At 42.2% G+C, this 72,089-nt stretch overlaps 1 protein-coding gene and 1 pseudogene across 1 annotated transcript; one reads left to right on the top strand and one right to left on the bottom strand.

Moving 5' to 3' along the window:
* Nucleotides 1–39,263: 39,263 nt before the first annotated feature.
* On the top strand, nucleotides 39,264–39,623 carry LOC122659280 (secreted RxLR effector protein 161-like). The gene has a single exon (XM_043854410.1). It carries the CDS (start codon nucleotides 39,264–39,266, stop codon nucleotides 39,621–39,623), a length of 360 nt encoding a protein of 119 aa, XP_043710345.1.
* A 1,766-nt stretch (nucleotides 39,624–41,389) lies between these two features.
* Nucleotides 41,390–60,279, bottom strand: LOC122660047 (annotated as a pseudogene).
* Between the last annotated feature and the right edge of the window lie 11,810 nt (nucleotides 60,280–72,089).

The raw sequence follows: 72,089 nt of genomic DNA, 5'->3' as shown, positions 1-72,089 counted from the left end.
TCTGATAATCGCTCTAAGGCTCCTAGAATCCAAACTTTCGCTTTACTTTACCTCCGGCCAATTATCAATAATTACAAATAAACCCCTATCCATGGAAACGGCCGTAAATTCTTCGTTTCAACTTGGAATCAAGTGCCGTTTGAACCGTTACGAAGCTGACTCGACGGGCTACGCATCCATACTATTAACATCTCAAAATTATGCTAAGGGACCCATTGTAATCACATTCAAATTTGATTGATTGGTGTGCTTCTTTTAGTGCTCAATCCAAACTTGATTTTCTCGACTCTTGGGTGCTTCCGGCTATTCTTAGCATCTTTTGCTCCATTTTCACAAGAATTCACCTAAAAGCTGAAAAGCACAAGAAAGCACCGAATTAATTCTGTCCAATGTGGTAAAATATATGCTTTATGCCCTAAGATTTCACATATAAATGTGCTCATCAGATTCCCCCACACTAGAACGTTACTTGTCCTCAAGTAAAGCAAAAGAAAAACTATTCTAGAATGCAAAAAATCCTAACTCACTTTCGTAGGAATCACGGTTGCACTTAGCATGTGCAACAAGCCTTTGAACCCCTAGGTTACCCCTAATGGACGAGTTTTGTCTCGTGGGTGTTTGCAGTGAATATACACCCAAAATTCAATGTAAATGAATGCTGCAAATTTTAATCATGGCATAAGTAGGACAGTGCACATAATCCCAAAAAGTGCTCAACTAAAGATCAAGGAGCCAAAGGTTCCCCCATACTTGAATTTTATCACCCCACATCAATTCATGTAACAAGCATGCATCAAGGTCAAGGGATCTCCTTATATTTTCTGAACACTACTCACCTTCAGGTAAACCACTCATAATATCAATGGAACCAAAGAATTAGGCTTTGAGTATTTTTGACCACACTTTCTTTTCAGGCATTAAGGCAAAAACTTTTTTTTCACAACATCAAACTCTATTAATGCTCCACTACTGTTCTCTGAATGACATTGTGGAGCATACACTAGACACCCAAATACTTGGTAGCTTCGCTTTTTTGCATATATCCATAAAGACATTGAGGCATTGATGCAAGAGTTTTTTTGAGTTTCCTTCCAAGGAATTTCGAACAAGTCACACTGCTTCTTGAGGCACAGTGTCCTGTCTAGTCCCAAGGAATTCCACTTTCCTTTTTTGTTTCCTTTTTTTCACTTTTTTTTTTTTTACTTTCATGCCTTGTCTTGCAACAAACAAATTGGTCTCAACTACTAGCCAAAAGATCAAGGGGTCCATAAAACACTTAGAGGAATCTAGCCATCAAATGAAATAATGCTCATATTTTTCAATTCAATCCCTCTCACCGGATACAAACCAATTACCATCTTTGAAAAGGGATTTCTTTATTATTTCGCATGCTAGGGCACCTAATTCCCTCTTTCTCTCGCTTTGTAATCAAAGAGACGTATGCACAACACCAAACTATCACCACAATCAAAATTTACCAAATAAGCAAGCTCACACACCCCCCACCCTTAATTCATGCAATGTCCTCAATGCATGCATAAAAGAAAAAATAAGGACAAGAGAGGAGATGATGGGGCTTACTAGATATAATCAACCAAGAGGATCATGAAGAGTCATGAGCTCTACAACAAGTACCTGAGGCATCAAAAGAAATCTCAATCCATGGCCAGCAAATGTAGAAAGGGCTTCAGAACCAGAAAACATTTGACCATGAATTTAGTAAAGCGAGAAATAATATAGAAGTTAAGCACAACTGAGAAATATCCAATAGAAAAATCTATCCTCATGGGACAGTGGAAAATGAAGGCATTAAAACTAATGCCATAAATCCTCCCCTTCTCTCCCATTTGCAATGTAGAACACATGTCATGTTTCGAAAAACCAACCAAAAAGGGATCGCAGTAAGCATAAAAAAGATCGTGAATGTCAGTAACCTCATCAAAACAATTATAAAAAATGGGAGGTTTACTCAAATCAATCCTAGCAATACAACTATCCGCCCTTTGCATAACTTGGTTTTCCAAATAAGGATCGCGATAAAATGCTTGAAGAACATTAGGACTAACATTGTCCTCCTCAATAAAATCATTAAACCTAGGACGTTTGGACAAATCAACATGTGGGACAATTGAATCCTCAAAATGACAATCATCTGGGTTGTCCAAAGAGAGAGGGGGAGATCGAATTTCCAGGGTTTCTATGCTATCATAAAAATCTGATTCTAAATCAGTGAAAACACTAGGTTCACTAAGATAAAAAATTTCAGGCAAAAGTTGGACTTCCCTAGGTGGCTCATCGAACTTTGCTTAACTAACATCTTCAAGAAACTTAGTCTCAACAAATAAATCATCTTGAAAATCATCTTGTTGGGAGTGACTCTCATTAACCTCAAACTGGGGTGGTGGACTTTCAACATCATTAAACTGGGGGTGGGGTGGTTCATTTTGAACAGGAATCTGGTAACATAGACTAGGTTTAGGCTGACTAAGTAATGTACCCATTTCCTCCTCCTGTAACATGGTGATCAGTTAAGAGAGTTGCTTATCCATTCTATCCATAGTCCTTTCTAGATCATTCATTCTTGTTGAATTCATTGGAGGGTTGGGCATTGGAAGATCAATCTGACCATGACATTGGAAATTGGGTGGTCCAGCTTGGCTATTCCATTGATCCCACGAGAAATCGGGATGATCACTCCACCCCTGATTGTGAGTGCCAAAAGAATTGTATTGAAATAGAGGACACATATTCTCATCACCAACACTACCCTCATAAAGATTAGGGCATCCTTCCACAACATGGATAGTTTGGGGATGTGACCAATCAAAATTTCCTGAAAGCCTATAGTTGGGTTGGGGAGCAAAATCGTACTGGGGTGGTGTAAAATTGTTCTCTATCTCACTACTTTTGGCTTCCCTAGCTTGTTTAAACATTTTCCCCAAAGTCATGGTTGCCTTAGCATTGTTCCATCTTTCCCCCATAGTCATATGTGGAAGTGTATCTCCCATTATTCCAAACATGCATACTAACCACCTATCCAAAATTGAGGTCTCCCTTTTTTTTTTTTGGATTTAAAGAAAAATAAAAGGACTAGAAAAAAATTACTAAAAACAAAAGCACTCACTATGTTGCTTTCTTGTTATCAAAAGTGGTCACCTCCAAAGAGAAGTCACATGCCAATCCACCCAACCAAGTCAAGATGCAGCGTCATAGGTAACTTAATCCTATGAGGGACACCAAAAGATGGAGGGTTTGAACATATGAAGGACTTTAGATTGAGCGCACACTCTTTGAAACAAAAGAGAAACAAGATGAGGTTTTCAAAAACTTTTTTTTTTCCCGAGAAAGAAGAGGATAAATAGAAGAAACTAAAGCAATTTGAATTACTTAAAAATAAAAAAAATAAAGTGGATAATAATCTCCCCGACAATGGCGCCAAAAACTTGTTTGAGTTAAAATAATACCACAACCGTACGGGTTAATTGTAGCTACGGGTCGAACATGAGGAGATATACGCTTCCCTATTTTACTCACTTTAAAGTAATGCAAAGTGAACCAAATTAAAATGTTAAATTAAACTAACAAATTAACACATCCTAACTCACAAGCATCTAACGAATTAAATTGGTATGAATTAAATTGGCGTCCCAACATATATCCATCTAACCACAACCACATAAAAAAAAAAAAAAAGAAATAGAGGGAGAAGAAGAAGAAGAATGAGATGGAAGAAGAGAGAATGAGATAAAAGAGAGGGAGAATGAGTTTAAGAGTTTAGAGAGTAAAAACCTGGATACTTGAACAAACCTTGCATGACTTCTCTTCTAAATCTCCAAGTCTTGTCATCAACTTAGGAACTTAGACTCGAAAACTTGAAACTAAACTAGAATTATTACAACCATATTGAAGACATAAAATTAAAGCATTAATCAAAAGCATTACAACCATGGAATTGAAAGCATGAAATCAAACTAGAACTTAGAAAGCCAAAAACTAGAATAAGAGAAGAAGAAATTTCACTAATTAATTGAACTAAAAACTGAATTAAAACAAAACTAAAACTAACTTAAAAACTGAACTAGAACTAACTTGTTACAACCCAAAGGGCAAGGGGTATTTATAGGGGGAAGGGAGAAGAGAGAAGAGGGAAGTGGTAGGAGAAATATTCCCTAAGAAAAGAGAATATTCTCTTCTCTTTCCTCCTTTACATTGCCTTGAATCCCAAGAAAAAAGAAAAAAAATAGAAAGATGGAGAGAAAAGAATCCTAGATATATAAACCTTCTATTTATTAAAAAAGTGACTTTCTAATTCTAATTTGTGCTTCCTTTTCTTTGTAGGTGTCTTTTCCATGCAATGAGATCACGGCATCTTTGACTTTTCAACATTCTATAGATGAGAGAATATTTTTCAAATTAAATCTATCCATAGTCAAATCCCAAAAGTGCCATTGGAAAGTTGGAGGAGAGAGAGAGCAAGGGTGATGACTAGGATTCCACTCACAATTAATGAAATGTCAAATCTGTCCTTTAAAAAACGTGGAGCATGGGATGCTTATATGGGCCTCACTGTTGTATTCCTTACAAAAAATCACCCAAAATAGACCAAAATTTCGTCTAATTTGGAGTTCGGGAGCCCAAGATATCTCAAGTTGAAGTTGGACTGTTCTAGAGCCTTCCAAATGGAATCTTTCGGTTGACAGAAAGATAACTCTGATAATTGCACAAAGACCCCTAGAATCCAAACTTTCACTTTACTTTGTCCCCGGCCAACTATCAATAATTACAAATAAACCCCTATCCACAGAAACGGCCGTAAATTCTTCGTTTCAACTCGGAATCAAGTGCCATTTGAACCGTTGCGAAGCTGACTCGACGGGCTACATATCCATACTATTAACACCTCAAAATTATGCTAAGGGGCCCACTATAATCACATTCAAATTTGATTGATTGGTGTGATTCTTTCAGTGCTCAATCCAAACTTGATTTTCTCGACTTCTAGATGCTTCCGGCTATTCTTAACATCTTTTGCTCCATTTTCACAAGAATTCACCTAAAACCTGAAAAGCACAAGAAAGCACCGAAGTAACTCTGTCCAATGTGGTAAAATGTATGCTTTATGCCCTAACATTTCACACATAAATGTGCTCATCACAAACCTTGTAGGATTTTGGAATCCTTGAGGTAAGCCTAGGACCTAGTGACCCTAGGAAGGCTTGGGCACCTCTCCCTTGTCCCTTAGAGCTTAGGGCATCCCAAGCTTCAAGCTGGAGCAAAAGCCCTCTGAATCTCGGAAGAGACTACCAACGGACAAACGACCGAATCCACCAATCATGGTACCATCCGTTAGTCCGCCCAGTATAACCCCTGTGTGATGGACTGCCCGGATGAAGGAACGGACTCAAGTCTGTTGCATCCGCCCGAGGCTAATTGCTCTTAGGTATGTCTCAGGGATTGAACGGATGCAGGGGCTGATCCCAGAAGCACATCCGCCAATTAATCCGCTCCCTTTTAGTTGTGCCTCAGGTGTTGAATGGATGCACGATTGGATTCAAGTAAAATGTTCTGCTCGCTCTGTTTTTACCTTTTGGCCTGAACGGAGTCAGGGACGGATTCAACTCTGCTGAAACCGTCTGTGAGTCTGCTTGTGCTGTCTTGATTGAAATTTGGTTTTAACCTCGAGGGCCTAGCATGGGACCCTTCTATGCATGCTTTAATGATTATTTTTGTATTCCGAGGCTACCCAACTCGATGGATGGCGGGGAGCCCAGGTGAGATTCATGTCAACCACACACGGCGACGCTTGTGTTAGGTGAGTGGGTTCTGGGTGATTTGTTGGGCTTGAATATATAATTAATATAAAATCTTAAGCATGCTATTATATATTTATAAGCATTGTGCGCATTACATTATTATCCAAATGTGATCTGTTATGAATGTGATAGCATGCTCATCATTGTATCGGGCTACGGTGCCGGGTATGCCGGTACCAGAACCCCAATTTGTTTAAAGTATGAAAATTGCTATATGTCATTCTGATCTGTATGTGCCATGCCGTGCTGGTATTCGAGTACTAGATGAAATGAGACGTTGATGCACCGAAATACCTCTTGGGACGATAGGACTTGCATATAGTATATTTGCGGCTAGGATGTTTGTTCCCTTATGCTACGACCCTTGCCAATAGGGGTTTATGTGTTGGATAGTCTGTGCACCTGTGGTTTGTGGAGGTGGGAGAGGCCAGGACAGGGGTAGTGATGGCTACCAGGGTTTGCCATTAGGTGGTCATGATGGCTTCTATCGGCGTAGGTCCCCTCGTGATAATTGAGGTTTCACTGGGGCGATAGGATAAGTGAGCCTCAGTGTCTCCCGAGTTATCACAGTAGCATATACTTGACCGATAGAATTGTGTGCTAGGTGAAAAATGAATGTAACATTTACATGCATCATTTTGATTAATATTGATTGTATGGTGTATGTGCATTCCCTTTGCTCCTTCACTAGCTAGTGTAGCTAACCCCATTGCGCAACCCCTTTTTAGTTGTTATGCAGGCGATACTACTTAGATGAGCACCGTTGGATGCGAATCAAGTGGAGCCGGTGACTGTGACTTGGATGTAGATGTACACCCAAGATGGGTGCCCTTGTGGCAATTATTTATCATTTAATTCTCTATCTTCATTTTCACATTCATGTATAAATTATGTGTTTAATTATAGGAGAGATTGAATGGTTATATTTATGAACAGTGTACTATGTGTTATCATTAGAGAACCAATGCTCTATAATCTCACATGATTTAATTAAATTTCGCTTCCGCTAACTCTGTATCTGGGACAATCTATTCCATATTGATATGTCTCCTTCTGTTATCAAGATGTGATGACAGGGTGGACTGTGGCTCGGGACACTGTATCTGTGATCCTGATAGGTAGTGGGATGACACGGGTTATCTCAGTCACCCCCTATGTGGCAGTATATATATTACATCGGGATGGGGGCGTGACAGAGTGATATCAAAGCGATGATGCTCTGCACCGACCACGGTCTAGTGTAACCTCTTGATTTACTCTCCACAATTAGGTTCTAAATTAAAAACCTCAAGAACATAAATGGTTGTGTGCAGACTTAGGGAGAAGAGTGATTGGAGTGAAAACAAGAATTAAGACAATAATAGGCAACATGGAACTTAGAACTCGAAACATAGGCTGTTAAGCTACAACTATGTAATTGCTTGGTTGAGTCTTAAGTAGATACTAGATGGGTATATATATATATATATGTTATAATTTATAAACGATAATGAATTAAGCATAACCAACCCACGATAATCCACAATGATCTAAACAAGGGGGAATTTAGCAAATATAAAAGTACATATATATATAAGACTAATTAAAATTCCATATTGTCCCAATTTTTCCTTGAAGCCAGTCAAGCCTTTCCCAACTTCAAACCTGTGACTTCATTCATTCCAACCTGAACATGTATTCTTACTCTGCCAAATTAAGCATATAAATTCAACCATCAATTTGTTCCAAATTCTCTGTTTGGACACAACAGTGCCCATTTCAACTTTAAGCACAAGGTTTTAAAGATCCAACCCAAAACATCTAATTGTTCCACCCAAACCAAGGGTACATTCATTCACCACAATTAAAATGTTCTAAAAAGTTCACCATACTAACTGGCTAGAAGAAAAGAAAAGTGTAAGAAAACTAAAAAGGAAAAGCCAAAAGAAAATAGTTCCAACATCCACAATATCCATCAAAAGACAAGAAACTATGAGAACTGATCCTTTATAACTTTAGAGAACTGCTGGGGAAGAATTGAGCTAGGCATCTGCACCACCACCGCGACCCAGGAAGGCATTGAGATCTTTCACTCCTCGCTCAATGCTCTCTAGACGCTGAGCCTGATCAGAGAACTGCTTCTTGACATCGTCGAAGCCATCCACCATCCTCAGGTTCAGTCGTCGAATAGCCATCATGATGTCGCTACCTCCCCCAGGTGCACCCGAAGTACCTGCTGCAGATGGTCCAGAACCCATAAACTCTAGGTCATCATCACTGTCCTCCTCATCCTCCTCCTTAGCCCCTTTGCCATCCCAGTACTGCACCTACTCCCCTGCACTGTCATAATCATAATATAAATTCATTTTCTACAGTGCATTGAACCCAATAGGTCCCTCAGTGCATGTTCCCTTGGGTTCATGGTCAAGATCAACCCCAAGGAATAAGAAAATCCTGGTGAGCAGTCGACCATAGGGTAGAGTGTTGTTTCGAGCAGGATTCATCACCGCACGGACCATGTACTGCATGACCACATGAGGCAAGCAAATAGGCTGGCCAGTGTACAGAGAATGAGCCAAAACTACAGACATCAGAGGAGGAACAGTGTTGTGTCCCTTGGAAGGAGCCAGATTGGCCTTGGCTATAAAAATCAGAACACGCTGTGAAGGAGGTAACTTGGAAAGATCTTCGTTCTCCTCGAACCTGTCATTGGAGAGAACCTTAAACAATTGTCGCCTCTCATCGGGAGGAAGGCACTTGTTCGGATGACTGCCCGAAGGATAGTATACCCTCTCACCCTCTAAGGATACACTGAGAAGAACCCCCAGCTCCACGGCATTGAAGTTAATGACCACTCCCTTTACATAGGAAGTCAACCTGGAGCCGTCGTCATCTTCCTGGAACATTACCAGATTCGCATAGAACTCCCTGACCAGTGTGGGGTAGTAAAAGTCTGGCTGAGCAAGCATGTCGGTCCACTACAGTCTATCAAACCTAGCCCCCACCTTATAGGCCAAAAGCTCTTCCACTGTGACATCTCTCTCTACAAGAATCTTCCTATTGAAGAGATGCTCCCTGTAAATTCCTTTGGTCTTCTCGGAGGTAAAACGGTTCATGTTGTAAGCCGTAGGAGCGAAAGATACAATGGATAGATCTCTCCTTCTTTTTGGACCCATGACCAGATTTCTTGCACATAAGGCACAAATCAAAGAAGGACGATAAATGTAAGCCAAATTGGAATGATGGCATATGATTGGAAAATAAATTATAGGAGAAGAATGTTTAAATGATATGGGAATGACTTGAAGAAAGGGCTATACATGATGAGGAAAATCAAAATATATACATGTAAATGATGAGAATATGGAATATGGATATTATTGGAGATATGTTAAGAAACAAGATTAATTCACACATTAAGCCTACATGAGATCCCTAGTGTCGAAACATGAGGTCAACATGAACGATGTATGTGATCTTGAATATTATATATTTCAACCAATGTCAAACAAGTAGATATTGAATGAGATACCCCAACAAGAGACAAGGACTATTTAATTGAGAAAAAGGGGATAAGCCCCAAGAAGTGTGCAAATAATTCCATAAATAAGAGATGCATTGGGGATACATCAAGTGAATGAATTATTTGGAAGATGGAGGATAGATTTCAAAGGTTTTGCCAACAATCTTACAAACAAGAGAAGATGCTTGAAGATAAAACAATGAGATAAATTCCTATGAGATTCTAGGGCACATAAGGAATTAAGCACAAACTTGAAGGGTTGTTCTAAAGCATTGAAGGATTGAGGTTTTACCCCAATTTAAACCTAAAATTGTCTAATTAAATCCAACTACACTTGACAACCATAGCAATCAACCTCTAAAATGCTTGCAAGGGCTTTAAAATTTATAAGAAATACAATAAACAAACAAGGGATCCAACCATGTAGTGCCATTGAACGATTAGGGCTTGATTCTAACCCAAGAACCCTAGCCTAAATAGATTTTAGCATGGATTTGTCGTGCATAACCATCATAATGCAAACAAAAATCAAATCCTATCACAAGCTCAAGTTATCCATCTCAAATCCAAGAAGAAAAAGGAAGAGAATATGAAGAGACACAAGCAAAATCTTACAATGGAAGAAAGAAGAGAATGGGGAGGAGAAAGGAGAAGAGAAATCTTACCTTGAGAGTGTAAGGCTTGACTTTGAGGCTTGAGATCACAAGAAGAACCCCTAAAGAGTATTAGGAAGCCCAAACAAAAACCCTATAGAGCCCTCTCCCCTTACGGTTGCGTTTTCCCTTCTTTGGAGCCAAACTAAGTTTTAAAACTCGCGGCTCTGTTTTGTTAAAATTCCACGAACGGACCCACTAATCGTGACTCCGCCCGTCGATCCGTCCCACATAAAACTTGAAATTTTGGATTATAAGCCTGAGCAGATCAATGAGCGGATCCACATTCACAAGTCCGCCCATAGATCCGTTCAATCCATTTCCTCTCAGCCATTGACCCTTCTGAGAACGGACGAATGAACGGATTCACGTTCTGCATCCTCTTGGTCAGTCTGCTCTCTCTATTTTGCGGTGGAGCCACGAATGGACCCAGAGTACTGATTCCGTCCGTGAATCCGCTTGATTTCTTTTAGGATTTTGAGCTCAGGCCTTGGAGACCTTTTTACTATACCTATATGTGATGATTTTATGCCTATACCCTAGATTGGACACCCTTGTGTGTGACCCATTTATGGGGACCACCTAAGCCTTGTCTAATGCCTCGAAATTGAAAGGGATTAGGACTTACACTCGACTGGGCCAGCCAATATGAGATGGTAGGCATCAGTGTACGTTGTGACTCCCCTCTTATCCGAAAGCAGGAGAGTTACCTTTGTGGATGAAAATCCTTAGACCCCGCTAGTGAGTGAACCAGAACCTATGTTTAGAGAAACCTAAACCTACGTGGTGTAGAAACCCTTATGGGGGTACATAGAATTCAACTCATAGCCAGGCCTGGAGAAAGGAAACACTAGGCATGTTTGGACAGATTTAGTTGAACGAGCCATAAAGGCCACGTGTACTCAGAGATCATTCATAGCACCTCAAGCTAGTGACGACTCTATTTGTACTTTACTTGGTTCATCCAAACCTTGTATAGGCTCATAGAGGGAGTCCTACACCGTGACTTGGTTTCTAAAGAGACCTAATATACCGTACTTGAAGACCACTTGTTTCTATGGATTGACCTAGGTTACAGATATATCCATAGGGATATGAATGTAATTATTAAACTTATACCTATGATTGGTGTGAATATGAATGTATAAGTATATTTCTTACACCTTTGCGTGTGATTAGATCTAATCTTTTGGGCCACAAGTGTGACCTTGATTTAACCTTACTATGGTGGCTAGCTTAAGCCTTAACCCTGGTCAAGTAGACCTTAAGTTAATAGGAACTAATTTAATAATGACCGAGTAGGTTAATAAGGGAACCTGCTTAAAGGAATTGACTTAGACTCCAACCATGAGAAGATTGTGTGGTTCTCAAGAGAGGACTGGTATGGACTTTTTCCCTATGGGATAATTGTGTGATAGGGTTAAAGTGTGTGAAAGCTAAAACTGAAGGAGGTAACAAGACCTTTTTCAACAACAGTTATGAAGGGAGTAATGGGTCGCCAAATGTGTTACCTTCGTACTAGGAGTGGCACATATGGAGGTCCCATCAATATTCTAGATCATTTTGAAGTTGGGTTAGGTAATGAGATAACCTGAAGTGAAAGCATTCAGAATGTAAACCCTGTGTTGCTAGGTAGGTTAAGTCCTGCAACCCAAGGGTAACTAGAATAGTTAAGACCTGTGTGGTATCACTTGATCTGGAGGGTCTGGAGAACTTTCTATTCCTTATGACTCAGTTTAGTGTGGAAGATAGTGTGGTTACCTCTGGAATGTGGTAAGTATCGACCCATAACCTAGTGGAGCTTAGGATTCCTATGAACCACACCCTTTGGTGATGAGACCCTAAAAGAAAAGAAAAGATATTGAAGAACCTGACTTGCTGTGTCATGCGGGCATTGCTGTACTTTGGCCTGACCTTTGACTTAATCTATGTAGTGGGCAATTAGACATGTTGTTATGCAACAATGCCCTTACCCTTGAGACCTTAACCACCTCAAATTTTGAGGACAAAATTTTTAATAAGGTTGGGGGGATGTTACACCTGCACCCCAGATATACCCCTATACCACAGGGCAGTCTAGACCTTTACCTATAGTACAATGCCACGGTGGCACTGGCCAACACCTGTAACCTCAAACTTAAAATATTACTAAAAGTATCCCCTCGAAGATCTGAAAGTGTGGGCCAAAGCCCCATAACTTTCCTTGAAGTTTGGGCCCTGACAGTACCACCAGAGTCACGAACGGACTCACTCGCACTGAATCAGCTCGAGGATCCGCCCGTGCTGTCATCTGCCATTTTGGATTATTTCCCTATGGGACCCACATGCTCGTGTCCCGGATACCCTAATTGGACCTTTGGACCATATAGACCCCTACCCTTACCATTAGATGGATAGTTGAACCATGAAGGTGGGCCCATAAGGCTTAACTTAGGTGAATAATGGGTTTTATACACCCTAACCTAAAACCAAACAGACCCTAGTCGAAAATTAAGTCCTTTGGACTTAGGGTGCACCCCAAACATGATCTAATGTACCTAATGGTTATGACCAAGACCAAATAAGCCCTAAAACCTGATTAAAACCCATTTAAAGACCTAAGGGCCATTAAGTGTTTGGGGGTGCCTAAACCAAACATGGCCTAAGGCCCATTTAACCCTTAAAAGGATAAGAGAATCCTTATTCTCTTATCTCTTCCCCTCCTAAGTAAACCGTGGAGGAGAAGAGACAAGCGAAGGAGGAGAAGAAGGAAGAAGAAGGAGAAGTGGAAGTAGGAGAGGAATAGGAGGGGAAGGGAAGAAGATGGAAGCCATGCCAAGATGGCTGGTTGCCCCACATCTCCTCCCCAAGCTGGCCAGACCCAAGGGAAAAGAGAAAGAGGAGGAGAAGAGATGGAGAGAGTGGCTGGAAGAAGGAAGCTCACCAAGGTAAGCTCCCCCAAACCTAGCTCTCCCCCATTTCTCTTTGATTTTGATGAATTTCCTTGAGCTTGAGCTAACCTAGGGTTCCATTTGGGACTCAAGGTGATGCATGACCCTAATTGGGAGCCCTAATGGAGCTAATCTAGACCTCTAAGTGTTGCATTTCAGCCATTGTTTGTGAACCCTTGGACCTAAGCCATGAAACCCAACCCTTGGACTAAATTGAGAACAAACCTTGTAGGATTTTGGAATCCTTGAGGTAAGCCTAGGACCTAGTGACCCTAGGAAGGCTTGGACACCTCTCCCTGATCCCTGAGAGCTTAGGGCATCCCAAGCTTCAAGCTGGAGCAAAAGCGCTCTGAAATCTCAGAAGAGACTGCTGGCGGATGAATGACCGGATCCACCAATCGTGCTACCGTCTGTCAGTCTGCCCAGTATAACCCCTGTGTGATGGACTGCTCGGATGAAGGAACATACTCAAGTTTGTTGCATTCGCCCGAGGCCAGTTGCTCTCAGGTATGTCTCAGGGATTGAATGGATGCAGGGGCGAACCCAAGAAGCACATCCACCCGTTAATCTGCTCCCTTTTAGTTGTGCCTCAGGTGTCGAATAGATGCATGATCGGATTCAAGTAAAATGCTCCACTCGTGGGTCCGCTCGCTCTGTTTTTACCTTTTGGTTTGAATGGAGTCAGGGATGGATTCAACTCTGCTAAAACCATCCGTGAGTCCGCTCGTGCTGTCTTGATTGAAATCTGGTTTTAACCTCGAGGGCCTAGCATGGGACCCTTCTATGCATGCTTTAATGATTGTTTTTGTATTCCTAGGCTACCTAACTCGATGGATGGCGGGGAGCCCAGGTGAGATTCATGTCAACCACACACGGCGACGCCCGTGTTAGGTGAGTGGGTTCTGGGTGATTTATTGGGCTTGAATATATGATTAATATGAAATCTTAAGCATGCTACTATATATTTATAAGCATTGTACGCATTGCATTATTATCCAAATGTGATCTGTTATGAATGTGATAGCATGCTCATCATTGTATCGGGCTATGGTGTCGGGTATGCCGGTATCGGAATCCCAATTTGTTTAAACTATAAAAATTGCTATATGTCATCCTGATCTGTATGTGCCGTGCCGTGTTGGTACCCGGGTACTAGATGGAATGGGACGTTGATGCATCCAAAATACCTCTCAAGACGAGAACTTGCATATAATATATCTACGGCTAGGATGCTTGTTCCCTTATGCTACGCCCCTTGCCAACAGGGGTTTATGTGTTTGATAGTCTAAGCACCTGTGGTCTGTGGAGGTGGGAGAGGCCAAGATAAGCGTAGTGATGGCTATCGGGGTCTGCCACTGGGTGGTCATGATGGCTTCTACTGGCGTAGTACCCTCATGATAATTGAGGTTTCACTGGGGCAATAGGATAAGTGACCATCAGTGTCTCCCGAGTTATCACAGTAGCATATACTTGACCGATAGAATTATGTGCTAGGTGAAAAATGAATCTAACATTTACATATATCATTCTGATGAATATTGATTGTATGGTGTATGTGCATTCCCCTTTGCTCCCTCACTAGCTAGTGTAGTTAACCCCATTGCGTAACCCCTTTTTAGTTATTATGCAGGAGGTACTATTTAGATGAGCACCGTTGGATGCGAATCAAGTGGAGCCGGTGACTGTGATTTAGATGTAGATTCGACAATGAAAAAGGCTTCTTCGACATTAAGAGCCCGCGCCGATATCAAAGTACTCGACTCGATAGTGTATCGATGTCGAGGTGTACCTGGTTCGATCTCGATTCAGGGCAAAAAAAACTGTTATGAATACAAAAGGTCTCCTTCCATTTTCATTTCTATCTTGATTTGCTCCGAGTTCTTAGGCTTCCAATGTGGATTTTGACCATTTGAGGCCGTGTGAGACCTTTGGTGGGTCAAATCAAGTAACCTTGGGCTAAAATTGATCATGCATTCTTCCTCTCCACTTCTATCTGGGCGGAATTTCGAGAGAAGCCCCCATTCTTGTGAGTTTTCTTCGTTTGGGAGGTACTCTCCTCACCTGCTAAGGAAATGTGGCAAGCTGCTATGAAGGATGAACTGAGTTCTATGAGTAAGAACCAAGTATTGGAATTAGTTGACCTACCTCCAGGACTTAAGGTCATTGGGAACAAATGGGTTCTAGAGGTCAAACGCAAGGCAGATGGGTCAATTGACAAGTACAAGGGATGCCTTGTGGCGAAGGGCTATACCCAACGAGAGGGTGTAGACTATGATGAGACATTCTCCTTTGTGATGAAATTTGCCTCCATTCGCCTTATCCTAGCCTTGGTTGCCAAAATGAATTTGAAACTCTTCCAAATGGATGTTAAAACTGCGTTTCTCAATGGAGAACTAGACAAGGAGATCTTTATGGATCAACTAGTGGGTTTTGAGGTCAAAGGACAAGAGCGTAAAGTCTGTTGTCTCAAACGTTCTATATATGGCCTCAAACAATCGTTTATGTAGTGGTATTTTAAATTTCATCATGTCATTACCACTTTGAGTTTTGAAATGATTGAAGAGGAGCACTGTGTATATGTGAAATGATCCAAAGGAGGCTTCCTTATTCTATCTTTGTATGTGGACGGCATTCTTTTGGTTGGGAATGACATGGAAATGATTGTCGCTACTAAAGAGTGATTGTCCTCTAGTTTTGAGATGAAGGATATGGGTGAAGCCGACTTTGTGTTAGGCGTTAAGATTGTGACGGATCACTCTAGGAGTTTAACTTGGTTTGTCTCACGAGACTTACATAAAGAAGGTCTTGGAACAATTCCATATGAACAACTCGAAACCCATTGACACTCCCATGAATAAAGTATGTACTTTAAGCCTTGACCAATGCCCTAAGACCGATGAGGAGAAGAATCAAATGTCTAGAGTACCCTACGCCGCAATGATTGGTAGTTTGATGTATGCGATGATGTGCACGCGTCCGGACATGTGTTTCGTAGTTGACGTGGTTAGTCATTACCAGAGTAACCTAGGACCATGCCACTGGTATGCAGTGAAGCGGATCTTTTGATACCTTCGTGGGACTATTGATCTCATCCTCACCTACAGTGGCTCATATTTGAGACTTAGAGACTACAATGATGTTGATTGGGCTAGTGACAAAGACGAGTGCAAATCTACTTCAGGATATGCATTTTCCCTAGGAGGCGGGGTTGTATTTTGGAGTAGCAAGAAGTAAATCTGCATCACCCTATTCATAATGGAGTCCGAGTACGTCGCATGCTCAGCGGCCATTTGGCTAAGTAAGTTCCTACAACGCCTTGGTGTTACCGCTCATTCAAGAGATGCGGTGCTAGAACACTATGATAGTACAATTGCCTATGCATTCGCTAAGGACCACAAGTTCCATGGGAAAGGCAAACACATAGACATCAGATATCATTACATACGAGACATGGTTGTGCAAGGGGAGGTTGTCCTGAAGCATATCTCCACTAGTAATTTGGTGGCTGATGCTTTTATAAAGCCTATTGCTCAGGACGTCTTCCTTTCTCATGTTAGGACTATGGGCCTTCAACGTGGATGAATTGTATTTTTTAAGTTTGGACACTTCTTTTAGACATTATTTGTATCGTCCTTTGATTTATATATATATTTATATATATGAGACATATATTTCTTTTTGGTGATCTGCGTGTGTACACATTCTTTTGTAAATGCGTCACCAGGCTTGAATCGATCCAATCACATGAGTCATTCGCCTTAGCACTTGAAGATAGCGAGCAAAATGAACCAAATTCACCTTGACGCTTAGAGATAGCGAGCAAGAGACAACTTTTAAGCTAAGTGGCGCCTTAGTTGGAGCTAAGATGAGACCTTTCTATGGTTGAAAATAGAGATTCCAAATCTCAGTGTAGCCTACTTATAGCCAAGTGTGAGACTTTAAGGAGGCACCATGGAGGCCACTGGACTGAAAGACTCAGGTCAGGCTCTTAATAGTGTGACTGGACCCAAACTTGTGAACATAGAGATTCCACCTCTCAATGTAGTTCTTTTATATTTTATGAGTGGCATGCTCATCTTAGTGGGAGAAGCACCATAACATACATTTTATACTATATGTGCTTTGTTATAACCTTTTGTGAGAGTGACTGAATGGACCCCTGCTTTGTCACTTTGTGAGCCACATGAATCGAACTGAGCTGGTCCTACAGATACCCTCTACTTGAGACCATGTCATGAAGAGGACAACCAATGACGCTACTTTGATGTGCTCCTTAGGATCATGGATGATGTGGTCCAACGAGACACAATTAGGAGAGCAGTTGGGAATAGTTGGATTGACATGTGCGGCCCAGGGAAAACTGTTCATTACACCCTTGTTTTGTGACTCTTGCTCGAGTGACTTGTTGTATTTGTGTTTCGACGTAGTCATGAGCACATTAAATGTTTTTGGGGTTACCACTGCTCATCATGAGGGATCGAGAGTGTTGGATCCGATGTAATTGGATTGTTTAGGGTACCCCAGATAGTTTGAGTGATGATGCACTATATTGGTTAGATGGAAGCTTGATACAACACTTCTACCTTTGTTCTATCTCGTTAGGTCACACGCTCTATTTCCTGTATGAGGGGATACATGTAGGAGAGAGACTTAGATGAGCGATTGAGTAGATCCACTCTGTGTGGGCGAGTGGGAGATGTAACCAACTCGGGTTTGGACCCGAGGCCCATACCCGAGCCCACTTGGGTCAGCTGTAGGCTAAGAGGGCCCATTAGGGTTAGGGTGTGAGGAGGGAGGTGACCTTGTGGTCCCCAACTAATATAAAAAAAAAAAGAAGGAAGAGGGGGCTGCGATCATACTTTGATTGTAACTGCCTCTTTCTCCCTCTTGTCTCCCGATCTCTCTCCCTCAATCCCTCCATCTCTCTTTCGGTTCTCACTTCATCTCTCCCATCGAGTGTGAGTGTATTCCTAAGGAGGCTTCCATCATTGCCTCTGGTCTTGGAGTGTGCAGGATCAACTCGTCTCAATCACCTATCGGGAAGATTACGACATAGTATGCGGGAAGATCACCGGAGACGTTGGGCTCGTAAACAAAAGCACACGACATCCATTCCACCGAATGGGTTTCATCTTGAGAGGTAAAACCCTACTCTTGTTTTTATTTCAGCTGGAAAAGAAGAAATTAAGTTTAAGAAAGAGAGAACATCACAATTAGGAATCCTCCACTAGAGAGATTCCATTAACTATGTTATTAACATTAACAGTCAGAACCGGAGCACGAGAGCATTAATAAAAAATCGATTGAATATCATTGAATGAAAGGTTCACCATTAGATCTGTATACCCCTTTCACTAATATTTCTGATCACCTTATGCGGCCTTCTGAGCTAAACTTTGACATTAATAATTCTACCTTTGCCTTTACTGATGGAGCTTGGGGAGTTTTTATTGTGGGGAAGACTAAAGTTGGCTTCAGCCTCTCAGCTTCCACTATGGAATCTGAAGCAATTTGCAATACAGTGCTTTTGGCGGGTGGGCTTCAGTTTCCATCATTGGTAGTCATCTCTGATTGTTTACCTGTGGTGATTCGTGGTCTTCTAAACAGAGAATCTTTGCTTAATTGGGCGACTTCTTTGATTGTTGAGGATTTTAGATCTCTTTGTAGATCTTTTACTTTTTGTTTCCACATATAGTCCAAATTTCATTTTAATTGAGAACTTTCTGGCTAGTCAGTAGTCTTCACAACTACATTTTCTGTCTATTTATTCAGAAATGCAAATCCCTGCTTCTATTCATTGTAGACTGTGATATGCTTGCATTAACAGAATAATCAGTATAAAATAGGAAAAGATGGCCATAACATTGCGGAAAATCTGAAGTTAATAAGAAAATCTTCTTATCAGTATGCAGGCAAGTCGAATGTGCAAGGCACAGGGTATCCTTCTCAGGGAGCTCACTCATACGTATGCCCTGGTTCACAGCTACAATTAATTAATTACGTTTTGTCCTCAAAACATCTTGTAGAATTGCATATCTACTATATCCATGTGCTCTGAAGTCTGAACAGGGTAGTCTGGTTAACTCAAAATAAGGGACAAAAAAAAGTGATACCATTAGAGATTTTGAAAATATAAGGATTTCCTTCATTCCCAGGATTTGGTAATAGCCAAACATATCAGCTGGGTGACGATTTTTGCCAGACCCACAAATTTCGGTGCATATCCAATCTGATCCTTAAAGATTGAAAGCATATTTTTTCAAGTTTTGTGAATTCATCATCTATTTTGTGATCCAATAGCAAAACCACAATGCTTTGAACTATTCTCTCTTTTTGGGTTTTCTCAATCTCGTCTAAATTTAATTTAAGCATTCCATTCCAATTACTCATCCCTCAGATCTAACAAATTGACTTGAACTGTTCTACCAGTCCATTAGTGAATCATCAACTCACTGAAGTCTAAACTAGGCCAATGTGTGACAGTTATGGTTTTTACCAACAAAGGAGCCTAAACTAGGCCAGCATGTGAGAGTTATGGTTATTGCCAACAAAATTTTCAACTATCATGAAGATTTGAAGGATACCTGTTGTGGTAATTGCCTTTCCCCATCATCCAAAATAGTATAACATATCAGACAGTCAGCTTTATGCAATCAGTTTTTTCATTTACCTGTTTCCCATATCAATAAACTTATCAGATGCAAAGATCCCAAATCTTCCAAGGTATAAATAATCTATAGAATGAAAATAGAATTCCAGGTATAACAGCTTCTTTCTATTGAATTTGTTCCCATTCACTAAATTTTGTAAACAGAAAAACTACAGCTCAATTGTGAGAAAAACACACACAGAAAGAAAGAACCCAATTCAAAATTCATTTGTTGGGCATTGTAATAAGATATGGGCTTTGGGCCCAACTTGATTGCCCACATGGGAGGCTGATCGTAGGCCCAAGACAAGAGAGGGAGGAACGATCACTTAAGTGATCGATCCCTTCCCCCCTTCTTGTCCCTTGTTTAGATTCCCAGAGGGAACCGGATTAGTGGGGGCGCCCAAGGGGTTTAGCCTATAAATATGTTATTTGGCTCAAACCCTAAGATAGTAACACAAGTAGAATCTCTCTCCCTCTCTTTCAAGTTCTGTGTTTTCCCTAGGGTTTTCATTCAGTTGCTTAGGGTTTTGTGGTGTGGAGTTCTCTCGTGGAGAGAAGCCTGTCGTGATCGTGAAGTGCTCATAACTGTAAGCCGTGGTCGATCATCTCTTCCGCTGCGATTCCATTCGGTTTAGGTAATCCCTAAACCTCATTATATATGGAATAGAATGCATGAATCCCTAACAATAGTATCAGAGCCATTAGGGTTTGCGGTTCGCACATGATGAATATTTTTGTTAATGGAGATCACAAAAAAAATTTATTTTGAATCTGGACAATCGGATCTCTTTCTTCCTTCTTCCTTTTTTTTTTTTTTTTTTTTCTTTCCTTTCTATTCTTCCCATGCGATGAAACCCATAGAAGCCGCGGCCCTTGGCGGACAGCAAGGCAGCAGCACGCGGCTGCTATTGCGACTATGTGCAAGTGCGTGCAGGAGAAGGGAACACGAAGGGAAGAACGGGAGGGCCAGCGGCGTGCGGCAGCGGCAGCAGTAGGCCTTGGCCCGCGGCTATTGCAACCGCGTGTGCGCAGCAGGCTGGGGCAGCAGCCATGCTCGGCAGAGCCAAGCACGACTGCAGTAGGGTTTAGAAAACAAAAGGGGGGGGGGGGGAAGCTGAGGCAGCAGCCATGCTCGGCAGCGCCAAGCACGGCGCTGCAGCAGTTCAAAAACAAAAAAAAAGAACGCTGCCTAGGCAGTAGCACGTTTAAACCAAAAGAGAAAAGAGAAGAAGAAGAGAAAAAGAAGAAGAAGAAAGAGGAATAGAATTAAAAAAAAGAAAAACTGATATTTTTTATGGTTTTTTTTTTTGTTATAAAACAGATTGCATATATGATTTGTATTTTGGTTATAACTATATGCATAATTTGGGGGTTATGGTTGTAACAAAATGCATGTGACATGTTTTTGGCTAGTTACAACTATATGCATATGCTTTATTTTGTTATGCATGCATTGGGGTTTGTCAATGATATGTTATTTATGTGGTTTCTTTATTGAAGCATATCATGTATTAGTGTGTTGCATGTGAAAACCTCCGTCACCCGGTTCACCCACGGATGAGCCTGCAAGAAACTGAGTGAGCACAAGAGAGCCGGTGTGGCTCCGGCCTAGGAATCTCCAACGCTCAAGTCAGGTCTCCAGTGCAACAGCGTAATAGCTTAGTAAAAAGTGAGATGAGCGTTTGAGCTCCATATCTGAGTATTTATAGAGTGAGGTGAGGCGGTTGGGAGAGTCCTAGTATGGTAGGAGTTCTTCTCTTGGAAGGCTCTCTCGCGTAGAGCGAAGTGGAGAGTTATTTTTGGGGTCGGACTCTTATTAAGGTAAGAGTCCATATCTAAGTGTGATTCCGTATCGCGGTAGGATTGTGGCTCGATCCTTATCTCGTGATTCTCGGATTGTGCTGATGTGGCTCCGCGATTCTCGGCAAGCTATTACAAAGGCTTTTGTGTAGGGCTCGGCCTCAGAGCTCGGCCACAGTGGTCGGCCTCGACCTCGGCTGACTCGCGTGAGGTCGACTCGGGGTCGATGGCTGATTTGGGGGGGTGCTTTGTGGGCTGAGCCGTGGTGCTCAGCTCAGCCATGTGATCTCTCGGGATCGGGTTGGCCCGACTTTCCTTGGTTCAGGTCGGTCCTCAGATTGATCTCTGCTCGGCCAGGTGGCAGCATCTGATTGGTGAGGTGATTCTATGCCTTATCACAGGCCCCCCCACTCATCTGGGGTCGGCTCGACCCTGATGAGTGAAATTTTCTGGCTTGCTCGACTGCCTCTCCTTGTTACCGAGCCGAGTTCATCCCATCGGCGATATGACATTGTACGGCCTGACAGTTAGGGTAGTGCCACATCATCCGCCCCTATAATTGCACTCGAAAAGTCGAATCGTTCTTTGATCTAGGCCATTAGATCTTGTTGAGTTCTTCTCAGCCGTTGGATCTTCTCTGCTCAGTGGCTATAAGTAGGTGACCCTTCTTTATTCAGTCTTCACTGTTTCAAGTTTTTGACTGCTCGGCTAGCTCAGATTCTTCAGCTCATTCGGTGCTCGGCGTTCTCAGCTTTCTAGTTCATGTTCAGCTCATCTCCGAAGCTTCTTCGACTAGTAAGTCCCCTCTGCCCATTATGTCAGTTGGTAGTAGTCATGCGGGAGAGGTGTTCGCTAGGGCGGCTGAGGGTGCGAGTCTGAGCCGAGAGCTCCCTGCTCGCTCCCCCACAATAGACCTGTTGGGCTCAACCTCGGACGAGCCCATCGTAGCAGAGCCACGTCAGGCCGACGTCACCGAGCTTCCCCTACCCATGGAGTCCAGCCTTGAGGCCCAGCCAATTCCTGAAGACCGAGCTGAGGGCTCGGGATCATCTTCGACCAATGATGAGGAGTCGGGTAAGGAAGGTTCTTCCTGAGATGGGGTCGGCTTGGTCAGCTCGTCTGCTAACATTCCCGAGCTTGAAGAAGGAAGTGTCGGCACAGTCCAGAGCACAGTTACTGATGCCGACCTCCAACGCCTCAGGGCGACTTACACCATCTCCGAGGACATCGAGCTCCGAGCTCCTAACCCTAGGGAGATGGCCTGCTTCATTTGTCCTGGCGAGGTGACCTTGTACGAGATGCCCTTCAGGTATGCCTTTAGGCTTCCTATGCTTGACCTGGTGGACCAGATCTTGGACCATTTCCACCTGTCTCCAGGTCAGCTGGTGCTGAACTCGTGACTGCCCGTGTACGGCTTCCACATCCTCTTCGGTGAGATGGGCCGAGCTGCGAGCATGGCTCTTTTTTCTCAGCTCTTTTTCCTGAAGAAGTTACCGGAGAAGGGGTGGTATTATTTCACCCGCCGCACTGGGAAGAACGCAGTGCTGAGCTGCCACAAGTTTCTGGTCGGAACGCCGTCCTCAAATAAAAACTGGAAGCCTTGGTTCTTCTTTGCTTCCATCCCGAACTGCCCCTTCTGGGCCGAGGGGAAGGTGATCCACTTAGGTTATGTCAACAGGACCTTGCCCCTGATCGAGAACGAGCTGACCTCGCTCGACCTGATCCGCTAGCATCAGCCTTTTGATGTCCTCCAGCTCTTGGACGAGGGGTTCCTTCAAAGGTGGCATATGACCCCTGGTAGGAGTCCGAGCTGATCTGTCTTCAGTTTGCCGTGGTCGGCTGGGGCATCCGAGCCGACCTGTTTACTTGGTCTTTTCTTTCTTTTGGCATATTTTTAACATGCTGTTTCTCTTGCAGTGGTCGGTCACATTCCCCCAATGGACACGGCTCGGCTCAGGGCCAAGACCGTTGCGGAGAGGAGGAGAAAAAACGCCGAGAAGAAGTCTCGAGGCGAGTCTGATTGGGCTGTAATCTTAGATAGAAATCACTATTTATTTATGGTTTTTATTTGAATATTTATGAAGGATTTGATACTGTTATGTGATTTCAATGATTGCAGGCCTGGAAGGAGAAAAGCATGAATCAATGATAGAATCAGCCTCCTTAGTCGATTTTGGATGTTTACCAGCTGGGTCAAGGGTCCGCAAGTGCTTAAATCATCATCTCAAGGGCATTATCATAATTTGACAAAGAGGAGGATTTTCAAGAAAAATCGATATTGGACTCATTGCATCAGAAAAATTAAATGGTTAACATTTAATTCTTGGGTCAAATCGATTCGGGTCAAACAAGGAGGGATTATGGCAAAAAAATAGATTATGGCAAAGTTAGAAAGTGTGAAGAAAAAAAAAAAATAAAATAAAAGAAAGAAGAGAGAAATCTATTCCCACGTAAATCTCTCTCTCTCTCTCCTTCTAGTTTGTTAATTCAAAAACTCTTAAACATCTTTTTACTTTTTTTTAAGTCATCCCATCTCACACGTTCCCTCCATCTCTCTTACTCTCTTAGTCGAACCCAATTCCCTTGGATTAATTTTTCGGTTTTTTATTTCAAAACCCATATCACTTCTCCCCTAAAAAAGAGGGATGGATTTCAAAAAGAAGGGAGACAGATTGGATTTCAAAAGGAAGGGGGGGGGGGGGAATTAAAAGGGGATATATATTCAACAAGGGAGAAAACGAGGGGAGTTCGTTCTTAGTTTTTTGAGAGGAGGCAAGCTCTATGGTTTTGGGAGAAGAAGACTTGAAGAAGAAGAAGAGGAGAGGAAGAGCATCTACCATCGCCATTGCTGCCATTGCTTCAACTCTCTTGTTCCCTCTAGTTCCTTGGCTTGTATCCCTAACTTCTCTTTATTTCACTTATGTTAAATGAGTAACTAAACTTGCTACTATTTTTGGGAAGATGATACTTTAAGGATGATTTAATTATTCATTCTCTTTTATTATTGATTGCTTGGAAAAGACTTAGACATCTCATTGTGATTTTTATGTAATCATGTTTACATCTAGTTAGGGTAATTTGTTTCTGTGATTCAATTTAACCTACCAAGCAATAGTATTGAATTGATTCATGTGGTCGTATCGATGATACGGTATACCTGAGTGGATTGTGTGTACCCAAGTTCTTTGAACTTTCGATTCATTGTAGTGATCGGACGACAATTTTGCCAAGATACTTTATACTTAGAAGGGACCCTATTTTCTGTGGTTGTCATGGGGCTCGTAGTCGCCATGAGCCGAATATGAGAGAGTTTGAATGATGAATCTAAATTAAAATTGATTCAACCTAAAAACAGTATTTTCTCACCATCTTTTATTTGATTTAATCAGTTGCTAGTGTTAGCTTTAATTTAATTAATTTGCATTTTTAGTTCCACCTTAGACTTGATTTAATTTTGTGCAACTTAGCCTCTGTTCCCCGTAGTTCGATACCCGTACTTTCCACTATATTAGTGTTTAGTTAGGTTTATTTTTGATTGGTTCAACGACTCGACCAAATTTTGACGCCGTTGCCGGAGAACTAGAGCACGATTGCTAGAGTTTTATCGAGTCTTTTAATGTTCTTTCAATAGCTTGCTTTAATCTTTATTTCTGATTTTCGTTTTAGGTACTTCAGATTTTTGCATCTCTTAGTTTAATAGCCTACAGTAGCATTAATTTTGATTTCTTTTTTTTCTTGTGTTAACATAGCTCAATTTACTATTCATTCTGAATTTGTCTTTAGTATTAGTGATAGACTCACGGTTTATTTTCTGCTATAGGTATTGAATCGTTGGAGATTGTTTAAGAGGGGATACGGTTTAGCTGGAATTGGTTCTTTCAAAAAGACACCGATGCAGTCCGGATAGCCTCTGTGATATTCTCTAACTTTTCTCTTTATTTTTCTTTTAATAGCTAATTTCAGCCTTGTATGATTCGGTCCCACATTGGCTTAGTTACCCTTGTATGCTTTGGTCCCATTTAACTTTAGGATTGACCTTGGTACGTTTCGATCCGCGCTAGCTTAGGATTTCATTTTATTTAGGGTAGTTTAAACTTTTCATTTTTTTAAGGATAGTTTTCATTATAGTTTTAATTTACATGTGTAATTTTCATTTTAATTTTATTCTGTAATTTTTCTTTACCACTTTTGTAATTTTCTTTTTCTTTTAGTATAGGTTACCCTTGTATGTGCGGTCCCGCGAGCTTAGTTACCCTATTTTGATCGGTCCCACATTAGGACATTCGACCCTACACTTACTATGTTTGGACCCTGATAGCGAGGTTGATACACTTGTATGCTCGGTCCCAGCCTAGTGTAGCTTGGTCGTTGTATGCTTGGTACGTGCTCAGCCCGACCTGACCTATTAGGTTTTGACCCCAAAATTGAACATACTTGTAGGAGGATTAGACACCGAGAAGAAGTCTCGAGGCGAGTCTGCCAAGACGTTGAAGGGCAAGGCTATGCTACCGAGCCCAACTGACACGGTGGTTGGCCTCGAGGCCAAGAAGTACAGAGCCCTGCCGAGCCCCTCTCGAAGAGGGAAGGGTCGAAAGGGTGAGCTGAGCCTGCCGAGGGACATCAAACGTTAGAAGCTCTCGGTCAATCTGACAGGTGGTGGTCCTCTGCCTGTGGCCTTGCTGACCGATGAATCCCGATACATCCTGGGGAGGGCCTCGGCCAATAATGTCCCGCTGAGGCCAAACTGGAGCCTCTTCCCAGGGGACTCGGCCCTGATGTCGGCCGCGCATGCAAAGGAATGGCTCGATGCAAGTCGGCTTCCTCGGGACAGGGAAATGCTCGAGAAGTTGACCGACCCCAAGCTCCTCTCGTCCCTGTTCGAAGACTTTAATATGGTAAGCTTTCTGTTCGGCTTTTATTGAGTGGTCTGACCTATTGTGCTTGGCCTTGCTAATGTTCGGTTGTCTTTTTCAGGGGTTTTCCAAGGCCTTGGAGACCCTCCTCCGATTCAAACGGCTTCTGACCGCAAACTCCTCTCTTGAGGCTCAGGTCAAGTTGGCTAACAAGGACGCTCGCGAGGCCGTCCCGAGGCGTCAGGAGACCGCAACAAAGCTCGAGGAAGCCGAGGCCAAGGTCAAGAGCTTGGAGGAGGCAGAAGCGAAGCGGGGGGAAGAGGTCGAGTCCCTGAAGGCTCAGCTCGACCAAGCCAAGAAGAAGGCCAAGGACGACCTGGCATGGGCTCGAGCCGAGGCTGTTACCGAGTACCTCAAGTCGGAGGAATACACCGAGGTGTGCCATGAAATAAGGAAGCCGCTGTACGGCGAGGGTTATGAGGCTGGTCGGGCTGACCTCCTGAAGGAGATAAAGGCCATCTACCCTACCCTCAAACTTTCCCAATTTGACGATGACGAGACCACCGTGATCGAGGAGTTGGGAGACGATGCTGGGGTGGAGGTCGACCAGGTCGACTTGACCGTGATCTTTCCCTAGGAGGAGATTGCCAAGGATGCCGTCGTCAGGGAGATCACCGTCGAGGACCCTATTTCCAAGGACCACCTCCATACCGTCAAGCTCTAGGTTCCCTTTCTTCTTTTGATGTACACATCCCCCTACGCAAGGTTTTGGATAAATTCTCTTTTTTTTTTTTTGTATGAACGGGGCCGAGCTGCTCGCTTTTTATAACCATTCCGGGCTGTCGGCCTTTAATGAATAGAAGACTTTCTTTTTACAAATTGTCTAAGTGTTTTAGCTCGGCACTCATTTGCCTTTCTTTCCTTGCATGTGTTGTTCTTGACTATCTGTGTGCCGTGGCCGATCTGCCGACCTGGCCTCTTAGCCGAGTTCTAGGACTTGGTTATTTTGTAGCTATGCTGTGTTGGGTCGATCGGGTCGGCCTGACCGCTTGGTCAGGAAACGTCTGCGATGGGCCGAGGTCATGTTGTCGTCCGTCTTTATTAACTTATCGTTTTCACTGGTCAGCTCGGTCCAGCTACCACTTGATTGGTTGTGTGGGCGAGCTGACTCTATGGCCGAGCACAATGCCTTGGGTAATTTTGTTTGCTTTTTGGCTTTCGTTCAGCTCGACTGTGGCGAGAATTTATGCTTGTTAGTCTAGTCACTGAACTATGTGGGTCGGTCTTCTGACTTAGCCGACCTATGAGGGTCGGTCTTTGAGGTCGGCCAGGTCTATGAGGACCGGTCATACGACTTGGTTGCCAACCTATGAGGGTCGGTCTTTGACATCGGCCAGGTCTATGAGGACCGGTCTTATGACTTGGTTGCCGACCTATGAGGGTCGGTCTTTGACGTCGGCCAGGTCTATGAGGATCGATCTTACGACTTGGTTGCTGACTTATGAGGGTCGGTCTTTGACGTTGGCCGGGTCTATGAGGACCGGTCTTATGACTTGGTTGTCGACCTATGAGGGTCGATCTTTGACGTCGACCAGGTCTATGAGGACCTGTCTTATGACTTGGTTGCAGACCTATGAGGGTCGGTCTTTGACGTTGGCCAGGTCTATGAGGACTAGTCTTATGACTCGGCATGCTTGGAGTTTGAAAGTATGCTAAGTAGTGGGGAAAGACTTTGTTTTATTGAATCGTCAACGTCGAGGCCGAAGCCGAGTACAAAATATGCTCATCATAGACCGTGCCGAGCAGGATATCTAAGAAGACTACTGGAAAAATTTCTTCAAATTTTCTGAGTTCCACAGCCTCGGTACCTTCTTGCCCCTCGGAGTCTGCAAGCGATACGTTCCTGGGTGAATTTGCTTGGAGACTATGTACGGGCCTTCCCAATTTGGTGCCAACTTTCCTTGCTGCCTTAGCTGGGATGCGCTGAGATTTCTGAGGACGAAGTCTCCTTGGAGAAAATGTCGTTCCTTCACCCTCGAGTTATGGTACTTTGCCGTCTTCTGTTTGTAAGCTGTGTTCCGAAGCAAGGAGTCTGCAAGCGATACGTTCCTGGGCGAATTTGCTTGGAGACTATGTACGGGCCTTCCCAATTTGGTGCCAACTTTCCTTGCTGCCTTAGCTGGGATGCGCTGAGATTTCTGAGGACGAAGTCTCCTTGGAGAAAATGTCGTTCCTTCACCCTCGAGTCATGGTACTTTGCCGTCTTCTGTTTGTAAGCTGTGTTCCGAAGCAAGGCGTTCTCTCGGACTTCGTCGAGAAAGTCGAGGTTGGCTTTGAGCCCATCCTCGTAGGTCTTCTCATCAAAGTTGAGCGCTCGGTATGATGACACTTTGACCTTGATGGGAGTGAGGGCTTCAGTTCCGTATGCTAGCCGAAAAGGACTCTCCCCGGTAGGTGTTCTTATGGTTGTTCGATATGCCCATAGGACGTTCGGCAGCTCTTCCACCCATCTACCTTTGGCTTCATCCAATCTTCTTTTGATCCCCGCAAGTAGTGTTTGGTTCAACACTTCTACTTGTCCATTGGCTTGTGGATGAGCTACTGAGACCGGTCGAAAGTTAATGTTGAAGTACTTGCAGAACTCTCGGAAGGTCGGGTTATTGAATTACGCGCCATTATACGTGATGAGCACTTTTGGTAGTCCGAACCGGTAGATGACCTTATCCCTAAAGAACTTCTCCATGCTCTTCTCGGTGATGGTTGCCAGGGGCTCAGCCTCGACCCACTTGGTGAAGTAGTCGATCACCACGACCACATACTTTTGGTTCCCCAATGCCGGGGTGAAATCTCTGAGAATGTCCATCCCCCACATAGCGAAGGGGATTGGGCTCAGCATAGAGGTCAACTTTGTTGCAAGTCGGCTTAGCACTGGTGCGAAGAGCTAACACTTCTCGCACGTCTTCACATACTTCATGGCCTCTTCTTGCATTCTCGACCAGTAGAACCCTTGTCGAAGTATCTTATATACTAGAGCTCGGCCGCCCATGTGGCTCCCACGTATTCCTTCGTGCACCTCGGCCAGGGCGTACTCGGCTCCCTTCGGTCCAAGGCATCGGAGAAGGGGCGCTGAGATGGCTTTCTTATAAAGCACTCCGTCGATCATGGTGTACTTGGCAGCTTGGATTTTGATTTTTCTTGCTTCTTCCCGACTCTCCGGGAGTTGGTCATTTTCCAAGTAGTTTACAATGGGGTCCATTCAGGTCAGCCCGTCCTCCTCAATGTGTTTGACGCTTTCTTCTTGCAAGGAAGGCTTTTCCAGAATCTCAATGTATACTGATCGGCTAAGATTTGGGAGGTCGGCCTCGGCTAACCTAGACAGGGTATCGACCACGACGTTCTCTTTCCTTGGTAGTCGGGTCATCTCAAAGTGCTCGAGCTCAGAAATCAACTCTCGTGCTCGGCTCAAGTAGGCTATCATTCTTTCATCTTTCGCCTCATAGTCTTCGTTGACCTGGTTGACCACAAGTTGCGAGTCTCCTCGTACCCTCAATTGCTTGACGCCTATGACTTTGCTGACTCAGAGTCCGACCAGGAGGGCCTCATATTCGACCTCATTGTTCGAGGCTAAAAACTTGAACCTTAGGGCGTATTGGGCACGAAACCCTTCTGGGCTTACCAGGATCAGCCCAGCCCCGCTTCCTCTGGGGTTGCTCAAGCCATCAACGTTCATGGTCCAGGTCGGGTCGGCCTTAGCTTTCGCATTGGCTTCTTTCGGTGTCTTCTCTTCCTCGACCTCGAGGTCGGGCATTGTGCACTCGGCGAAGAAGTTGGCAAGTGCTTGTCCTTTTATCGCGGTCCTCGGGCGATAGCTTATATCGTACTCACTCAGCTTGACTGCCCAGGTGATCAGCCGACCTGACACGTCGGGCTTGTGCAATATTTTCTTGAGAGGCTGGTCAGTCAGCACCGTGATCGGATGAGCTTAAAAGTATGGCCTTAGCTTTCTCACGGCTGTGACAAGAGCGAATGCTACCTTCTCAAACTTGGAGTATCTCGTCTCGGCGTCGACAAGAACATGGCTGATGTAGTATATGGGCTTCTGAGCTCGGCCTTCTTCCCTAACCAACACCGCGTTGACCGCCACCGGGGCAGCGGCTAAGTAAACTTGAAGCTCTTCTTTTGGCTCGGGTCGGCTGAGAAGAGGCGGGTTCTCCAAGTATTTCTTTAGCTCTTCAAAAGCTTGTTGACATTCGTTCGACCAAATGAAGTCCTTCGGGTTTTGGATGTTCTTGAGGGCCTTGAAGAATGGCAGGCACTTGTCACCCGACCTCGACATGAATCGTGCCAGCGTCGCCACTCGCCCGTTTAGCCTTTGTACTTCTCGGATCATCCTTGAAGGGCTCATCTCTTGGATGGCCTTGATTTTCACTGGATTGGGCTCGATGCCTCTGACAGAGACCATGAAGCCGAGGAACTTTCCCGAGGTCACGCCGAATGCACACTTGGCGGGGTTCAGTTTCATTTGGTTCTTCCTTAGCACGCCGAAGGCTTCTTCCAGGTCGGCCAAGTGGTGCTCAGCCTTCAAGCTCTTCACTAACATGTCATCCACGTAGATTTCCATGTTTCTTCCGATCTGCTCGCGAAATTTATTGTTCACCAGTCGTTGATATGTTGTTCTGGCGTTCTTCAATCCGAACGACATGACCTTGTAACAGAAATTTTCTTGGTCAGTTCAGAATGCTATGTATGACTCATCCTCCTCATGCATCATGATTTGGCTGTAGCCGGAGTACGCGTCCATGAAGCTCAACATTTCGTGCCCCGCTGTGGCGTCAATCAAGAGATCAATCCATGGTACAGAGATCAATCCATGGTAGCGGGTACTCATCCTTTGGGCAAGCCTTGTTAAGGTCGGTGTAATCGACGCACATCCTCCATTTCCCGTTCGGCTTGGGAACCATAATGATGTTCGCCAACCAAGTCGGGAATTTTTCTTCTCGAATGAACCTTGATCGTCGAAGCTTCTCCACCTCCTCTTTGATTGTGGCTTGCCAATCAAGGGTGTAGTTCCTTCTCTTCTATTGGATCAGCTTTTGGCTCGGATCCACGTGGAGTCGGTGCTTGGCTATGTGCCTTGGTATGCCCGGCATATCGGTGGCTGACCAGGCAAAGACATTGGCATTCACCCTTAAGAATTTTCCCAGCCAACTCCTTTGTTCTTCACTCAATAATGACCTGAGTTGTACTATCTTCATCGGATCTTCATCGCTAAGGGAGACTGGGATGAGGTCTTCTGCAAGTCTTTCGTGCCTTTTTGTGCGCTCATCCCACTGGTCTTCTGGGAGGTGTTCGACGCACATTTCCATTCCTCGGACGTTGCCTTTATTTTGCTTGACAAATGTGGCGTAATACTCCTGAGCTTTCTTTTGATCACCTCGGATTTCTCCAATGCCGTTCTCTGTAGGGAACTTCATCTTCAAGTGTGTCGGCGAGATGATGGCTTGGAGAGCGGTCAATGATGGGCAGCCGAGTATGGCGTTGAAGGCCACCACCAACCGCACTACCATGAATTTGACTTGGATCGTCGCTTGACGTGGAGCTTGTCCGAACATGACCAGTTGGTCGATTGAGCCCTTGATGGTGGCGGCGGCTCCCGAGAACCCATGAAGTGAGGTGCCCTCTGGCTTGAGCGCTTCATCGCCAAAGCCAAATTATCGGTATGCGTCTAGCGACATAAGGTCCACGGATGTGCCCGTGTCGACCAATACGTAATGAATGGGTCTCTTTGCAATTTCCACCTGCACTACCAAAACATCATCGTGAGGTAAACTTATACCTACCAAGTCGGCCTCGATGAAGGAGATCGTCGCCTCAGACTTCGGCCTTTTGCCTGGCATCTCGACGAATCCAATGAACCGTGCATTTGCCTTGGCCTTCCGAGTGGACTCTTGTCCGGGCCCTTCAAGGATAGTGTATATGGGAGCTCCCTTGTCACTGCTCGGCCCGAACCCATCATCTTTCTTCTCAGCTCGGGCTTTATCCTTGTCATGCTCGGCTCGTCCATTCCTAGACCTCGGCTCGGCCCTTTTCTAGTCGCGACCTTTGGACCTCCGACCTTTGTAGCCTTGTCGGCCTCCCTTGATGTACCGCTTCAAGTTCCCTGCCTTGATCAGCTCTTTGATTTCTCTTTTCAACTTATAACAATCCTCAGTGTCATGACCAGTGTCCTTGTGGAATTGACAATACTTGTTGGGATTCCGAGATAACCCGACTTGCATCGGTCGGGGTCGACGGATGTATCCGCCATCCTGTATTTTCATCAAGATTTCTTTCCGTGACATGTTCAAGGGGGTATAGTCAGGACTTCGAGCTCGGTCTGATCTCTCCGCTCGGCGGTCAATCTTGGGCCACTTTTCCTCCTTACGGTCATCAGTCGTCGGCCTTTTCTTCTCGGCTCAGCCTTCGTTTCCCTTCCGGGCTTGGAGCAGCTCGGCCATATTTATAAACTCATTGCACCTCTCTAAGAGCTCAGTTAAGTTTTTGGTCGGCTTCCGGGCCAAGTCCTTGATGAGGTCCATGTCAGTGAGCCCATTGCTCATCGCAGTATGGGCTGTGGCCTCATCCAAATCCTTGATGTCTAAGGATTCTTTGTTGAAAAGTGAGACGAATGCTCATATCGACTCATCAGATCGTTGCTTCACGCTAAGGAGGTTGACCGTCGTCTTCTTGTGTTTCATGCTACTCTAGAAGCGCGTGACAAAGGCTCGACAAAGCTGAGCGAAGCCTGTTATGGAGTTTGGTGGCAACCAGGAGAACCATGAGGTCGCTGCGCCCTTAAGAGATGCAGGGAAAGCCCGACAAGAGACAATCTCGGTTCCCCCATACATGGTCATTATCGCCTTGAAGTAGTTGATATGATCCATCAGGTCGGTAGTCCCGTTATTCCAGTCGAAGGGAGGTGGCTTGAACACGATCGGTAGTGGCGCGGTTATGATCTCGGGAGGATAAGGGTGTCGTCTGACCAGGGAATAGGCGTCCGGGGTCGCCTGTTTCTTTAATCCCTCCACCTGCTCGGCCAAGTCTTGTAGTTGCTTTTCCAGTTCGATTTTAGGTGCTCGGCTATTCGGCTCGTCCACCTGATGTAAATTACCCCGTTCATTTGGCCGAGGTCAACCATTTTGTCCTTCAGCTCAGGATCGGTTCACTTGGTCGTCCCGTTGAGGTCGGCCATTCTGGTTGGCTCGGTCAGCATCACCCCTCCTTATCCTTCTTTCCATCTGGAAATTAGACCCATGGGGGCTTCTCGGCTGCTCTTCTCGGAGGGGCGGCGGGCTTTGGCATCGGGGGGCTACCTCCTGTTGTTCTCAGTGTGCCCTCGACTGTCCGTCTTCTCTGAGCCGGCCCAAAAATACTGATCTCCTCGCTATCGATGCCACTGGTTCGATCTCTTGCCCGGTCCTCGGGCTCCGATGATGCTCCTGCTCATCCCACCGAGTACTCCTATTGGGACGCAGAGGAGGAGTTTTCTGATGAGGCGGATGTGATGATGCGGCTCGGCTTGGCTTGACCTGATGCCGACCATCATTCTGCTACAAGTTTCCCTGTATACGGACCGGGGCTGGAGGGGGCACGATCAGTGGTTGACCCATCAGCCCACCCTGGGCCATCTGGGTCATGAAAGTACGCAGCTTGTCGTTGGTGTGGAGAATCTACAGCTGCAAATCCATAACTTGCCGGTTATTTGCCAGGGCTTCCGGATCCAAATTCTTTGGTAAGGGTAGGGGCAGTGGTAGGCTCAGCCCGTTCAAGTTTGGCTCGACCTGTGTCCGATCAGCCTTTGCTGTGTCCAGCACACTTCCACCATTCCCACCCTCCGACGGGGGAATTGGATTGGCCGCGGCGCCCATGCTGGGCTGCACACCCCTTGCCCGAGGGGGTATTCCGATCGCGCCTTGCTGTGATGCCTCAAGGGGCAGCGAACATCTCGGTTGCCTATCAGGTTGTGGCTCATCCCTGCGGGAGGCAGAGCCGTGCTGTCCTGATCTTGTTTGCACCATTATTCTTGCTCTTGAAGTTGGTAGAAACGACGATGGCTTGCTAATGGCGTTCCCACTGATGGCGCCAAATCTGTTGCGTGTAAAAACCTCCGTCACCCAGTTCGCCCACGGATGAGCCTGTAAAAAACCGAGTGAGCGAAAAAGGACCGATGTGGCTCCGGCCTAGGAATCTCCGATGCTCAAGTCAGGTCTCCAGTATAATAGCGTAACAGCTTAGTAAAAAGTGAGATGAGCGTTTGAGCTCCATACCTGAGTATTTATAGAGTGAGGTGAGGCGGTTAGGAGAGTCCTAGTATGGTAGGAGTTCTTCTCTTGGAAGGCTCTCTCACATAAAGCGAAGTGGAGAGTTATTTTTGGGGTCGGACTCTTGTTAAGGTAAGAGTCCATAGCTAAGTGTGATTCTGTATCGTGGTAGGATTGTGGTTGGATCCTTATCTCGCAATTCTTGGATTGTGCTGATGTGGCTTCGCGATTCTCGGTGAGCCGTTATAAAGGCTTTTGTGGAGGGCTCGGCCTCAGAGCTCGGCCATAGTGGTCGGCCTCAGAGCTTGGCCTCATAATTTGGCCTCAGAGCTCGGCCTCGGCCTTGGCTGACTCGCGTGAGGTCGGCTCGGGGTCGATGGCTGATTTGGTGGGGTGCATTGTGGGCTGAGCCGTGGTGCTCAGCTCGGCCATGTAATCTCTCGGGACTGAGTCGGCCCGACTTTCCTTGGTTCAGGTCAGTCCTCGGATTGATCTCGGCTCAGCCAGGTGGCAGCATCTGATTGGTGAGGTGATTCTATGCCTTATCATAGTGATTTGTTCTTATGGCCCCTAATAAATTTTGGTGATCTCCCCTGTAGGGTTTCTCATTTTGGGGGTATTTTATTTATGTCATGTGCAACCCCCCATTAATGAGAAACCATTTTGTGAGATCCATGGGAGAAAAATGGGAGATAGGGTTTTGCCCCAAATCGTCCTATATTTTTCCCATGTGTATTGGAGATCGCCCATGGCTACTTTGTTAATAAAGAAACATATGATTCCCCCCATTACGATATGGACCAGTTTGATGCTGCCATTAGGGTATCGCTGTCAAACACCCCATCCCATGCAACCATGTGTTTTATTATTTTTATATCTTCATAGGATGGATTTGGTACTTGTCAAGTGATGTGTTTTATTTGGATAGAAGTATGTTAGAGTTGGTACTTGGAAGTGATACAAAGTGCAGTGCTCGCTGGTAGTTTGTAGTAGGAATCTTGAATGTAAAGAGCTGGTTGTATTTTTAATATTTTATTTTGAGAAGCCATGTAATGGGAGCTATTGCAATGCATATCACAACCTAGTATCAACTCGGCATATCACTTCAAATACCAAACTAGTCTCTTTATTGAGTTCCTTGTACACCCGTATGTATGGCGCATTAAATTGTGGTTAGGAGATGCCATTTCCTCTTATTTTTGTTCAAAATCAATTAAAGTTATACGTCCCCAAACCCACACAATGTGAGATTTGATTACCAGCGTAGCGAAGTTTTTGGTCTCACCGTGTGGGGAAGGGTACCATTAATTTTAATTAGGGTTTCTTAAACAAATTTTTAGATTTATGGATGTATAATAAATGTCCTCCCTTGCACATTATAGTGATGGCCTCGAGAAGTGTTGTAGCTAACCTTAACTAAGGAAATAAGTTGGATGGCACCAACTATGATATGTGGTACCGAAAGGTCAAGTTCTTGATTAATGAGCAAGATTACCTTAAACACCTGACCACTAAAATGGCCCCATCCAAAGTGGGTACTACTGCCCGTCACCGTCAAGAAAAAGAGGCTTACGATAATTGGTATAAGAGAGATCATAGTGTGCGCTTTCTTATGTTAAACACGATGATCTTATCGGCCAGTATGAGAAGTGCGAGACTGCCAAGTCCATATGGGACCAGGTAAGGCTCGACTGTGGTGGTACATCCACGACCAGACTTACGTCCATGACCTTGAAGTTTGAGATGTACCGTAAGGACCCCAAGCACACTATGGTTGAACACCTCTGGGTCGTGAAAGACATGATCTAAAAATTGGATGATGCTGGGGTACACCTTATCGATGAGCGGCAAGTATAGGCCGTCATCAGGACATTGCCTGATTCTTGGGGGTAGATGAAGATAGTTTTGACACATAATGACACTATTAAGACATTCAAAGACATTGCCGCTCATATGGAACTAGAGGCAGAGCACCTAGAGGCAACCCAATCACATGCCTTTGTCGCCCAAGCGGGGTAGCACAAGAATGGGTCTAAGCGCAAGAGACAAAGGACCACTGGGAATCAGGATCAAGCTCAGAAAGCTGCACCAATTGGGCGTTAGACCACCAAGCGCCGACGTGGCAAGCGAGGTGAAAAGAAAGATATCACCAAGGTCAAGTGCTATAGCTGCCAGAAGATGGGGCACTTCATTCGTGACTGCACTGAAGCAAAGCAGGTACCATTTCTGCCTCTCTCTCCTTGTACTTTTGTATGTACACATGTTTTGGTTGCCCAAACCTAATCTGATTGGATTATGGATATAGGTGCAACAAGACACATAGCGCGAGATCGAGGTGGGTTCGTAGATTATAGAAAGATTTTGGATGGCGCCCAAAGTAATTACATGGGGAATGGTACAAGTGAAGCAGTTCGAGGAGTTGGTACCTACCTGCTCACATTGCGCACTGGGCGCATCTTGCTACTTCATGATGTGCTTTACGCACAAAAAATCCAGCATAATCTACTTTCCGTTGCTGCATTATTGACTTTAGGATATTCCTTTATTTTTTATGGTGTCTTTTTTGAGATACGATTGAATGGTAGTATTTTTGGATATTGTAGATTTGAGAATGGTTTTATTAAATTAGATTTGATAATTCCTATTATTTCCTCTTCATCTTTTGTAGTTGATTCTAATACTAGTCCTGATTCAATTACATGGCATGCTAGACTAGGACATATAGGTTGAGATAGGATGGGATGGCTAGCTCGAGAGGGCCTTCTTAGTTCACTTGCTAAGGTTAACCTACCGACATGTGAGTGAGGCCTGTTTAGCAGGTAAGGCCTACCGGAAGCCTTTTGGAAAGGCTAAACGGGCATCCCAGACCCTAGAGGTTGTCCATTCGGACATCTGCGGACCAATGAACGTGAAGGCACGTCATGGTGCTTCCTATTTTTTCTCCTTTATCAATGATTATTCACGATATGGTTATGTGTATCTGATTGCTTACCACTGCGAAGCGCTAGATTGCTTCAAACGCTTTGTGGTAGAGATTGAGAATCAACAAGGCAAGAGGTTAAAAACTCTGCGCACTAACCAAGGACGTAAGTATTTGTCCGATCAATTTAAAGAGATGTGTGAGAAAAAAGGAATCACTAGGCAGCTGACTATTCCCCACACTCCACAACAAAATGGTGTAGCAGAGCGGAGGAATATGACACTTTTAGATATGGTTAGATTGATGATGGCGCAGGCCAACCTCCCAATATCCTTATGGGGGGATGCTATGTTGACCGCTGCTTACGTCCTTAACCGCGTTCTGTCACAGTCAGTTCTCTCCACTCCCTATGAATTATGGAAAGGTGCAAAGCCCACTTTGGGGCATATACGACCATGAGGATGTGCATGATATGTTCATAGTACCTCCCATAAGTTTGGGAAACTTGGCCCTAGAGCTAAAAAGAGTATCTTTATAAGATATTCCGATACCTCGAAAGGCTATGTAATGTACGGTGAACATTAAGATGGAGGAATGACAGAGAGTGAGTCCCACGATGTGGATTTTTTAGAGACCGATTTCCCTAGCAGTAGTGATGCTAGCAGAGACCTTGATCTTTTTGAGATAGAGATTGATGAAAGCGTCTCACCTACTCTTGGCGAGGGTGAGGAATTAAACACTCATCAAGAGATCGCTAGAGAGGGTGAGAGTGATCATCAGCCCAGTGGGAGTGTGCTACCTAATGAAAGAGCACAACCCGCGGGTCAAGAACTCTCTAGGTGAAAAAGTGCATGTGGACACGAAAGGGGACACTGCCCTCATCTATACCCCGAGGGATGAGGATGAGCCAGCTTCAGTGAGTGAGGCGCTCTCTTCTCCAGCTAAATAAATGTGGCAAGCTGCTATGGAAGATGAGTTGAGTGCTATGAGCAAGAACCAAGTCTGGGAGTTATTTGATCTTCCACCTGGGTGCAAGGCCATCGGGGACAAGTGGGTCCTGATGGTCAATCGGAAGGCAGATGGATCAATTGACAAATATAAGGCACGTCTTGTGGCGAAGGGATATACCCAAAAGGAGGGTATAGACTATGATGAGACGTTCTCCCCTGTGGTGAGAATGGTCTTAATACATCTCATTCTAGCCATTGTCGCAAAGTTGGATTTGGAACTCTACCAATTGGACGTTAAAACTGCTTTTCTCAATGGAGAACTGGACGAGGAGATCTTTATGGCTCAGCTTGTGGGCTTTGAGAAGAAGGAACATGACCCTAAAGTATGCCATCTCAAGCGTTCCATCTATGGCCTTAAGCAATCATCTAGGCAGTGGTACATTAGATTTCACCATGCCATTACCACTGCGGGTTTTGACATGATTGAAGAGGACCACTATGTGTATGTTAAACAGTCCGAGGCGGGATTTCTTATCCTATCATTGTATGTTGACGATATCTTGTTGGCTAGGAATGACATTGAAATGATTGTCGCCACTAAAGAGTGTCTGTCCTCTACTTTGGAGATGAAGGACATGGGTGAGGCCAACTTTGTGTTGGGCGTTTAGATTGTGAGGGATCTGACTAGGAGACTTCTTAGTTTATCTCAAGAGACTTATATAAAGAAAGTCCTGGAGCGGTTCCATATGAGCAACTCAAAACCCATTGACACTCTAATGGACAAGGCATGCATTTTAAGCTTAGACCAATGCCCTAAGAGTGATGAAGAGAGAAACCAAATGTCCAAAATACCTTATGCAGCGTTAGTAGGCAGTTTGATCTATGCGAGGATGTGCACGCGTCCAGAAATTTGCTTTACCATTGGCATGGTGAGCCGTTACCAGAGTAACCCAGGGCCAGTTCATTGGCAGGCAATAAAGAGGATACTTCGATACTTACGTGGCACTGTAGACGTCTTGCTCATCTTCAGTGGTTTAGACTTGAGACTGAGAGGCTACAGTGATGCTGATTGGGCTAATGATAGAGACGAGCGCAAGTCCACTTTGGGGTATGCATTTGTCCTGGGAGGTGGGGCTGTCACTTGGAGTAGCAAGAAACAGATCTGCATCGTCTTGTCCACGATGGAGTCGGAGTACGTTGCATGTTCGACAGCTATACAAGAGGCCGTTTGGCTCAGGAGGTTCTTGTAGAGACTTAGCGTTTAAGCTCACTCAAACGACACTATGCTTATACACTGTGACAGCACGACAGCGCTTACATTTACGAAGGACCGCAAGTTCCATGGTAGAGCCAAGCACATTGACATACGGTATCACTACATTTGAGATATGGTAGCACAAGGTGAAGTTGTTCTGCAGTATTCTCCATTGGCAATATGTTGGCTGATCCGTTGACTAAGCCCATTACTAGAGATGTTTTCCTAGTTCACGTTAGGGACTTGGGACTCAGCGGATCTGATATGTATTTGCTTTGGGAACACTTTGTTTGTGATGGACATTTATCTGTATTCCTCTTACATTTATTAATGCTCATATATTTGTTTGAGTAATCTTGTGTGCATACATTCATTGTTTGTAAAGATGTCACCAGGCATAGAATTGACCCACTCACACGGGTGATTCGCCTCGACGCTGAGGTGTAGCGAGCAAGATGAGCCCATGAGCATGTGTGCTCTATGGCGCCTTAGTTAGAGCTAAGATGAGACCTTTACTTGGTCCAACTTGGAAGATACTACACTTCTAAGTAGCCTGTTAGAAGCCAGATGTGAGGTTTTAGGCAGAAACCATGAGGGTGATGGCGCTACAGACTCAGATTAGGTGCTTAGAGTAGCGACTAGACTAAGATCTATATGGCATTTATTTATTACAAGTGACATGCCCACCCTAGTGGGAGTTACACCATAGCATGCACATCATACTGCATGTGCTCATGACGACCAATAGTGAGAGTGACCGAATGGATCCCTGCTTTGTCACTGTATGGGCCACATGGATTATATTAATCCTGCAGTACCCTTATTACCTGAGACAATGTCATGAAAAATACACCCAATGACACTACTTTGACATTCTCCTTAGGACCATGGATGATGTGGTCCAGCGGGAAGCGATTGGGAAAGTTGTTGGGGATATTTGGATTGACATGTGGGGCTCAAGGAAAACCATTGGACATTACACCTTTGTTATGTGACTCATTGCCCAGGCAACGTGTCGTATTTGTGATCGACGCAGTCATGAGTACATTACATACTAAGGATTAACACTGCTCATCATGAGGGGTCGAGAGTGTTAGATCGGGTGTAAGTAGATCGTTTGGGGTATTTCGAGACTTTTTTGAGAGTGATGTAGTATGTTGGCTAGATGGAAGTTTGATATAGTACTCCTCGCCTGTATCATCTCGTCAGGTCGCACGCCCCATTTCTTGTATGAAGGATAAACACGGAATGAGAGAAACTTGAATGCATAATTAAACTTATGCACCCTATGTGGGCGAGTGGGAGATGTAATAAGATATGGGCTTTGGGCCCAACTTGATCGCCCACATGGGGGGCTAATTGCAAGCCCAAGATGAGAGAGGGAAGAACGATTACTTAAGTGATCGATCCCTTCCCCCCCTTCTTATCCCTTGTTTAGATTCCCAGAGGGAATCGGATTAGTGGGGGTGCCCAAGGGGTTTAGCCTATAAATATGTTATTTGGCTCAAACCCTAAGATAGTAACACAATTAGAATCTCTCTCCCTCTCTTTCAAGTTCTGTGTTTTTCCTAGGATTTCCATTCAGTTTCCTAGGGTTTTGTGGTATGGAGTTCTCTCGCGGAGAGAAACCTATCGTGATCGTGAAGTGCCGTAACTGCAAGCTATGTTCGATCATCTCTTCCGCTGCGATTCCATTCGGTTCAGGTAATCCCTAAACCTCTTTGTATATGGAATAGAATGCATGAATCCCTAACAGGCATAAACAAAGATACATTCAGCATGCTATTGAGCTTCATATCTCAGAAAACCAAGCCACAGCTTCCTTAAAATCCAAAAACCAAAATAGATAAAAGAGAATTAAAAGAATCTTTACATGTTCACTCCAAAAATCCCTTCTTTCACAATCACCAACTCACAAGCAGCTTCTGGTAAATGGGGTGCAAAGACGACCTGAAATTTCCTTCTAGTCCTCAACGCACCTGAACAACCAACTCCTCCATCCTCTAACCCTGAATCATTATGAACAATCTCATCGTTCCTCGACAAGAACAACCTTGAATTTACACTGTTTGCCCAGGCCAACCCCAAAGCAGGACAAACCCATCTTCCAGAGGAATACAAGCACCTCAGATTTCCAACTCTCAGTCCATTAACATCATCAGAAGCCATAAAATCGACAACGTGATTCGTAACTACAACAGCAAGTCCATACCTTTTCGCCTACCATTTCAACTTCCCTGAAATCCTGAAAAACAAAGACGACCTTCGGTTGAGATCATCCGAGGTATTCTCAAATTCTGAACGAAAGAGTTTTAGCTATCGAATCGATCACAATCAACTTCATAGGCAATTTTGAAGGTGGGTCTGTGAGCAAAGCAATGATTCTGTCTAATAGAACAAGTAATTCTTCAGCAGATTGAATCGCACGAACAAAGATGAAATCACATGGATCTTGAGAGGGAAAGAGGTGAGGGTGAGATGAGCGGAAGGAAAGGGAGAGTTGTTTGAGGCGGCGAAGGGGGTAGGGGAATTCGGAGTGGATGTAGAGAGAGGAAGCTTTGATGCCTCCATGAGATATGGGGAACTGAGCAGAGAGGAGGAGTTGGAGACAAAGTTGAGTTTTGCCACAAATGCTCTCGATGACGAGTTCGATAATAGAGTTGCATGGAATGCCACCAGAGAGGACACGGTCGATGATCGGACAGCATGTGCTCAATTTTTGGGAGAGGAGGTGGAGGGGGTTCTCTGGTTTCATTAGAAGCAAATTTTTGAGAGAGAGAGGGGTTTCTGGTCTTATCAGAAGTAGTTTTTGGAGAGAGAGGCCTTTGGACCTCTGAAGGTGATCATCATAGATCCGCGGAAGAGTGGTAGGATCGATACTATCAATGGAGAATGCTATTAAATTATCTAGAACAATAGGGGAATCGATCGTTACCTAGAGTCTCACAGATGCAAGACCTCCAAACGATGATAGCCCTTTCTTAGTCGTTCTATGCACTACACAAAGCTTGGCATTCCCACACGATCAAGCCAACTCCTCCACACAAAAGGGTTATTAAAACCCAAGCTTTCTCCAAGATCAAACACCAAGAGAGGGAGAGGAAGAGAGAATGGCTCTAGAGAGGGGAGTGCTCCACGGATTTTCCAAGAATGAGAGAGTGCCTCTTGAATTTTAGCAATCTCATGAATATATGTGATTTTCCCTCTCACTCCCAAATTGGTAGCACACATGGGCAAAGAATATTGAGTTTCCTATTGGGACTCAATCACCAACCCATGGGAAAGATCCCTATTGCTAGAGGAATCCAATATTGGGTCCAATATCCAATATTGACTCAACATCTTTCCTTTTCTAACAATCTTCTCCATCCTATTGTAAGATCCAATCTTACAAGAGGATCATGAAAAGGAAATCATGATCAACCGTGCTGCGTAAATGAATGGAACCGAAAGGAAAGGGGTAAGATTGTAATGGGATTCTACTCAGCTTCTAAAGTGTCCAATCGCCAAAGATGCCAAGCAGAGTGTAACAATCAATATCCAAGGTAAGTAGTTAAGACACGCATTAGTCCCCCACAAAATAATGTTGCATGGTTCAATATACGACATGTGTTTGAGACTGTCAATACTCAATGAACCGATAAAATATTTCAAACAAAATGTTCAAGAAAATAGATAATGGTTTGTAAATATATATATCTAAAAACATTTCAAAAACGCCCCGGATCCGGATTTGTATCCAATCTTGTATAGAATACTCTCCTCAACATATTCTCAATGTATGGGTTGTGGATTCCATATTGGGCATCTCTTTCGAATACAGTTAGACACTGTGAATCCAGTGCACCGATATATAGTCAGAGAGATTGTTGGGGAATTCTACCCTACCTCCATAAGTGTTTTGATGATTACAAACATATTAGAAATGGTCTTGTGTGTGTCTTTGTGACAACAAGCTAGTAAGTCACAAAACTAGAAGGCACAAAGTAAGAAGGCTCAAAGTAAAAGAAATTCAAGAACTAACCATTGAAGTTCAAGACCTTGAAGATGTGACAAAGCTTGTCAAGCATAGAAGATATCAAAAGAACTTTTGAAGACTGAAGAACGTCACGTAAAGCAAGAAAGATAAGATGCTTGTGTGCACATACTTAGAACACTCACATGCTTGTATTGCATTTGCATAAATTAAATATCACTTGCATCATTTAGAGACCTTAGGAGGTTATAAATGAACCCCCTATGACCTTAGAATGGGTTAAAGTTAGTTGGAAAAAGTTCCGGACCAATCCCCTCAGTCAAACGGTCAAATCCAAGCTAAGACTGGGATCTGGTCTGTGATCCGATCCACCGGATCTCAGGGTATGCATCGACCGAGATTCACAGCAACCTTACTAGTATGTTCCCATATATGATCCGGTCGACTGGATCAAGTGGGACAACGATCCAGTCGACTGGACATTGATCGGATGCTGTTTTGGCTTTCAAACGGCTAGTTTCTCCAACGACTATGATTCGGTCGATCGGATCAATCTTCAGGTTGACCGGATTGATAAAAATAGATCCGTTAGAGCACATTTTGCACATGTTCTAAAGGCTATTAATGAGCCTATAAATAGAGAACATGTCAGTCCTTTTCACCTATCCACTACAGTCCAAAATCTAACTTTTGAGAAAGGTGAAAAGTGATTAATTGCTCTCATCATTGAAGTCTTGTCCACATCTACTTCAATCAAGGTTTGACTTCAAAGCTTAAATGACCTTCCCAAGCTTACTCTCTAAGGAATAATTCTTATAGAAGGTCTGCATTGTGCAAGTATTTCATTCGCATCATTTGACACTTGTAAGGAGTACACATCACACTCTTTGCCTAGGTAATTCTACCTTTATTCTCTTTAGTTTATGCTTTTAAGTTTATAAAGCATTGTTGCATTAGCCTAGACTATACTTAGGCATTGCAAGGATGCTCTTATCCTTAAAAGATTGGGATCCTCTTATCCCGTAGAAAAAGATTGTAAATGTGTTCTTCCCACCTACTGTACTGAAAGAAAGTAATTAGTGAATTCTCTCAAGGTTGAGAGGAGTGGACGTAGGCTAAATTTAGCCGAACCACTATAAATCTTGTGTGTTCTTCATTTGCGTATTTTCTTTCTCTCTATCTTGCTTAATTCAAAGAAATTTTAAAAAGGACATAACTTCACTAGTGATAATCTATTCACCCCCCTCTAGGTTATCCAACAAGTGGTATCAAAGCGGGAGCTTATTTTATTTGAGACTAAAAGATTTATGGGATCTCATTATACCAATCCTCTTGAGGGACTGAATGTCTCTAGACCTCCCTTGTTCAATGGAGATAATTTTCCATATTGGAAGATTAGATTCAGGAACTTTACATCTGCCCATAATCTTGAGGTTTGACATGTAATTGAACATGGACCTTATTCTTTTACTAAGATTGTAGAAGGTGAAAGTGTTCCTAAGGAAACCTTTGAATTAACTCCTGCTAAAAAGGAGAAAATTCAGTATAATTTCAAGGCTATCACCTTCCTACAATATGCCTTGACTGATTCAGAATTTAATAAAATAGCCATGTGTGAAACGACTAAAGAGATTTAGGACACACTTGTGGTTTCATATGAAAGAACCTCACAAGTAAAGGAATCTAAAATTGATGAGTTTGTGCATGAGTATGAATTGTTTAAAATGTTAGAAAATGAGAGTATCTCAAGTATGTTTTTACGTTTTACTAACATTACCAATAAGTTGAAGAGCTTGGGTAAAACATACACCAAGTCAAAAAATGTAAGAAAAATTCTCAGGTCACTTCCCTCTAAGTGGAGACCAAAAGTCACAGCAATAAAGGAAGCAAAGGATCTAGCTAAAGTGAGCCTGGATGAATTGCTTGGATCTTTACTCACTACGAGGTCGAGCTAAATGAAGACGATATATGGTCAGAAGTAAAAGAACCAAAGAAAAAGTCTATAGTTCTCAAGACCACCAATGCATCTGATGAAGAGAGCAATGAAGAAGATGACGTTATATTTTTAGAAAAAGAGATGTCACTTATTACAAAGAAATTCCAGAAATTCCTCAAAAAGAAAGGAGGCAAATACTTTAATAAGGGACAAGCAAGCAAAGGTAAAAATCCTACCAAAGACAAACCTCTTCCTTCTAAGAAAGATATTGTTTGCTATGAGTGCAGAAAGCCCGAACACTTCAGAACTGAGTACCCAAAAGGACAAGATAAGAAGAAAGCATATGCCACTGAAATCTCATGGGACTCAAGTGAAGAAGAAGTAGTGGAGATTCTGATGAAGAGGTCACAAATCTAACCCTCATGGCAACAGAAGAGGACATAGAGGTAAGTTCAGCCTATCTCACTTCTAATTCTAAATATAGTGATTCTATTGAAGAAATAGATACGGATGACATTGATGAGAATGATATTGAAAAGGGATTTAAAGCTCTCTATGAGGCTAGCCATAAACTTGAAGCTTGAAACTCCTTTTTAGAGAAAGAAGTGATAGAGCCAAATAACAAAATAGATGACCTTCGCATTTACATTGCCAAACTTGAAAGAGAAAAGGAGGAATTGATTATGGCCTTGCTTACCTTCACCAAGGGCCAAAAATCATTGGATACTCTTCTTGGTACACCTCAAAAATCACCACAAGACAAGGAGGGACTAGGCTATAATGGGAAAATCCCATACCATGCCAAACGTAAAGAAAAGGTGGTAGAGGGAAGAACATATCAAGGTCAAACATCAACTTCTCATGCACCCTCTTCAAGAAATAAAAAATACAACAATCAAAGGTATAAAAATCAACGTCATCATGCATTTCAATATACCTTTCAAAGAAGGAATAGACCCCAAAGAGAATATGTTCCTCAAAGACCTCAAAGACCCCAAGGACAATATCATAGACAATATGCTCCATATTCAATGGAAAGAAGCTATAGACCTCAACTAAACCATATGCCATATATGAAGTATAACTCATATAGACCTTATGATCATCAAAGATTTCAAAGAGGTAGAAGGACTCAAAACTCCTTTGATTGGGAAAGATCACAAAGATAGAAAAGGGCACCATCTCCATTTGACATTTGTGACCCTAGGTACCAACGACCCAAGAACTATGTTCCAGACACCAATTATAGTCCAAACAAGAATCTTATATACAAGAAAGTTTGGGTACCTAAGGAATCTCTCAACTCTAACAACAATGGACCCATGAGATTATGGGGACCAATGCATGGGTAAACTTTGTTTTGTAGGTATGATTGAAGAGCAAAGGACAAGTGGAATGGTACATCGATAGTGGATGCTCCAAGCATATGACGACTAATACCAAGTTATTTACAAAGTTGAGAAAATATGATGGAGGATGGGTGACCTTTGGAGATAATGGCAAAGGAAAGATAATCGGCATTGGAAACATCAACATAGGAGGTTTTGAAAGCTCTTCTCTCCCTGATCATGTCTTTAGATTAAATAAAGCTTTGTATGGGCTTAAACAGGCACCAAGAGCATGGTATTATAGATTGAAGATATTTTTGATTGAAAATGCTTATACCATTGGTAAGATAGATACTACATTGTTTGTTAAACGTAAGGACTCTAATTTAATTATAGTGCAAATATATGTAGATGATATTATATTTGGTGCTACTGATGAATCTTTATGTATTGAATTTAGTAATTGCATGAAAAATGAGTTTAAAATGAGTTTAATGGGTGAATTCAACTTCTTTTTAGGTCTTCAAATCAAACAAACTGAAAATGGGATTTTTATAAATCAATCAAAATACATTAAAGAATTGTTAAAAAAATTTGACATTAACTCCCAAAAGGCCTCTAACACTCCCATGAGTACCTCAATAACTCTCTCAAAAGATGAGAATGGAACCCCAGTTGATCCTACTCATTTTCGAGGTATGATTGGAAGCTTGTTATACTTAACTGCAAGTAGACCAGATATCATATTTAGTGTTTGTGCATGTGCTAGATTTCAAGCTAATCCTATGCAATCACATCTGAGTGCAGTTAAAAGAATTTTTAAATATTTAAAAGGGTCCATTGATATAGGATTATGGTATCCAATGCACAATGATTTTGAATTACTTAGCTTTTCTGACGCTAACTTTGCAGGTTGTCACATTGATCGTAAGAGCATAAGTGGTACTTGCCATTTTCTTGGATCTTGTCTCGTTTCTTGGTTCAGCAAGAAGCAAAAATGTGTGGCACTCTCAACTACCGAAGCTGAATACATAGCAGCTGGTAGGTGTTGTGCCCAAATCCTTTGGATGCGTCAGACTCTTCAAGATTATAGACTCCAATTCAATTCTTTCAAAATTTTCTGCGATAGCACTAGCGCCATCAATCTGAGTAAACACCCTATTCTTCACTCAAGAGCAAAGCATATAGATGTTCGCCATCACTTTCTTCGAGACACTGTCCAAAAGGGTGAAGTTGTCCTCAAACATATTGAGACTGAAAAGCAAGTCGCTAACATCTTCACCAAACTTCTGTCCGAAGAACATTTCTGCAATCTTTGACGTGAATTAGGTATGTGTAACCCTTTTAATTGAGTTACTTCCCCTGAGCCTGCCCAAATAGGTCTTACGATCAAAATCTGGGGTTGACCGGCTTAAAAAGCAGATTTTAAGTCATCCGATCGACCGGATCGCGGACAGAATGATTTTATAACCCTGTCTATGGGTCATTTAACTCACTTCTTTTCTCTCAAAACCCATCTCTCTTCCCTCCAAAACCCCTCTCTTGAGTTTTTAGGGCAAAATCTTGCAAAACCCTTTAAGATTCTTACTCTTTTGGTGATCCAAACTCATTTTCACCATTAAATCTCTTAGGTTTTTCTTCTTCTCTTCCCAAAATCTCTTCAAAACCCTATTTCTCCAAAACCCTTGTTCTCAATGGCTTCCAAAGTAGAATCCTCAAAGAAGAGAAAGACGGTTGCTTCAAAGAAGGATGCATATGATGGGACTTTGTTCATCTCTAAGGAGGCTTCGATTTGGTGGAAGCAATTTCAACTTAAGAAACTAATTAGGGAAAGGCTTGTAAGTATCACTGAACTCAACAACATTCTTCCTTGTGAGATTAATACCTTCTTTGAGATGTTGGGTTGGGATTCTATTCTTTACCCCCAAGAGAAGGCCTATCCTAGACTTGTGCAACTATTTTATTGCAACCTACAAGTGGTTGGTGTTGAAGGGGACTATACCATCACATCTCTTGTTAAAGGAAAACACATCTCCTTTGACACTGTCGAACTTGCTCAAATAATTGGAGTTGATGACTCTGGAGACCGCAAGTATCTCCATACCAAAACTTCTCCAGAAGGTATTATGAATGTTGATGAAATTTATGGAGCAATTTTTAAGAATTATTTGGGTGAAACAAAGGGCCTTACCGCCATTCATCTAGGAGATATCCCAAGGGTGGTGAATCTAATTCTTACTTATAACATTCTCCCTCTTGGTGGGCATAGAGATGTCGTTATCCGTTTCCAAGCATATCTGATTTGGTGCATTACAAATACCCATCAAATCTGTCCTCCCTATGTGATTATGAAGACCATGGAGTTGGCTGCTGAGAGAAACTCCAAGGGTAGCCTCCCATATAGTCGTCTCCTGACTGTTATCTTCAAGTATTTTGAAATTGATCTCTCCGATGAAGTTCCAACTTTAAATCCTACTGCAATTGATTCTTCTACCTTGAAGAAGATGGCTATTCCTACTAGTGCATCTGATGCTCCTCCTCCTCCTCCGGGTTGTCAAGCTAGGCGCAAGCAAGCCTCTTCGTCCTTTGTTGACAGTGATGCTTCTGATGATGAAGATAGTGAGGATGAAGAATATGTAACCAGGGCTGAGTTTGCTGCGTACCAGGAGAAGCTTGACTCCCGCCTACAGGGGTTTGATGATCAGTTCACAGCACTTTGGGGAGACAACAAGGAGATTATGGCTAAGCTATGAATGATTACCCAGCATTTCCACATTTCTACCCCTCCTGCAGATGATTAGTTCTCTTCACTTATGATCTCTTAAGAAACATTTGGGTTGTAATATTTAAACTACTTTACTTTTAGCATGGACCTTAAACTCCTGCACTTTTTTAGGGGGAGAGTGCTTTGGAATATTTAGTATTAGAAGTTTAAGACTTTATGAATTCCTTTCTTTAGACTTTTATAACTATGTGGTTGCCTCATTTTCAATTTCAATCATATTGGCTGCAATTATTCTACATTTTTCATGTGACTCTATATTGCAGGGGGAGCCTTCTCTACTCCTTTTTGTTGTTGACAAAGAGGGAGAAGATATGATGATTAGGAATGTGATAGATTTGGTTTTTGATTTGAACTTATAATTACGACTATAATGTGATGGATATGATTATGATGTATGCTCTTGACAACTTTAAAACTGTTATGCTATATATTGCTATCAAATCATATGTTTGTCATCATCAAAAAGGGGGAGATTTTTGGGGAATTCTACCCTACCTGCGTAAGTGTTTTGTTGATTACAAACATATTAGAAATGGTCTTGTGTATGTCTTTGTGACAACCGGCCAGTAAGTCACAAAACTAGAGGCCTGTTGTCACAAAACTAGAAGGCACAAAGTAAGAAGGCTCAAAGTAAAAGAAGTTCAAGAACTGACCATTGAAGTTCAAGACCTTGAAGACGTGACAAAGCTAGTTAAGCATAGAAGATATCAAAATAACTTTTGAAGACTGAAGAGCGTCATGTAAAGCAAGAAAGACAAGATGCTCATATGCACATACATAGAACACTCACATGCTTGTATTGCATTTGCATAAATTAAATATCACTTGCATCATTTAGAGACCTTAGGAGGTTATAACTAAACCCCCTATGACCTTAAAATGGATTAAAGTTAGTTGGAAAAAGTCCCGGACCAATCCCCTCAGTCAAATGGTCAAATCCAAGCTAAGATTGGGATCCGATCTATGATTCGGTCGACCGGATCTCAGGGTATGCATCAACTGGGATTCATAACAACCTTACTGGTAAGTTCCCATATATGATCCGGTCGATCGGATCAAGTGGGACGATGATTCGGTCGATCGGACATCGATCGGATGCTGTTTTGGCTTTCAAACATCTAGTTTCTCTAACGGCTATGATCCGGTCGACCGGATCAATCTTCAGGTCGACCGGATTGGTAAAAAATAGATCCGTTAGAGCACATTTTGCATATGTTCTAAAAGCCACTAATGAGCCTATAAATAGAGAACATGTTAGTCCTTTTCACCTATCCACTACAGTTCAAAATCTAACTTTTGAGAAAGGTGAAAAGTGATTAATTGCTCTCATCATTGAAGTCTTTTGTCTACATCTACTTCAATCATGGTTTTACTTCAAAGCTTAAAGGACCTTCCCAAGCTAACTCTCTAAAGAATAATTCTTATAGAAGGTGTCACACCCCAAACCACCCCCTAGGAGGACTGGGTAGGTGACCCGAATTGCATAACGCTAATTCGCCAAAATCCCACAAATCTAGAAGCAGTGCTTACGATCATGGAACTACAACCATCTCTTTACCATAGGCAAGATCAGAGTGCAGTAGATAAACTACAGTTCAATAATAAAAGGAAGCATAACGATACGGGGAAACAGTGATAATATATACATATAAAAGTTTTACATTTTCCATCAACCCACACACAAAGAAAGCAAAGAAACCAACTTGATAAGTATAGTACTTTATACAAAAACATGTACACGGCGAGCATACTCAACCCCAAAAAGGAAAAAGAAAAACTATAACAACCAAGTCAGAACGGGGATAACTCCAAATAACCCAAAAGGAGTCCCCAAGCCAAAAAGCTATCATGACCACACTTCAATGGTCTTCATCATCAACCACCAAAAATGTGCTTAGGATCAGTATGACCTCCGTCAGGGTCTACACCAATATCATCGTAACAACCAAAAGTCTCCTCCTCGAAATGACCCGCCTATGCCACAGCGGCATCCACCTGTAAAATCATCTAAGAAAAATATTGCATAACAGAGTGTGAGCCCCACTGAGCTCGTGAGTAAATAACATCAATCATGCATGCACATGCAATCACAATTCACAATTCATATGGTCCTACATAATATGCAAGTCCAAATTAATTATTAGCCACCTAGCAATACAACTAAGTCAAGTCTGTGCTACTACATTCCCCAATACATGTATCCTTGGTGCGGGCTTCTAACCCCTTCCCGCGATACACCCATTGAGTTATCAGAGAGTACCAATCAACTCCCGCATTCATTCACCAAGGTCAGCCCGACCAGCCCTCTGTGATTAACCCGTGGGACAATCCATTTCTTTTCTTTTCTGGCTTTAAGCCCATTTGCACCATTTCGGTGTTCTATACATTCATGCACCATTTCGGTGTTCTTTTCATTTCTTTTTCTCTTTTCTCTTTTTCTGATGGTCGCCCCCACAGGCATCCAACACCTTAACCCCTGTTGGCAAGGGTGCGTAGCACCGGTGATGAAAGTCTAGCCCCATGTCTATATGGCCTCGTATGAGTCAAGTGGTGTCAACCGCATCCCATTCTATGGGATACCACGGGCCTCATATCCTAGCCGACTACGACATCTAATCTAACATTCACAATCATCATAGAAGAATTCATAGTGTTGATCAACAGACAATCATTATGCAGTGATTTGAGTAATTGAACAGAAGTAAATAACACAACAATTATATTCAATTCTTATTAGCCGGCATCAGACCATGATTACATTTACACATATGATAGAATTATTCACTCACCTGCACTTGGCTCTAGGTATTCAGTCACAATCTCAGTTCCAACAGTTGTTTGGTTGTTGACCTCGAGCACGAAATCAGGTCCTAAATGTAAATCAAAAGTTGTTATGTTAAGTTATCAGTCTGTCAGTGGAAGTCCTAGGGTTACCCTAAACTTACTAGGTTGACCCAGGGTTTAGTTGGTTACACTTGGAATCACTGGGCCTTGCACTAGGCCTTAGGCTCTTGTCCCAGTGCCTCAACTAGTGTCAGTGGCACAAAGGGTAAAATAGTCATTTCCATGGTTGTACCTGACCCTAGGTCAGAATATGTTTACAGTGCTATCCACAGCTTGTTTGTACTGTAGGACCAAGCACAGCAGGGCTTCCTTTACCTGCGGGGCCCACTAGGGTTCCAAAACATTTCCATATAAGGACAGATGTGGGGAAGGGCTTTTTGGTAATTTTCCAGCCTTCCCACAGTGTCCAGGGGTCAAAGGGTGAGATCCCCCAAGTTTTTCCATCAATCCAGCTAATTTTCCTTTACTGGGCGTTGGCTCTGGGCAATGTCTGCATGGCCCAGTGCATCGCCCAGAGGCTGCAAATCGATGCTGGGCTGAGTTCCCAAGGCTTGGCTTTTCAGGCTAGGCTTATACTTGATCCTCTGCATGTTTGGGGGATTAGGTAGCCCCTGAGATGGCCTACCCAATGGTCCAATTGGATCATCCATCAGATCCATCATCAGGCTGCCAGAGTTGCCCAAGCAATCTAGATGAATAGTGCCATAGGGTTTTGGCCAGGCTTGGGAGTTGGTTTCAGCCACATGCAGGGCTGGAAATGCATGAATAACAAGGGTTCAAGGTTGCAATCACCTAGGGTTTGGTCTCTACAGTCCTAGCTTGCACCTAGGGTTCCAAATCACAGATCAATAGGGCCATCTGGCAGTGCAGGTGGGCACAGCCAGGTTTTGGCCATAGGAACAGCATAACTAAATGCTCAAATTACATAAAAATTCCAGATCTTCCATGCATAAGGCCTGCATGGTAGATCTGGACCAGTACTGGGCAAACCCTAGCTATTCTAGGCTGCCCAGGGAGCATAAACACAGTGAAAGCAAGGAAGGGATAGGGAACAGCAGCATATAAAGGTGTTTTATACTTGAAATACCCTGAGAGAGGGCTCGGATGCAGCAGGGATGGGAGTGGCAGCACCTCCTTCTTCTTCCTTCTCCTTCTTCTCCCTTTTCTCTCTTCTTTCCTCTCTTCTCTCCCACGGATTCTCCAACAGATAGAAAAGCTCTAATGAGCTCTAACATCCCCTATTTATAGACCCCCCCTTTCACTGAGGCATGTTTGCCTATGAAGGCCCTTTTTAAAAATCAGTTTTTAAACTGATTTTGATTGATTCTGGGCTCACTGATGGGGTCCACAGTGAACTGAGGGCATGAGGTGGTCCCTCAGAATTCCCTCTATCAGTGGAGGGTTCCCATGACCATAATGGGTGGTCCCCATAAATAAAATCCATTAAAATATTCAAAATCAGTCACTAGGCGATGTCTCTGGGTCTTGCTGCATCGCCCAGAGAATTCCAGCAAGCTAAAATTCAATGGGGCTTGCACAGGGTTTGACCCTAAGTCAGGGTATTGTCCCCACATGCCTAATAGGAGATTTTACACACTTTTCACATAGGTGGATCCCACTGTTTGGGGAGGAGAGAGATTACCTGGGATCCAAGTCATACATCAGGCTGTGAGCTGCACAGTTGCAAGGGTCTGCTATCCATCTTTTGATAGGTATATAGGGAAACCTATTCAAGGTATTCTCATTGATCTCATTAAGTGGTGTGATGCTGCATAGTGATCCTGGTTGCCTGGACAGGGGTTCTTGCCCTTAAATCAAGAATCCAACCGGTCAGGAGCAGGGTTTGACAGAAGGTCTGCATTGTGAAAGCATTTCATTCGCATCATTTGGCACTTGCAAGGAGTACACATCATACTCTTTGCCTAGGTAATTGTACCTTTATTCTCTTTAGTTTATGCTTTTAAGTTTATAAAGCATTGTTGCATTAGCCTAGACTGTACTTAGGCATTGCAAGGATCCTCTTATCCTTAAAAGATTGGGATCCTCTTATCCCATAGAAAAAGATTGTAAATGTGTTCTTCCCACCTACTGTACTGAAAGGAAGTAACTAGTGAATTCTCTCAAGGTTGAGAGGAGTGGACATAGGCTAAGTTTAGCCGAACCACTATAAATCTTGTGTGTTCTTCATTTACGCATTTTCTTTCTCTCTATCTTGCTTAATTCAAAGAAATTTTAAAAAGGACATAAATTCACTAGTGATAACCTATTCACCTCCCTCTAGGTTATCCAACAGAGATATCAACCGTTGGTGCACCAAAACACACAACATCTGAATGCAACGATAAGGACCCCTCAGGTCAAGGGACCAATCGAGAACTACTTAAGAGAATCTCATTTTCTTTATAAACTGGTAGTACACTACATATGAAATTCTCAAGTGATCTAGTCCAATGTACACACCGTATGTACACTCAAACTTGTGTCTTGGAAAAGTAACCTTCCTAAGCACACACAGTGTGACCATCATACCGGACAGGATGTCCAATCCCGTCCCTAATGGTGAACAATTTTAGGTATGAATACCTATGGACAACAACTGAGCTCAACAACTGATCATGCAAATCAAAAATTAAATTCATTAATTCAAAAAGAGTTTGTACATCAGTGCCAATTACCGATAAACTTTAACCCCATATTCCCAACATGTTTCTTAAAAATAATAGGAGATAATGCTTTAGTCATAGGGTCAGATAAATTATCTGCCATGTCAATCTTAGCTATGGTTATGTCATCATGCTGAATGATCTCACGAATCAAGTGATACTTCCGCTCCACATGCTCATTCCTTTGATGAGCTCTTGGTTCCTTTGCTTGTGCTATAGCTCCCCTGTTGTCACATAACAATGGTATGGGTTGCTACATTAGCTTAGGCAGCACCCCTAAGTCGGTTAAGAATTTCTTGAGCCAAACACCTTCCTTGGCTGCTTCACTAGCTGCCAAGTACTCAGCTTCTATTTTGGAATCGTTTGTTGACTTCTGTTTGGCACTCCTCCAAATCACTGCACCACTACCAATCATAAAGACCATCCCAGAGATGGACTTTCTGTCATCCTTGTCAGTTTGGAAGTCCAAATCGGTATATCCAACTACTGATAGCTAATCACAACCATAAACAAGGAAGTAATCTTTAGTCCTCCATAGATACTTAAGGATCCCCTTGACAGCTGTCCAATGTTCTTGTCCCAGATTGGATTGATATTGGCTCATAATCCCCATAGCCTGACAAATGTCAGGTCTAGTACACAACATGGCATACATTAGACTTCCTACTACCGAAGCATAGGAAACTCTTTTCATAGCCTCAACATCCTTAGAAAATTGAGGGCATTGTGACTTGGAAAGACCGATTCCATGTCTGAGAGGCATATTACCTCTCTTAGAATCCTGCATGTTGAACCTGTTAAGCACTTTATCAATGTAGGTGGATTGTGACAATCCCAACATCCTCTTCTTACGATCTCTCACAAGCTTAATTCCTAGGATGTAACTAGCTTCACCCAGATCTTTCATTGAGAATGTTTTGGATAATCACATCTTTACAGATGAAAGTAACTCCACATCATTCCCAATACGAATTATATCATCCACATATAGGATAAGGAAACAGACGACACCCCTACAAATTTTCTTATACACGTATGGTTCATCAATGTTCTGCTCAAACTCAAATTCCTTGATAGTTTGATCAAAACGGATGTTCCAGCTTCTGGAAGCCTGTTTCAGTCCATAAATGGACCTCAACAACCTACATACCTTGTTATCCTCCCCTGGGGAAGCATAACCCTCTGGCTGATCCATGTATATGACCTCATCAAGATATCCATTAAGGAAAGTGGTTTGTACATCCATCTACTAGATTTCATAATCATGGTATGTAGTAATTGATAATAGAATCCGAATGGATTTAATCATCGCTACTGGTGAGAAGGTTTCATTATAGTCTATACCCTCTTTCTGAGTGTATCCATTGGTAATCAGTCTCGCCTTAAAATGTTCCACCTTTCCACCCATACCTCTCTTCCCCTTGAAGATCCATTTATAGCCAATGGTTTTCACCCCTTGTGGTAAATCCTCAAGAGTCCCAACATGGTTAGAATGCATGGAGTCTATTTCAAAGTGCATTGCTTCCTTCCATTTATCTGAGTCCCCTTTAGAGCCTCAACATAAGTATAAGGATCCGTGTTTGAACAATCAGACACCATGTGGAATTCTTCCATACTTTGATCTTCTTCTGTGAGAAGATTCAAAAGAGTCGGTGGTCGTATAGACCTCCCACTCCATCTAGGCTCTTGAGGCTATTGCTCCTCAGTGGGTACGTCAGCTGAAATTTCTGTGGGTGCAGAGGGTAGCTGGTCATTAGATATTTCCTTTATGACCACTAGATCCGATCTCGGTGAGACTATGTCATTCTCTAGAAATATTGCATGCTTACTAACTATGACCTTCTGATTCATCGGGTCATAGAAATAGTAGCCTATTGTAGTCTTAGGGTATCCAAGGAAATAACATCTATCTGTATGAGATTCCAACTTATCCATCTGTTGCTTCCACACATGTGTTATGCAACCCCATACCCTGATATGTTGGAGACTAGGCTTGCGCCTATACCACAATTCAAAAGGTGTTTTGGGTACAAATTTTGTGGGTACCCTGTTCAGTATATAGATGGCAGTTTCTAGTGCAAAACCCCAAAAACTTAACGGTAATTCTGAACAACTCAACATGGATCGAACCATGTCCAACAAGGTTCGATTTTCTCCTTTTTGAGACTCCGTTCTATTGAGGTGTCCCTGGGGCCATCAACTGAGATACTATCCCAACTTCTTTCAGATACTCCCTGAACTCATTTGATAAATACTCTCCTCCTCGATCAGATCGAAGGCACTTGATGCAACTATCCAACCGTTTTTCAACTTTCGCTCGGAATTCTTTGAATTTATCAAAAGTTTTTTATTTGCGGAGCCTCTAGTATATATAACCATAACGAGAGTAATCATTAGTGAAGGTTATGAAGTATTCGTAACGATACCTCGCTTGAACATTAATGGGGCCACACACGTGTACCAATTCTAACACAGCTTGGGCAATAGAAACAAGTTTCCTTTTTCTTATTCTTCTGAGTTCCCTTTGACTCAGCCTTAGGGGCTTTCCCATTGTTAGTCTTCTTCTTCTTCTTCTTACCCTTAGGCTTAGAAGAAGAAGGCTTCTCCTCTATGGTCAAGACCTACACTTTCTATTTTTTGGATACAGCCTCTACCTCTTGCAATATGTTGCCTAGCTCAGGAAGTTCGATGGAAAGTTTATTCATGTTATAATTAATAATAAATGATCCGTAGATATCCTGAGGCAAAGAGTAGAAGATAATATCCGTCTTATAATTTAGCTTAAAAGAAGTCCCAAGGTTCTCCAGATCTTGGAACAAGTTTCGTATTTTCATCACATGATCTATAACTGGAGTTCCTTAGGCCATCTTCGTGCCATGGAGAAGTGTCACTAGTTGATGATGGGCATGTCTTTCTTCTCTCCCATACATCTCCTTCAACTCCTCCATCATATCCTTTGTTAAGAACAAATCCTTAACAGAATCAGCGATGGTCTTTTCCACAGAGTTCAATAAAAAGAGTTTGGCCTCATATTTGTTCTGACGAAATAACTCATAGGCCGCTTTAGCAACATGGTCCTCATTTTATGAGAATTCAGGTTCATCTTACTCAATGATTGACATCAGACCTTCTGTAGTCAGGAGTAACTTGATGTTCCTCCTCTAGTTAATATAGTTTGGGCCGGTCAAAATATGGTCTTTTATGAGGGTAGCATAGTTGATTTGGGTTGACATAGTATAAAATCTACATGATGTACAAAAAAAATGATTAGCATGATCGACAACCATTGAAAAATGGGGTAAGAACAATCAATGGTCAATCACACCCTAAGCTTCCCTCTAGCTTATAGGGTAGGAATTGGAACTTATCAACCCTTATGTTCCTGACTTAGCCTATCAGAGTTCATCATTTGCATATTGGTTGAGTGGACTATTTTGTCCGTCACTTAGACTTCCAATGTGATTTAGCCACCTGAGTGTCATGCCCATTCCTATCGATTGACATACACTTAAGTCAAGTGTATACCCTTAGTTTTGGAGAGAATTATGGTGTTTGTGGATTAATGCCTACGATCGCAGTACATGTACCACTGAACACATTCTCTACCTATCACATGTGAGATGGGTGCAGACATGGATGGGAGTAATCACAGCCTCATATGTCACTCCCACTAATGCAGATGCAACTAACTATTACAAGGAAATAAATCCAAAACTGTAGACAACTTCGACACTCCAAGTGAGCAAGTCCCTCCTCCAAACTTCTCACCAATGAACCGTCAAGATCTTTGATCCACGATCAAAATCTCGATCTCGATCTTATCATGATCATCAAACAGTTACCACAAATAATTTAAACTAATTTAAAATTATTACAACCCTTTAAATATAAATAAAACTCAGGAAACCAGTCCACCAATTTAAACTGCCTGAGGGGGAATTACATAACCTTTACATGAGAGATGGGGAGAAGAACGAAAAAAAATAATAATTGCATCCAAAACCACATCCATGCCATGCCTATCACACACATCCATCTAATGCATATAAATTATTAAATCCCATAACCATGGTCCTCATTATATACATGATGCTCAAAGATTATAGATTCCATAGTTTATGTGAAAAATGCAAAAAACACATAAAAATACCATTACCATGACTAAACATGTCACAATGGCCATGAGCATCTAATGCCCATCATGATTTAATCAATACCACGTACATGCTTATCAAAAAAACAATAAAACAAGCCATTATATAAAATGGTGAAGATGGGTGAAGAGAAAAATCTCTTCTCCCATCTTCCCCAATGAGTCTCCTTTCAAAAAAAAAAACCCCAAAACTATTTTTTTTTTAATATGCTTGCTGTCCCATCAAGGGCAGCCCATTGGAAAAATAAAAGGGGACCATCCTCTTTAAAAAAAAAAAAAAAACTTGAAACCGTTTTGTTTTTGTTTTTTTTTTTAATAAATCTAAACTAAGAGCATCACATGTAATAATGGATACAAAAAAATAAAACATTTTCATTTGATAGCAAGGCTTTGATGCCACTGAAGGCGATCATCATAGATTTGTGGAAGCATGGTAGGATCGATACTATCAATGGAGAATGCTATTAAATTATTTAGAACAACAGGGGAATCGATCGTTACCTAGAGTCTCATAGATGTAAGACCTTCAACCAATGATAGCCCTTTCTCAGTCGTTCCACACACTATGTAAATCTTGGCGTTCCCACACAATAAAGCCAACTCCTCCACACACAAGGGTTCTCAAAACCCAAGCTTTCTCTAAGATCGAACACCAAGAGAGGGAGAGGAAGAGAGAACGGTTCTAGGGAGGGGAGTGCTCCACCGATTTTCCAAGAATGAGAGAGTGCCTCTTGAATTTTAGCAATCTCATGAATATATGTGATTTGCCCTCTCACTCCCAAATTGGTAGCACACATGGGTAAAGAATATTGAGTTTCCTATTGGGACTCAATCACCAACCCATCCAATCTTTCCCACCAAGGAAAGATCCCTATTGCTAGAGGAATCCAATATTGACCCAACATCTTTCCTTTTATAAAATGGGGGGAACTGGGAAGCAGTGAATCTTTGGATTTGTTTCCCTAACTTTTTGTGGGTTGGGTTACTTGGGTAGAAGGTTCTTTGTTTTGGTGCTTGTGGAAAAAAGGCTCTTCCTCGGTTCCTTGTAGAAAGGCATCACTACATTGCATCGTTACTCCTCTACGGCTATGTTTGGAAGTCAAGACAAAAATTATAATGACACAATGATTTGTTTATGTGTCTGTCTATCACTTAAGGGTAAAGCTGTTTTTAACCAATGTGGTCACAATTCGTTATTGTAACCATATTTATCTTCCTTTTTTGCCCTTAATTTTATTTCTGTCTCTCATGTTACATAGAAACTTTTTTGTAATTTCTCCCTTTACCTCTTCCTCTTCCTCTCCCTTCATCTCTTGCTCCTTATACCCCTTCCCTTGTCGTCTCCAATTCCAAATTTTCCCCTAATAGATTAGCTCTAGCTCCATCTTCCCCTCTCCCTCTCCTATCTTCGCCCCGACATCAATTCCTTATGCGGAGAGTGTTAATGAGCATTTGAAAACCCATTTTTAGAATTGGATTTTTAATCTATTTGTATAGATTGATTTTTTCAAATCGCCATTAATGGAGGTTCTACGTGTTGGCTTTTTTTTTTTTTCAAAATTTGATAGTGTCGTTAAGAGATAAAAAACAAACTCTAATTAAACTAATTAGAATAGTGGTAAATAGAGATCGAATCCATGGGGAATTGAAAGGCTAAATTTATTAAAATGATGTGAAAGTAGTTTTTAAAAGCAATTTGCAAAATTTAAAACTAAATCAACGACTAATTAACCAAAGTGAGAATTGATGAGAAAAATAGCCTTTAGGTTTTAAATCCCCTTTGACATGACTACTTAACTCTGGCACATACTTCGGTTTATTATAGCTACAAGCCTAATGCAACCACATAATGATAATTTTAATTCATCCTAGTTATAACCTATCTTGCCGATCACTATCATCTTTTGCATACGCTTAGCACGCTTAGTTCGGTCAGTTATAAGCTATTATCGGTGCACCCAAAATTTTGATAAAAACTAATGTTTTAATAGAAAATATGAATCACAAAAGCACAATCTCTAAACTAAATAATTCAATTAAAATCACCCACAAAGGGATGGAGTCTCAACATCAAACAATCAAGTATGCCTAAACCAAAAATTAAATAACAATTATAAAAGGTTCATCTACACCTAAAGGCAAAGGGAACATAGCCACTCATGGTGCTAATTGATAGGGAACAGTAATAGTGATCTTCAATGAAACACAATACACAAGTAGAGAGTTGGAGCAATGTTGATAGAGGCAATGGCTGTAGAGATGACGTTGTGGCAACTAACGATGGTGTTGCTCTTTGCGCAATGCTATCTAGAAAAACCTGCAGAGGAGAAAGAGATCGAAAAAAAAAAGGAAAACGAGAGAGGGAAGGAGAGACAGAGGAGAGAAATAAATAAAATCCCAAAAGAGAAATCCTGGAGAGCCTTTTAGAGAAAAAAAAAATATTAGGGAAGAGAAATAACAGTGAGAGATTTGGGAAGAGAGGGATTTTAGGAAAGATGGGATTTAGGAGAATTGGAAGACCGTGGGCAGCATGTGATTGAGAGAAAACCTAAGAGAGAGGAATTTTAAAAGGAATTTAGGTGAAGATGGGAGAGAGAATTCGTGCAAGGGTTTTTGGAGAGAGAGGAGAGATAGAGCTAGAGAGGAGGAGAGAGAGATTTTAGGGAGATGGAAGACCATAGTGGGATGAGAGATTTGTGAAAAAGGGAGAGAAAATAGGAAAAGATTTTGGAAAAAGTAGAGAGAGAAGAAAGAGAAGAAAAAAAATAGGAAAGAGAGGGAGAGAGAAACGTGAGGGAGAGAAGAGAAGGGGGGAGAGTTTAACCTAATTTTAAATTTGATCAAAATCCTCTTTTTGAAAATATCTGTCAAACCTGCCCCTGACTGGCTGGGAATTTGAATGAAGAACAGGAAACCCTGGCAGATCATCCAAGCACTTTGTGGAGCATCACACTAGTAGTTGATCCAATAGGAATGACCTACATACCTGCCAGGAGGTGGATTGCAGCTCCATGCCACTGTACTGCACACTGCATAATGTACAGCTTGGACTCCAGGTATTCTCTATCCTCTCCATAAATGTGGAGCCCACACCTGAAAATATGTGTAATTGACCCTGGGTGAGGTGTAAGTGTAAGGCCTAAGCCCTGGGTAAGCCCCTGTGCAAGCACAGTGAATTACAGCTTTGTTGTATTCTCTGGGTGATGCACTGGGCGATGCACACATCACTCAGTGAATCGCTCAGAGTGGAAAAATTGAATATTTTAAATAGCAGAAGCGTGGGCACCACTCATGCAGGCCATGGACACCCTCTAGAGGTTGATGGGAGTCTTGGGCACCATAATTACCCCTAGACCCCTGTGGACCCCACCAGAGTGGCCAGAATGGCCCATAATCAGTTCTAAAAATGCATTCTTGGAGTGGGACCTGGCTGCCAAACATATCCTAGTTATGGAAGGTCTATAAATAGAGGGGTCTCAACCTAAATTAGGACCTTTAGTATTGTTGAAATCATGGGAGGAAGAGAAGAGAGAAAAGAGAAGGAAAAGAAGAAGAAAGGAAGGAGAAGAAGGAGAAGAAGGGGGAGAGCATACCTTGCCTCCAGATTCAGCTCCAGCAGCAACCTCAGCTTAGATTTAGGTATAAAAACCATGACCTTACCTGCTGCTACGCTGTTTACTGTTCTCTCCCTTAGATCTCTGTGTTTTCGATGTGTTTCTAGTCATGGATAGCCCAGAACACCTGGGGGCTGCCATGTACTGCTCCTGTAAAACCCGTGCCAAAAAATACGGGCTAATTTGAAATTTTGTTGAAGGTCTAAAACCCGAAGTCAATGGCACCAGTACCTTATGGAGCATTGAATGAATGGTCGAGAAAAATAACGTAATGTAATGCCCGCATCTTTGTTTTAAAATTTTCCCCATTAACTTTAGTTGCCAACTAGTGCATCACTGGTCTAACCTGGCGATCGGTAAACAATAAAACAACTTATATTTGTAATATAGGGGCATTAGGGTAATTATACCAACTAATGAAAAATTAAGTTTTGACAACGTGAAATAATTCTTAGGATCAATAAATTATTGTGAAGAACCTTAAAACGAAACCTATACAACTGACGAAAGTCAATTCCGGGTTTCCTAGACAAAATTTTAAACAAAACAGTAGGAACAAAAGGATAAAGTAATTTATTCTTCAAAAGATAGCAAATTAAGGTCTTAGCCCAACTGGTTGTTACTTTGGCTATTTAAGAGGGAAGTTGTAGGTTCAAATCCCCACCTATGTATACTTTTACATATATACATAAAAGTTTAAATAAGTTTAATAAAAGACATGTGGTGAGATGGAAAGGTAATTTTTAAAACAAATATATATATGGGGCCCACCTAAAGTGGTAGCCACGTGGCACACTCAAGAAGTGACATATGTTGCATGTTAAACATGCATACAATAGTTGGAGGACACATGACATTCCATGTGGAAGGATCCTATTGGTGAGAATTAAGAAATCAAGTTAATAAATAGGTGGCAAGTTGGGATAGGCTAGATATAATTGAAATAAAACATAAGAATAATGGGTAATCAAGTCTTTTCACTTTATAAGGGTACCTTAATCAAAGAAGAAGACTAATCACTACTGGTGAAAAATAGAGGCAAGGAAGGGTAGAATTGGAAGTTCATAGGTTTAGGACTTGGAGACTTTTCATTTAAAGTATGGGGACATTTATGTCCTTACACATTTAGATGGGTACCCAAGATACTAAATAAAGAAAATAATATATTGGTTATACCAGGATAAAGAAGGGGTAAAATGGTATTCTCATAAATTAAAAATAAAATAAAACAAAATCAAGTATAAAAGGGAACCCATATTCGTTGGTTTTAGTTTAGCAAAACTGAAAAGAAGAGAAAGAGAAGGAGAAGAAAGAAAAGAAGAGAGGAAGAAGAGAAAGAGAAAGAGAAGAAGAAGAAGAAGGAGCCTTGCTCACCTCTTGCTCTCAAGACCCAAGGTAAGCACCATAGAATCCAACCTTCTCATCTCATAAACTTCCTTGTAAAAATTATGTTTTGGGAAAACAGTTACAGAATTGAACCCAAACTCCTACCTTGCATGCTACCATGTATGAAATGCTTAGATTTGTAGCTAGGATGCATAATCGTCTTGCATAACCTCTCTCTCCTACCTCCTACCTTCTTCTCAAACTTGGAATGTACCGGAACTTAAGTTCCAGCCATGATTTGGCTAACCATCATGCTAAACTATGAATGGAAGCCATGATTTGCAAGATAGAACTATGGATCCTTGCATGCATGCCATAGATTCTATGCTATTGCTCTTCATCCACATTCTTACAAACCCAGAATTGTTTAGACCTCAGTTCCAGCTATAAATATAGCTTAGTTTATACCAAACCATATGCATAAAACATGAATATTAGGATAGAGCCACGGATCCATACATGCATGTCTAATCCCAACATAAATATCAAATTCTGCTACTCTGCAGATTGACCTTCTCTTAGTTAAAAGGATATAACTCCACCACCTGAACTTCATTTGTGTTGGTTCTAATTTTTTTAGAAACTAGACTCATAGGGATGCATTATATTAGAAGACACTGTTACCTAGTTCTATCTCTAAGTTAGTTAAAAGTTTAGTTCAAGTTGCTGTCAAAATCGGATTCTGCTACCTTGACAGATTGACCCTTGCGTAATAAAAATAACATAACTTCATCATCCAATCTTCATTTCCTTTGATTCTAGTTTTTCTAGAAACTAGATTCATAGACATTCATTTTCTTAGAAGGAACCATGATCCAATTATGGCTCTAACTGAACTGAAATTTCATTTCAATCCAAATAATTCTGCATATGAATTCACTGGGCGATAGCACTGGGCGATGCACACATCACCCAGAGACATCACCCAGAGAATTAAAGTGGACTGTTTTGTAAATCTGAGTTGGGGGACCTCCACATATGGATTATAAACAGTGTAAGAAGGTGGAAAATGACCAAAATACCCCTCCTCACATCTGTCCATAATTATGAACAGCTTGGGTACCCAAGTGGGCCCCGCAAGGCTTAGAAACCTTGTCTGTGTTGGTCCTATAGCACTGTTGACCTAGGGACTGTGATGTAAGACTATTGTGACATGGGAACATGTACTATAGTGGTAAAATACCATATTGACCCTAAGCCACATTCTCCGAATGATGCATCGGGACATAGGCCTAAAGCCCAGTGCAAGGCCCAGAATTCCATGTGATCTCGGACTGAGCACCGAGTCAGACCAGTGAGCCTAGACCAACACTAGGTTATCCAAAACAATGTGAATAATTAAAATAACACATTTATAATTTATTACTTTAGGATTTGATTCTGTGCTCAAGGTGCACAGCCAGATACTGGCCAAAACTGAACAAACAACTGAACCGGTAGGATGAAACCAAGGTGAGTGGAATTACACCATGAGTGTAGGTGTAATATGACTGATGGGTCATGACAACAACAACAATATTCACTATCTTTAATTATTTTAAATTGTTTTATATTCTTATTTGAATTCTGAATCTTATCTGATGAATATTGGAAATGTATGATAATGCTTGTATATGAAATTGCTAGATTAGATGCCGTAGCCAGCTTGGAAATGAGGCCTGTGGTAGCCCGTATTATGGGATACGGTTGACACCGCCTCACTCATACGATGCCATATAGACATGGGGCTAGAGTTTCATCACCCGTGCTACGCACCCTTGCCAACAGGGGTTAAGGTGTTGGATGCCTGTCGGAGCCATAATTAATGTCAGGAGCTATATGCCGGGCTTTATGCCACAATTAAAAAGGGAAAAGAATTGAGCTAAATACTAATGGTTACCCCACAGGTTAATCATAGAGGCCTGGTCGGGCTGACCTAGGAATGAATGCGGGAGCTGACTGGTCTTCTCAGACAACTCAATGGGTGTATCGCGAGAAGGGGTAACCAAGCCAGCACCAGGGATACATATATTGGGGAGTGTAGTAGCACTGACCTGACTTAGTTGTGATGTTAGGTGGCTAATAAATAAATGATCTACACCTCATGTAGGACTCATTTGGTTGTGCTTGCATGTGCATGCATGGTTTATATTTCATTCACGGGCTCAGTGGAGCTCACACTCTTGTATATTCTCTTTTAGTTGATTTTGCAGGAACGGGTTTACCAATGAGCGGGGAAGCTATCGATGGAATTACAGATCTCCCTCATCTCGTTGCTTAGCGACGATTTTGTTATTATTTAAGTTTCTTTCTTTCAAGAAGTGTAATTACCAAGACAATGTACTTATTGAACATAAATAGATATGTATACGGTATAACATAGGTACTTGGGATTTTATTATTGATGATATAAATCATCTGTGGGTAGTTCGATCTTCCGTTGCACTCTGATATTATTTTATTATCTTTTAACCTCAATGTATGGTTTGTGACGTGTAAATACTGCTTTTAGATCCTTGGGGATTGGCAGATACCGTAGGATATCCGGTCACTTGCCTAAATCCTCCCAGGGGGTGGTTTGGGGTATGACAGAGTGGTATCAGAGCGAGAAGCTCTATTTACATTCACAAACAACGGAAGTAGAATGGTGGGTGGTCTAGAGACAAAGAAATAAAAGCTTTAAGTAAACACCAAAATAAAGAAGTAGAAGAACACAGTAGGAGACTAGCTAGGTGCAAAAGCCGATAACTCCATAATTGAAGAGGCATAAACTTTTACATCCGGACAGAAAACTAGGAGTACTATTTCCAATCTTATTATAAACAAAAGTGCAACCAATAAAGCAGAAACAAACACAGACATAATTTGGAAAATTCTAAATTCTAGAAATTCTAAAACTAGCTCTACTCTTGAGCTGAACCTTAAGCTTGAGATGATAATCAACAAATCATAGATACCTATAGACCAAGTTGTGTTATAATTTAACCTTGATTGCTAGGGACTTCTATGTAATTGAGAGGGAAACAGAGTACCTTTAGACTCATGTAAACTGTATCAAAATTCTACTCCAACGATGGCCAGCCAAAGCTAGTGCCTAATTTGGGGTATGCTGGTGCATATCTTACTTAACACTGCCTTAAGATCATCGCACCATGTATTTCAAAATTTCTCGCTCCAAATCGTTCTATTCAAATATTTCAAGTCCGTAAATGCTGCCTCAATATATGAAATATATTGAATTTTCCTGTTGCATCCAAGTAATCATAAATCTTGAATTCCTTTCAGAAAGCAAGTAGGGTGCAAACTCGATCCAACAGAAATATTCATCGTGGAGCATGTCCTCTTATTAACCTTCCAGTCAATCCTCCCAATGAACCTGTTGCTCAAAACATAAAAATTCTACCTGCATCTGCACCTAAGGCCCGTCCAGCTCATGCACCTGCACCTTCTCCTAATATGACTGCTAATGAGGTGGCTACCATTATGACCAATATGATGCAGGTCATGCAACAACATCAACAAATCCTGTTGCAAAACCAGCAACAACAACAAGAATTACTAGCGCGCATGACCACTCAAATTGTGACTACAATGCAACAGTAGCAGGAAAAGCTCATGACTTGCATGATCACACACTGTCAAGCTATAAAATAGGCACATGCTACACCAGGGGTTTCTCCTGTATTTGACTCACCACCTGTACCTGATAAGTCTATGGAAGATGGACAAGGAGTTGAGGGCATAACACAGCATGGGTCCAGGAAGAGACCTATAGACTCATAAGAGCCTGGAGAACCTAATAAGGCTCCCAGAGGACCCTATCCTAATTCAACTCCAGCCTGCTCTGACGGGGAGGATGCAAATCAACCTAGCCAAACGACACAATTCACCACTGCGCCCTGACCGTCTAAGTCAAACAGCTGATGCTATGTCTACAATCGGCCAGGACATATGGCTAGGGATTGTCGATATCGGGGAGCCAAATTCATGTCATATTTGAATGTCATCTACCTGGAGCAGCCACAACAGGACAGTAGGCCAGAAATGGAACAAAATTTTCAACCTCCTCGGCCGGTATCGAGTCAAGCGAGTCAAGCCTCTCCTCAACCCACTGCACCTGCCTATCCGCTTGCTGGACCTAGCCACTGCTATACATGCAAGCTGCTTGGACACATGTCTAGAGATTGTCCTCATCGCAGATTTCGTGCACCACAACGAGGTCCACCTACTGCTCGACCTTTCAGCCCCATAGAAATAGAGTTCAAGGACAAGTATATGCCTTGACCACAGGGGAAGTTAAGGCAAATTCGGAATAATAATAGGTACTCTATCTGTATCGTCCTCACCTGTTGAGTATTATTTGATTGCAGCACATCACACTCCTTCGTTCTACTGAGGTTGCTAATGCGAGGAAGGTGCCCTCGAAGAACTTTGAATACAACTTAGTGGTTAGCACTGTTAATTAAAACATCGTGAAATTCAATGAAGATTATGGACCCTGTCCATTTGGAAATTCTATATTCATATGTAGATTCTGGAAGAATGATAAAAGACCGTAGGCATGTAGCTAGGTCTTGGTAAAGCGTTATACCGCAAACCAAACAAATAGAACATCCCAGGCAGGATTCGGGAAAGTGAGAAGTATACTAGGTGGTTGGAAGTGAATAACAAAAGTGAAGAATTTAAGCTGGTGACAAGGACAAAAATGGGTATTAATATAACCAAGAACAACCAAGAACAGGAAGAAATCGAAACTAAGGATTCGACAAAACCTTGCTCAACAATAGGTATGAAGGGGGTAATGGGTCCCCGAATGTCCCCTCCATTATTGGGAGCGAACAATAGGAATTCCATCAATATCCCAATTCATCCTAAAGTTGAGACTAGGTATTGAAACCAGAAGTTAAAGTGTTCATAGGAAGAGCTGTGTAGGAAAGATGGTGTAGATTTATACCACACAACCCAAAGTCGTAGGAGTATAGATTATTAGGCAAAATATGCAGGGGTCATTGGATCATTTGACTTCTTTTGAGGTATATGTTGGGAGTTCAATTTTCCTTAGGCCCTTAAGATCAAGCTGGACATTAGATCAATCAAATTTGGGAGTAATCTAGATAGCTTATTGGGAGTTGGATATGTTTGAGGACCAACTCTTTATAGCCCAATAGAAACAATGAGCGATCCCGATACAAGACGAAAGGGCCTGAAGTACGTCATGGGCAATCAAGTATTTTCTTAGGAATCACCAACCAAAGGAGTGGTGCAGTTTGATAAAAAGGGAAGTTGAATCCGAGAATCATGACCAGTGGCGTATTGATTGGTAGAAGTCCATGACGTATTCCATGCATCGATGTTGAAGAAGTATCTCCCAGACTCGACTCATGTCTTGACTTAAGAACCACTTAGACTCATTTTTGCCATGACCTGTTAAGAGAAACCTAAAGAGAATGTGGGATGTGAGAAGCATAATCTCCACAACCGGATCATCTTGTAGTAAAGGTATTGTGGAATGGTCGGCTCGATCAAGGAATGTCTGGTTGATGAGGAAATGAAAGGCGGTTAGAGTATCCTCATCTACTTGAATCCCCAGACACGTCCAATTTCGAGGATGAATTTTTATAAGGTTGGGAGAATGTAAAACCCGTGCCCAAAAATACGGGCTAATTTGAAATTTTGTTGAAGGTCCAAAACCCGAGGTCAATGGCACTGGTACCTTGTGGAGCATTGAATGAATGGTCGAGAAAAATAACGTAATGTAATGCCCGCAACTTTGTTTTAAAATTTTTCCCATTAACTTTGGTTGCCAACTAGTGCATCACCGGTCTAACCTGGCGATCGATAAATAATAAAATAACTTATATTTGTAATATAGGGGCATTAGGATAATTATACCAACTCATGAAAAATTAAGTTTTGACAATGTGAAATAATTCTAAGGATCAATAAATTATTGTGAAGAACCTTAAAACGAAACCTATACAACTGACGAAAATCAATTCCGGGTTTCCTAGACAAAATTTTGAACAAAACAGTAGGAACAAAAGGATAAAGTAATTTATTCTTCAAAAGATAGCAAATTAAGGTCTTAGCCCAACTGGTTGTTACTTTGGCTATTTAAGAGGGAAGTTGTAGGTTCAAATCCCCACCTATGTATACTTTTACATATATACATAAAAGTTTAAATAAGTTTAATAAAAGACATGTGGTGAGGTGGAAAGGTAAATTTTAAAACAAATATGTATGTGGGGCCCACCTAAAGTGGTAGCCACATGGCACACTCAAGAAGTGACATATGTTGCAAGTTAAACATGCATACAATAGTTGGAGGACACATGGCATTCCATGTGGAAGGATCCTATTGGTGAGAATTAAGAAATCAAGTTAATAAATAGGTGACAAGTTGGGATAGGCTAGATATAATTGAAATAAAACATAAGAATAATGGATAATCAAGTCTTTTCACTTTATAAGGGTACCTTAATCAAAGAAGAAGACTAATCACTATTGGTAGAAAATGGAGGCAAGGAAAGGTAGAACTTGAATTTCATAGGTTTAGGACTAAGAGACTTTTCATTTAAAGTATGGGGACATTCATGTCCTTACACATTTAGATGGGTACCCAAGATACTAAATAAAGAAAATAATATATTGGTTATACCAGGATAAAGAAGGGGTAAAATGGTATTCTCATAAATAAAAAATAAAATAAAACAAAATCAAGTATAAAAGGGAACCCATGTTCATTGGATTTAGTTTAGCAAAACTGAAAAGAAGAGAAGAAGAAGAGAAAGAGAAGGAGAAGAAAGAAAAGAAGAGAGGAAGAAGAGAAAGAGACAGAGAAGAAGAAGAAGAAGAAGGAGCCTTGCTCACCTCTTGCTCTCAAAACCCAAGGTAAGCACCATAGAATCCAACCTTCTCATCTCATAAACTTTCTTGTAAAAATTATGTTTTGGGAAAACAGTTACAGAATTGAACCCAAACTCCTACCTTGCATGCTACCATGTATGAAATGCTTAAATTTGTAGTTAGGATGCATGATCCTCTTGCATAACCTCTCCCTTCTACCTCCTACCTTCTTCTCAAACTTGGAATGTACCTGAACTTAAGTTCCAGCCATGATTTGGCTAATCATCATGCTAAACTATGAATGTAAGCCATGATTTGCAAGATAGAACCATGGATCCTTGCATGCATGCCATAGATTCTATGCTATTGCTCTTCATCCACATTCTTACAAATCCAGAATTGTTTAGACCTCAGTTCCAGCCATGAATATAGCTTAGTTTATACCAAACCATATGCATAAAACATGAATATTAGGATAGAGCCACGGATCCATATATGCATGTCTAATCCTAACATAAATATCAAATTCTGCTACTCTACAGATTGACCTGCTCTTAGTTAAAAGGATATAACTCCACCACCTGAACTTCATTTGGGTTGGTTCTAATTTTTTTAGAAACTATACTCATAGTGATACATTTTATTAGAAGATACCGTTACCTAGTTCTGTCTCTACATTAGTTAAAAGTTTAGTTCAAGTTGCTGTCAAAATCGGATTCTGCTGTCTTGATAGATTGACCCTTGAGTAATAAAAATAACATAACTTCATCATCCAATCTTCATTTCTTTCGATTCTAGTTTTTCTAGAAACTAGATTCATATAGCTTCATTTTATTATAAGGAACCATGATCCAATTATAACTCTAAATGAACTGAAATTTTATTTCAATCCAAATAATTCTACAAATGAATTCACTGGGCGATAGCACTGGGCGATGCTCACATCACCCA

Source organism: Telopea speciosissima, chromosome 4 (assembly GCF_018873765.1).
Source record: "Telopea speciosissima isolate NSW1024214 ecotype Mountain lineage chromosome 4, Tspe_v1, whole genome shotgun sequence".
Lineage (NCBI taxonomy): Eukaryota > Viridiplantae > Streptophyta > Magnoliopsida > Proteales > Proteaceae > Telopea > Telopea speciosissima.
The sequence above is the reverse complement of the archived record's forward strand: the minus strand, read 5'-3'. Positions and strand labels throughout refer to the sequence as shown.

Excerpts from the sequence above, each read along its gene's own strand:
- LOC122659280 (XM_043854410.1), top strand. The coding sequence starts at position 39,264 with ATGTGCACGCGTCCAGAAATTTGCTTTACCATTGGCATGGTGAGCCGT.